The following is a 72,089-nucleotide window of genomic DNA, read 5'->3' as shown; positions in this document are numbered from 1 at the left end:
AGGACCCGAGTTTTTATATCATAATTTAAAAATGATTTACAAAAAATTTTAGTAGATATTATCAGAAAACGTCGATATTGTTTTATCATTTCCGATGTCTGGGGTAATCTGACTACCAGGATGATTTGAGATTAAATTCAACAAAACCTGATCATAGTTAAAACACTCAGCAGAAAATTATTTGCCAAATGACATCATTAGTTGCTATATAGTTGACATCAGCTATTGTGTTCAAGTTTCAGTGTCAAGTGTCTCTATTCTGTTGGTCTCTTTGCAACTATAGACAACATAATCGTACTTTAGCTTGATCTGAGCATTTCAACTATAGGAAAGTTTTGTCAATTTTAATTTTGAAATATCCTGGCAGTCAGATCACCTCAAACATCAAAAACAATCACAAATGATAGAAAAATAATGATTCTCTCTGATAAAATCTACAAAAATTTTGGGCGAGTTCACCTTTAAATGCTGAAATTCCCGTGTAAACACTTCAGTAAACAATAAAATGTTATAAAATGATATAAGGTGTTACAATTACAAATACTTACGTGGCAAGCTCCGCACATTCTTGTTTCAGATATTCTCTCATCATCTAATGTCAAAGAGCGAATCCTGGATGCTCGCTCTTCAAGTAAAGGAAAACTTATGTACCAACAAAACGTCAAAGTTTATGAAATAAATACAATAGTAAAAAATACTGTTATGGCTTTAAAAACAGATCTTTTTTTATTTAATTACTACATAAGACATTTGATTTTAGCTTATTTTATATTTCAATACTTATTATGTTAGATATTGGATGATTATTATTGGAATGTTATTATTTTGCTGTAACCATAGTTATTTACTATCACATCCTTCCTATTTAGGATAAATTCTCATGTAGCTCACAGCTAAGTTTAGAGTGCATTTTACTTACAAGTTGTTTTATTGCAATTACTCTGCTTGACAAGCCATATAAAATAATTTAAAAGATCTTGTTTATGAGAGGTAGTTAAGTAGTTGGTTCATGCTGGTATGACCATTTTGGTAAAGTTAGCTCACACAAGAAATGAAGCGCAAAAAAACACTTGCGCTCAGAATTTCCTTAAGATGCTTTGTGTGACTTTCAACTCGTTTTGTGTCACATGTGGAACTCTGGTTTTGGTTTGTTTTGTTTTGCACAATTTGTAGTGAAACTAGACTTTTGAGCATAGTTTGTACAGTTGTTGGGTCACGTTACAAAATGTATTTGATCTAGGCTTTCGTATATTTAAATAATACCACAAGCTAATATAATAAAGTTGCGCTTTAATGCATACAGCTCATATCAAAAGCTTAACAATTCATCAAATAACGCATGAATGGTTAATTTCAAATTTTGAAAATTCAAGTTTGAGTTTTAATTTTAAAAAACATTTTATTTGTTATTTGACATTCAATGTGGTTACTTACATGTTAATTAAAAAGAAAATGACTTCTTGTTTGGATATTCACTGCTAGAAAATTGTTTACATATTTTGCTTAGTTTATGGGTTTTTAAAATAGAGTTTTTTTAAATATGCTCAAAGTAATCAAAGTATATACAAATAATTCTTAAAAAATTAAGGTAATTGATAATTATCCTAATTAAAACTTAAAATTTAATTAATATTAAAAAGCCCTTTTTTATGTAAAAATCAATTAATTTAGCCTAATGATAAAAATGCAGTTTTGTTTTGAGCCGGTTTTTAAATTTTTAGGTTTGAAAAATCACTCTGTTAAAAAAACATACTCAAAAGAGTTTGAGAAATTTTTTATTTTTCACATAAAAATTGTACAAGCAACCCTGAAAACAATATGCCTGATTTATAATTTTTGCAATCACGCTTTTTTAAATACGACATTAAACCTGTTTGACGTAAGATCCTTTCAAAAGTGAGCTTACTCCGTCGAAGTGATGCAAATAAAAATGATACCAAACTTTAATTTGATGTAATTTTTTGTTTTGTAGACCTACCCAGTTCAGAAATATAATAGTTTTAATAAGATCTTTTCTTGGAATGCTCAGATTCAAGTGGAATCGTGATTATGATATCTATACTTACATTTCGGCAAAGAGACCGACAAAATGGAGACGCAAAACATTGCAATTTTAACGCAACAGCTAATATATCGATAACAGGCAGCCACACAACTAGTAACTTAATTTCAATCTTGAAACATCCTGGCAGTCAGATTATATCAAGCATAAAAAACAATCACAAATAATAGAAAAATACCAATAATTCCGAAAAAATATACTAAAATTTTGTGTAGGTTAATTTTTAAACCTTGAAACTAGTTTTTTGCAACAATTATTAATAAAATAATTTTTTTCGCATTATTTTCATTACTTATTAAATTCAAAAACTCTATTCTTCATGGAATCTTTTTGACTAAATTTTTATCTTTCATATTAATTGTACCTTCATGTTCTGCAAGACTTTTTGCAGTGCTGCCATCAGCTTCTACCTGCAAAACAAACAAACTAGCAGTTATCCTCTCATGTATGAGCAAATATTTAAGAAATATTAAAAGACCTAAATGACTTTAATCATAATTTTTTATTATTGTGTTCAATGATTATATATTTCTTATATTTTAGTTTTAATATAAGCATATTTGTCTGATATAGATTTTTTTAAACAAACTAAAATTGTGCATTATTATCAGAGGCAGTACTCAACCTGGCAACTGCCAAGATTTCATTTATTTTCAATAAAATAGCTTTCATCATGCCGGTAGATCATCAATGCAAACAGTCACCCTGCTTTAACAATAATAATCCATAAATGCATTCATAGAAAGCAATTGTCATTAAAGCATGTGAACGTGCATTCTTGAGTTGAAACCAAATTAGCAACCATTTAAAAGGTTTGAATCATATATGTGTTAAGTTTGGATGAAATTAGACAAAAGTGTGCAAATGCAGTGTTCACACAGAATAACAGACATACACATGCACACACGCACACACACGCACACACATGCACACACACACGCACACACTCACGCGCACACACACGCACACACGCACACACCCGCACACACATGCACGCACACACGCGCACACGCCCACACACACATGCTTGCAAGTGGTACATGTACTTACTGGAAAATCTCCTGTTTGGTTTGAGGGGCTCGTCGTAATAACACCATAGTCTACAAATTTCACAAATGACATCATTACTAGTATGATGTCCAGAACCATAGAAATTTTGTACATTATTAAATTTTGTAAATATTAAAAATAATTTGTGAAACAATACTTATTAATGAAGCTCTGAATTAAATCATTATTAAAATGAGCAAATAGACAACAAATAAATAAAATAAAACAAATGTATCTGTAACCTACTGCATGTTTACCTTCTGAAAGTGTACTAGTAACTTTTCATTAGAATATATGTACTCTTTCTTTTTTTGAAAGAAAAGAAGTTGTCATTTTTACCCAAAAAAAATCATACAATGATAAAAAAATTTAATATTTGTTTAGTTGGGTTAGACTAGCTGTTTGCCAGTAGTTAGCAAACCATTGTAATGAAATGATATTTTATGTTGCCAACAATCTCTAATAGGTGTTCATATGCAGCTGACAGCAGCATCTAGAAAAATGAATAAAATGTCTTGGCTTTCTGTTAAGTGTAAATGTGACCTTTTTTTATCTAAGTAAAATTGTTTTTACCCTTTTAGTCCAGTTGAAGTAGTAATATCTATTCAAGCTCGGATCTCCGACCAGAGACTTTGGAGCGTGCTCACTTGCATCAGGATCTTAAGCATTCTCAAAATCCATATTAGTTGTATTACCTCTATCTAATATTTGCTTTGCAATAGGTATATAAATATCTTTAACTCAAGACAAACATTCGTATTTATTTTGCTGCAAAAATTAAAGTAAAATTTTTGTTTAAAATAAATATCAAGGCTGTTATAGAGTTTTACAATAAAACACAAAATATTTTCCTACTAATCTGAAATTTTTAATGGTTCATGTTGACAGTCATTTATGATGCACTAATACATTGGCTCACATATTTTGCTCTAAATAATCTGAACAAAAGTTTTTAAGTTTAATAAACAAAAAAATGTTCACATATCCTTTAGTAATTTTAGTTAACGATATTTGTATAAAGTTTTAATGTCATGAAAACAAATGAATATATAAAGAAATGCTTGTTTTTTTACCCTGATTAACCTAAGTGGTTGGTAATATCTACTCAAGTTTGCGTCTGAATCCTAGGAGTGTGACCATTCGCCTCAAGATCTTAGCCGTTTGCAGTGACTCAATTTTTCACAACTCACTTGTGTTGATTTACATGTATGTCAATATTTGGGAAAGTCTCATAAACATAGCACATTTTTATATTTTGGATCAAAACTACTAACACTAAAATTTAAAGACAGATTTAGACATTCTTCAATGTCCTAAAACTAACTAGCTGGAAGGTAAGTGCAAATAAAATTGCTGCAGGTAGGTGCACTTACCAGGATCTGTTGTAGGGCCTATAGAGTAACCAAGTTCAACCAAACTCTGTAAAATTACAAGTAAAAATAACGTTGTATGTTGTGGCTCAAATTATTTAAAGATCGACGCGCACAAAAGTTTAACCAATTTTACCAGAAATTATTATTATATTTTTACCATTTGCAATTTTCTTTGATTTTTGAGGTAATCTGACTGCCAAATGTTTTAAGATTAAAACTAACAAAACTTGATTATCAGTTGAAACACTGAAATCAATAAAAAGTGTGATTATGACGTTTGTGATGGCAAAGAGGCCAACAGTGTAAAGATGTGTAACTCTGAAACTTGAACGCAATAGCTGATGTCAACTATAACATCGATAACAACTGGTGACATCATTTCACACTTTTTTTTCCAATTGCTAATAATAGTTTTATCGATTTCAATCTAGAAACATCCTGGCAGTCATATCACCCTCAAACATCAAAAACAGTTTCAAATCACAAAACATACTGATACTTTCTGATAAAATGTATTAAAGTTTTGTGCAAGTATATCTTTAAAACAAAATAATTTACTTTACAGAAGACTGTATTTAAAGCTATGTATGTAGCAAATAAGTTTATATTTTTTTCACCAGCTCATCGAAGAGTTTAGAAGCTTGATGAAGTGCAATCAAAAAAGCGGAAATTAAAATTTTGTGTATTATTCAATTTATAGTAGTACCCTAAGAGTACTATAATTTGTAGTTCAAAATGTTCAGAACAGCTCAATATAAATAATTTTTACTATAATGAGAGCTACATCTGTTTTTCTGCTCGTCTGCTTGTTCACTTGTCCGTCTGTCCAAAACCATGTTTAAACGGTTAAAAAAAATAATGTATCACACAAAAATTAGACTAACATCTTGAGCTTAACGGCCATGCACACTAATAGCTGCACCACTTAACCACTTTTCTATAGTTTAGAATAATTGTGCACATCGTTATTACACTTGACACTTTCCCACGGCATACAAGACTGCCAGTATATTAGTATCTATACATATAATTATAATATATGAATTTGGATGACATATGACTCTTTCACATATATATAGCTATACGATATTTAATATTAATAATATATGTAATATTATTTATATTTACATTTTTCTCATTGTATATGGCTCCTTTCTAGCTGCAGAGCTATGATATGTTTAATAGACATAGTAGGTGATATATCTACTATATAAACGGCAATCCTTGTCTGTGTGTGTGTCCGCCTTATAGAGTACCGTACCTTTCGGACTATCAGCGGCTACTAGGTATCTAGGGTGCATTAACGGGAATCTCTGGTTAACACATGCCTCTATACATAACCTATTCATCGTTTGCCATTTTCACACAAAAATGACGTAATAATTTCAACTCAATGGCTTTCTTTTAGCTTCATGACACGCGATGCTTTTTTGTTCTCGACGTATTAGGGCTAATTTTTTTTCGGCAAAACGATATTGACAATAGACTCTCTCGATATTAGAATTTGGCGATCAAATTTTATTAACTCTATGAAACACGACGCCGTTTTTGTGAACCTCTATTTCTGGCTTTTCTTAAGGTTTAATTGCTAAATCGCTGTTAAGGTCAGTACTTTTCACGTGGACAATTGCATTATCTCGAGCAGGAATAGCATCTAGATTCTCTCACCTCCGATCAGACAAAGACACTGCAATATTTTATTTTTACATAACATATCGTCATACCGGTATCATCATATTCAGAGTTTTGATGGATAGCTGTTGGTGAAACAGTAACTTTTTTATACACACACTTCTATGCAAGAATTTTTATTATTAATTCAACATATTCACTAATTTTATTTTGTTTTCTCAGTTCGTATTAACTGTATCATTGCCGAATCATTTCATATTGTAATCGTAGCAAAACAGACTCAATTAAGCTATTACTTGCTAATTATTTCACTGTTACGTCTAAACCTTTTTATAGTCATTTTATTTTTAAATTTTATTTGACCTGCACGAAACATTTTTCTCATAATATGAAGGTTGAAAGTTACAGTTGTTTGACAAAGTTTGATAAACTTTACAGTTGTTTTTATTTTCTCTTTATTTCAACTACACAAAACACTTTTCTCATGATACGTTACTTATCATGTTTTTTCATGTTACCTATGTAGTTTGAATGTTAGAATGGAAAATGTTGTTATATATGTTAAATACAAATAGATTTTCTGTGCAAAGACTTTTTTATTACCCGGGTACAAGTACAGCTTGTGGTGTGAAATGTTGAAAAAATACTTTACCGAAGTTGTTTTCTCGCCTTGGAGCGGATTAAAATTTACATTATTTTATTTTAATGGGAAAAATTGTTTTGGATCTCGAACAACTCAGTTTTCGAATTACCTTCTGGAACTGATTATGTTTAAGAACTGAGGTTCCACTATACGTTATCAAAAGATATAGGTCACTGAAAGTTATTAAATTTTAAATTTACATTGTTTTGAAAACCTTTACAGTTGTTTTATTTTCTCTCTTAATTTATTTCAACTACACAAAACACTTCTTTCATGATATGTAGTTTGAAAGTTAGAATGGCAAATGCTGTTATATGTTAAATACAAATCAATTTTCTGTGCAAAGACTTTTTTTACTACCCGGGCAACGCCGGGTAGCACAGCTAGGCTTGGGGCCGTGGCGTCATTCGGGGATGCGTGGGAGACCTTTTTTGCCCCGAGTACAGCGAGAGCCTCTAGGCGCGGCCTTCCGGATGAAAGAGTTAGCGAGTGCGAGGCAATTGATTGCAAAGCGATTGAGTGCTAGGCGATTGGTTACGAGACGATTGGTTGCGAGTGTAAGGTGATTGATTGCAAGGCGAGTGCGAGGTGATTGATTGCAAGGCGAGTGCATGGCGACTGATTGTGAGTGCGAGGCGATTGATTGCGAGGTGAGTGGGAGGTGATTGCGAGGCAACTGACGGCGAGGCAATTGATTGCGAGGAAAGTGCAAGGCGATTGATTGGGAGGCGGGTGCAGGCCGATTGATTGCAAGGCGATTTATTGCGAGTGCGAAGCGATTAATTGCGAGGCGAGTGCAAGAACGCGATTGTCAACTGCTCGGCGGGTAAAGACTGGTCAGCCAAGGCGGGGGCTCAGCGGCAGAAGTGCGTGATCGTCAACTGCAAATATAGACGAGGGTGAACGGATGCATGAATCTAGACACATGAATCTAGAATATTTACTAGATTTTACATGCATCTAGCTGTAAGACACATTGCAGATTTCCATTGTTCTCCTCAACATTGACATGTATATGTGCATGCGTTCTCTGATCACGACAACAATTTCAGTAGACTGCATACTTGGAGTTGTTTTACAGTATGAAAGACAACTCTCAATAAACCTTATGTTGCAAGTGAATCTGTTCCTGTAGACGGGTAATGCAGCTAGTGGTTGTTATATATCATATTGTTTGAAATATCGAAGCATAAGTATTTTGTAAGCAGTAATTAAAATGCTATGACTAGCAGTGTAAAATATAAATACAAGGCATAACAATTATTGTACTTATATATTTTAATTATTTTATACATTTCATTTAGTATTTTTGTTTGCTTTTTTACTTTCAATTCAAAATTACACAAACTTTTAAGCATTGCATGGTGTAATTGACTTTCTTTGTAAAGTTTAATATTTGCTGGGACTTGTTGTATCTTGGAAAAGGCAAATGTTGATGGGTTTCATAAATAATCGATTAATCAGTAATGATAAGTCACAAGAAGTAGGCAGAAATAAAAATAATTTATCAATAGAAGTAAGCGGTTTTTATTTAATCTTTTACTATCTGTCAGTGCAGAGTTTGTAATATGTTTATGCTTAGATCACAAGAGAGTCAAAATTAACCTGAGATAATAACAAATAATTAAAATAACTGTAACACTGCACTTAAATATTCATGTATAGTAGTAATAATCATTAGCACTCCTGTCTGCGGTGACCTGTGTGTCGAAGACAAAAAATAATTTGTAGAAACACATCAAGGTTTCCATGAGCTGTAGTCTGTAATCTTAAAATGCATAACTGTGCTGTGAGTGAAACAGTGAAAAGGAGGGAGATAACTACTATTGGTTCTCAGTGGAATGCTAAGAAGTCTTTGTGTGTGCAGCTTGTTGATTAATTCCTTGTGGTTTAGCAAAACCCACTAACAAGAGCAGCGCTAAACCTGTAAGTGGGTTGTTGTAGTGAGACAGAGACATTCTTGTGGCAAACAAAGACCTTTGTTATTTATCACAACAAATCTGGATCACTATTTTCATAATTTCTTGACATGCCAGTACGCCTCCGCTATCTGTCATGATATCAAACAAAGAGTGACCCAAGGGCAGGCGCTATATGCAACTTTTTATATTTAAAACAAATCAGGCGGCAGGTAAGCTAAAATAGACCAGGAAACGTTTCTTTGCTCAGATAAAACTCATAAAAGTGTATTTCTCAACATTACACGAAGTATCGTTAGTATTTTTACTAAAATACGATCTTAGTAGTATTTGTATAGCTGTTTCTGCTGCATTATGGTTATATATTAACAGCAGCAAGTCTAGTGATGATAGTCTATATTGGATAAAGCAGAGATAATGTACATAAACAAATGCAACTTTGTCTTTGCGTGCTTGAACATCTATGTGCCTGCATGTGTGCCCGCGTGTGCGCCCGTGTGCGTGCCCATGTGCGTGTCCGCATGTGCGCCTGTGTGCGTGTCCGTGTGTGTGCCTGTGTTCGTGTCCGCATGTGTGCCTGCATGTGTGCCCGCGTATGTGCTCGTGTATGTGCATGCGTGTGTGCCCACATGTGATCCCATATATGTGCCTGTGTATGAGCTCGGGTGTGTGCCCACGTGTGTGCGTACATGTATGCCCGCATGTGTGCCCACATGTGATCTCGTATATGTGCTTGCATATGAACCTGCATGTGTGCCTGCATGTATGCCCGCATGTATGCCCGCATGTGTACCCGCGTGTGTGCTCGTGTGTGTGTGCCTAGCTGTATGCACTCGTCCGTGCATGTGTCTGTTAGACTGTGTAAACAATATGTGTTTCCACACGTTTGGACATTTTTTATTCAGACTTCAGGTGCATACCTTTCGTGCCGTTTACCAGGTTGATAAAAAATATTGGGTTTTAAAATTCCATCTAGTTCCTGAGAGCCAGCCATTTTAACACTTATCTGTTGGCTATCTGATGGGATATATTAAAAAATCCCCGACATCACCAGGCTACTGCTAGTGATTATCATAGTTATTACTATTATCAGTATTATCATTATAACTGTTTGTGCTGCTGTCTTCACTGTGCTGTTAATATGATCATCATATCAGCAATACCAAAGCCGGCAGCATCATTCACTATGTTTCCATGACACGGATGATACAGATTTGGAGTTGTGCGCCCATTGAGTTACCATGTGATAAATGCTTCAATGGGCCTTTGCATGTAGCCTAGTTGACTAACGTGGAAACTTTGTTAGAAAAATGGGAAATTCCATACCAAAGGTCATAGCAGCACATCCAAAACTGCTAAAATTGAATTATGGACGACTGAAGCGTAAAAAATGTTTAAAATGGAGTAGCTTTTACTACAGTGTTACTCTAGCAATACTACAAACAAACCTCCTGCTGAGATGCCGGATGTGCTGGAGAGGTAACGTCTCGAAGCTTTTTCCGTCTCTCTGCAAACAAAACACGGACTCGATCACTCGGCACAACAGTTCACTAACCAATTTGCTTTTTAACCAATCAAAACATGCACAAAGCTTAAGGTCATTAACACACTCAGGGGGTGCATCTAACAATGGACACTTTGTTGTGTCAATAAATTTTTGGACCTCTGCTAGGTGTCATAGCAAACCATAACATACCTTGTCACAAAGCATTCTACATAGTAATGACTGTTGATTAAATTAGTTTGGCAGCATTCTACTCGCTGCCAGCAGTATTTTTTCACATGCTTTATCATAATATTGACGGCCATATGAAATAATAAAACACAGTTCATATATTTGCGCTAGGCTTACCACCAGTTGAAATGTGGTAATAGAATGCTTCTGTAAACACATAATACAATTATTCAGCAGGCGTGATACTTCATTGTTAGCATTGGCTTCTTAGTTTACTCAAACCTGCTCAGAAATTGTGGGCTTGGAATGCTGGGATACAGCAGGATACAATCCTGGCTGGAGGAGGAAGTTGACCACATTTGTGAATCAGCTAAGCCCATAGATATATATACCTAGATTGGCCAATAATAGCTAGCCCCATTGGTGGCCTTGTCAGACGTAAATGCAACGTAATCATATTGTACCTTACGCTTGACTGACCGCAAGATTCATCATTAGTTTACAATGGCTGAAGCTGAGAAGGGTGTGTCAGCTGCTACTAAGGTGAGTTTTTTACTACTTTTAATATCAAAGATAGGCTTGGAACTCCTAAATATCAGCTGTAAGGCTTTATAGTAAAAACTAGAACAGTTTTCATACCAATAGTGGACATATTTTCCCCATATTTGACACTTTGAAAAAATTATTGAAGACAATCAAATCAGCAGACATCATTGTTTGTCAAGTTACTATCAACTTCAACTTGTTTGATTCATTAACTGATTGACTCTCTCTTGGAAGGTTTCCTCAACTTTGCCCAAGGAGCTGCTTGTGTAATACTGCTACTTTGTGATGCTTGAGTCATTAATTTGGATACCATCTTGCTATAAATCACTAAGTCAGAATGGAATTCATATTCATTGCTATTTTGGCAGCGATCTCACCATTATTCATCAAGCTCACAGTCATCTGAGAGGACTAGTAAGAATTGCTGTGTTGCTTTTGGATGTTCCAATTATCCAAGAAAATGCCCAGAGAAAAGCTTCCACAGATAGGACAATATAACAAACATTCACCCTGCTAATCGTTGGGAGAATTCATGAACATACTACATGAGCATGGCTTGGAGCATGGTTATCTTTGGCTATAATCAGGCTTAAAAGTTTCCATTATTTGACAAGGTTAATGCTACACTTCTCAAAGGCAAAAAGTCAATAATCCAATGAGCAAAAAACACCACTAATTGTATGTATCTTTTATTACTTGTTAAGTTTTGCTACTGCTGCTGATCGCAAGGATGCCTGGATTAAAGCAGTGAGACGAGAACAGTGGACCCCAAGTAAATCTTCTGTACTTTGTTCAGACCACTTCACTAGTGAAAGCTACCAAGTATCACCTGGTATTGGGAAAAAAAGCTAGATTGAAGGCCAATACCATACCAACATTAGAGTTTGTCTTTTAAGACATTGATAAAATTCAAATTTATCAAAGACAACTGTTGTAATGAAGGATAACTTATATCTCCCTCTCTCGCAAATGCTAGCATTAGCTGCTATTGTATGTATTTAATTTTACATTTTAAATAATCACATTTCCTTGTATTATTTTTTGATTGTTGCTTTTTGAAAGCATGTGGTAAATTATGACAATAACCAACATCTTCTTTCTGTTACAATATCTTGTTTTGAGTGTTTTATTTGCATTTTTAGAGTATGGAAACCAAGCAATATATATTTAATTGTTTGATATGTAAATAAATTGCACCAACATGCGAGTATATTAACATACGAGCTCAGTCTCGGAACGCATTAAGCTCGTAAGTTGAAGTATGACTGTATAAGTTTTTAGCTTTTAAGAGCTTGTAATCACCTTCTCATATATTTCACACCTACAACACAACAGAGTAAGGCATGGTGAATCTTATGATACCAAATAACTGCAATGTGAATTTTGTTGCAAGTCAACCTTTAACTTGCTTTTGCATACTGTACAAATAACTTGGTATTGCCCTTTCGTGACTGGCTTCTTAGTGGTGGCAATTAGTGCTAGCTTGGCAAAGTTTTTCACCAATCCAGCACTACTAAGCAACACTCTTGTCGCTTTCTCGCTGTGGTTGCAAACCTCAATCACCACAGGCGAAGACAAAGTCAAGCCACCCTGATTCTTAGCTGTAATTAGGGAATTCGTTGCTTGGTTTACATCAACGTTGGTAACATCCACGATGCTAGTGATACAATCATTACACTTCAGCTTTGGTGACCTAGCCAGCTGTAAAATAATCATTCTGTCTCATTTTTGACTTCAGACATACTTGCATACTCATCATATTTAGTCATGTTTAGTTCAGCATATTAGTCTATTTACCTAGCCAAGGTCTGGCTCTTTGAGTGGGTGGGCTATTTCCCATCTCCATTCCCCTTCTCTCTTTTCCCCTTCTAACTTATTCTTTGGAGAAGGGGAAAAGAGAGAATGGGGATAAGAGAGCGTTGCAAATAAAGCCATGATGGCTCATGATTTGTGTGCAACAATTCATAGCTTTTATAGTTTTAATCTATGGTGGTTATCAGATATTATCACAGAATTGCTTTAGTTTACTGGATTATGTATACAAGAAGGTTTTTATGTGAAAATAAATGTAATTTTGTTACCTTCTTCCCATTAGATTCATTGTAAACAGCAGTGCAGTCAAGCGTGAGGTACAATACAGTGACGTTACGTCGTGCTATTTTGGTCTGACAGGCTTTTTCCCTATTGGCCAATCTAGGTATATATATCTATGGCTAAGCCTATGCACAAGGAAGTCTGGAGTGAAGAAAGCAAACCTATTTCCCTATGATGCCAAATATGCTGGTACAGAAGTTATTCGTGAAGCCATAATTTCTTAGCGGTTTCATTATTATAACTTTATTGTGTTGTATTTATTATATTCAACAATGCAATGCTTGGTATGGACTAGCAGTTAGCCCCAGTTTCTTTCCTATTCAATCAAATAACCTGCAGTGCGTGGGCTGGTTTTCAATACAAATTACTACCCTGCTTTTATGACAACAATCCATGAACTCGTTCATTTAGGGCAATTGTCCTTAATGCATGTCAAAGTACTCTCTTGAGTTTCCAAAATGATAAATCATGGCATACTTAGATAAAAAAATTCTATGATTGCCAATTTAGTCTGATGTGTCCCAATTTAGTTTAACTTAGCTTGGAGTGGGCCGGCTTGTTTACATTAAATAGGTCATAGTAAGTCTTCTCTTATACCTCTTCACTCACGATGAAAAATCTTTAATGTCACGGACCACAGCTCTTATTATAGTAAATATTATTTAGCAAAACCAGAAGGCAGTCGAGTAATTAAACTTGTACTGTTGAGAGTCGTCTGACCATCTTGTGGTCTTGTTTGAAACTGTGACGGTCAAACTGTGAAAAGTTATATAAGTGGTAGTTGAGGTGCCTCATAAAAGATTGCTTCGTATGAGACTCAAACTCTTGATGATCAGCTTAGTAGACCGACACTCTATTGCCTGCACTAATCGACCGCCTTCTGGCTGACCTCCGGGCAAGCGGTCAGCCTAGAATTTCTCTTTTTTTTTACCAGATCGCCTTCGTAGGGGTGTTTAAAAATAAATTTGCACAAAGTTTTACTAGATTTTATCAGAAAGTATCGGCATTTTTCTATCATTTGCGATTGTTTTTAAGTTTGAAGTTATGTAACTGCCAGGATGTTTCAAGATTAAAATTGTCTATATTGAATCATGAATGCTTAAGGTTGAATGCTTCGATGTAAAATACATGCAGAGTGATGTTATTAGTTGCTATTGCTGCTGTAGTTGATATCGCTGCTGTAGTTGATATCACTGCTGTAGTTGATATCGCTGCTGTAGTTGCTATCGCTGCTGTAGTTGCTATCGCTGCTGTAGTTGCTATCGCTGCTGTAGTTGCTATCGCTGCTGTAGTTGATATCGCTGCTGTAGTTGATATCGCTGCTGTAGTTGCTATCGCTGCTGTAGTTGCTATCGCTGCTGTAGTTGCTATCGCTGCTGTAGTTGATATCGCTGCTGTAGTTGATATCGCTGCTGTAGTTGCTATCGCTGCTGTAGTTGATATCGCTGCTGTAGTTGCTATCGCTGCTGTAGTTGCTATCGCTGCTGTAGTTGATATCGCTGCTGTAGTTGCTATCGCTGCTGTAGTTGATATCGCTGCTGTAGTTGCTATCGCTGCTGTAGTTGATATCGCTGCTGTAGTTGCTATCGCTGCTGTAGTTGCTATCGCTGCTGTAGTTGCTATCACTCCTGTAGTTGCTATCGCTGCTGTAGTTGCTATCGCTGCTGTAGTTGATATCGCTGCTGTAGTTGATATCGCTGCTGTAGTTGATATCGCTGCTGTAGTTGATATCGCTGCTGTAGTTGCTATCGCTGCTGTAGTTGATATCGCTGCTGTAGTTGCTATCGCTGCTGTAGTTGCTATCACTGCTGTAGTTGCTATCGCTGCTGTAGTTGATATCGCTGCTGTAGTTGCTATCGCTGCTGTAGTTGCTATCGCTGCTGTAGTTGATATCGCTGCTGTAGTTGATATCGCTGCTGTAGTTGCTATCGCTGCTGTAGTTGCTATCGCTGCTGTAGTTGATATCGCTCCTGTAGTTGCTATCGCTGCTGTAGTTGCTATCGCTGCTGTAGTTGATATCGCTGCTGTAGTTGCTATCGCTGCTGTAGTTGATATCGCTGCTGTAGTTGATATCGCTGCTGTAGTTGCTATCGCTGCTGTAGTTGCTATCGCTGCTGTAGTTGATATCGCTCCTGTAGTTGATATCGCTGCTGTAGTTGCTATCGCTGCTGTAGTTGCTATCGCTGCTGTAGTTGATATCGCTGCCATAGTTGATATCGCTGCTGTAGTTGCTATCGCTCCTGTAGTTGATATCGCTGCTGTAGTTGATATCGCTGCTGTAGTTGATATCGCTGCTGTAGTTGCTATCGCTGCTGTAGTTGCTATCGCTGCTGTAGTTGCTATCGCTGCTGTAGTTGATATCGCTGCTGTAGTTGATATCGCTGCTGTAGTTGCCATCGCTCCTGTAGTTGCTATCGCTGCTGTAGTTGCTATCACTGCTGTAGTTGATATCGCTGCTGTAGTTGATATCGCTGCTGTAGTTGCTATCGCTGCTGTAGTTGATATCGCTGCTGTAGTTGCTATCGCTGCTGTAGTTGATATCGCTGCTGTAGTTGCTATCGCTGCTGTAGTTGATATCGCTGCTGTAGTTGCTATCGCTGCTGTAGTTGATATCGCTGCTGTAGTTGCTATCGCTGCTGTAGTTGATATCGCTGCTGTAGTTGATATCGCTGCTGTAGTTGCTATCGCTGCTGTAGTTGATATCGCTGCTGTAGTTGCTATCGCTGCTGTAGTTGATATCGCTGCTGTAGTTGATATCGCTGCTGTAGTTGCTATCGCTGCTGTAGTTGATATCGCTGCTGTAGTTGCTATCGCTGCTGTAGTTGCTATCGCTGCTGTAGTTGATATCGCTGCTGTAGTTGATATCGCTGCTGTAGTTGCTATCGCTGCTGTAGTTGCTATCGCTGCTGTAGTTGATATCGCTCCTGTAGTTGCTATCGCTGCTGTAGTTGATATCGCTGCTGTAGTTGCTATCGCTGCTGTAGTTGATATCGCTGCTGTAGTTGCTATCACTGCTGTAGTTGATATCGCTGCTGTAGTTGCTATCGCTGCTGTAGTTGCTATCGCTGCTGTAGTTGATATCGCTGCTGTAGTTGCTATCGCTGCTGTAGTTGATATCGCTGCTGTAGTTGATATCGCTGCTGTAGTTGCTATCGCTCCTGTAGTTGATATCGCTGCTGTAGTTGATATCGCTGCTGTAGTTGATATCGCTGCTGTAGTTGCTATCGCTGCTGTAGTTGCTATCGCTGCTGTAGTTGCTATCGCTGCTGTAGTTGATATCGCTGCTGTAGTTGATATCGCTGCTGTAGTTGCTATCGCTGCTGTAGTTGCTATCGCTGCTGTAGTTGCTATCGCTGCTGTAGTTGCTATCGCTGCTGTAGTTGATATCGCTGCTGTAGTTGCTATCGCTGCTGTAGTTGATATCGCTGCTGTAGTTGATATCGCTGCTGTAGTTGCTATCGCTCCTGTAGTTGATATCGCTGCTGTAGTTGATATCGCTGCTGTAGTTGATATCGCTGCTGTAGTTGATATCGCTGCTGTAGTTGCTATCGCTCCTGTAGTTGATATCGCTGCTGTAGTTGATATCGCTGCTGTAGTTGATATCGCTGCTGTAGTTGATATCGCTGCTGTAGTTGGTATCGCTGCTGTAGTTGCTATCGCTGCTGTAGTTGATATCGCTGCTGTAGTTGCTATCGCTCCTGTAGTTGCTATCGCTGCTGTAGTTGATATCGCTGCTGTAGTTGCTATCGCTCCTGTAGTTGCTATCGCTGCTGTAGTTGCTATCGCTCCTGTAGTTGCTATCGCTGCTGTAGTTGCTATCGCTGCTGTAGTTGATATCGCTGCTGTAGTTGATATCGCTGCTGTAGTTGCTATCGCTGCTGTAGTTGATATCGCTGCTGTAGTTGATATCGCTGCTGTAGTTGGTATCGCTGCTGTAGTTGCTATCGCTGCTGTAGTTGATATCGCTGCTGTAGTTGATATCGCTCCTGTAGTTGCTATCGCTGCTGTAGTTGATATCGCTGCTGTAGTTGCTATCGCTGCTGTAGTTGCTATCGCTGCTGTAGTTGATATCGCTGCTGTAGTTGATATCGCTGCTGTAGTTGCTATCGCTGCTGTAGTTGCTATCGCTGCTGTAGTTGATATCGCTCCTGTAGTTGCTATCGCTGCTGTAGTTGATATCGCTGCTGTAGTTGATATCGCTGCTGTAGTTGCTATCGCTGCTGTAGTTGATATCGCTGCTGTAGTTGCTATCACTGCTGTAGTTGATATCGCTGCTGTAGTTGCTATCGCTGCTGTAGTTGCTATCGCTGCTGTAGTTGATATCGCTGCTGTAGTTGCTATCGCTGCTGTAGTTGATATCGCTGCTGTAGTTGATATCGCTGCTGTAGTTGCTATCGCTCCTGTAGTTGATATCGCTGCTGTAGTTGATATCGCTGCTGTAGTTGATATCGCTGCTGTAGTTGCTATCGCTGCTGTAGTTGCTATCGCTGCTGTAGTTGCTATCGCTGCTGTAGTTGATATCGCTGCTGTAGTTGATATCGCTGCTGTAGTTGCTATCGCTGCTGTAGTTGCTATCGCTGCTGTAGTTGCTATCGCTGCTGTAGTTGCTATCGCTGCTGTAGTTGATATCGCTGCTGTAGTTGCTATCGCTGCTGTAGTTGATATCGCTGCTGTAGTTGATATCGCTGCTGTAGTTGCTATCGCTCCTGTAGTTGATATCGCTGCTGTAGTTGATATCGCTGCTGTAGTTGATATCGCTGCTGTAGTTGATATCGCTGCTGTAGTTGCTATCGCTCCTGTAGTTGATATCGCTGCTGTAGTTGATATCGCTGCTGTAGTTGATATCGCTGCTGTAGTTGGTATCGCTGCTGTAGTTGCTATCGCTGCTGTAGTTGATATCGCTGCTGTAGTTGCTATCGCTCCTGTAGTTGCTATCGCTGCTGTAGTTGCTATCGCTGCTGTAGTTGCTATCGCTCCTGTAGTTGCTATCGCTGCTGTAGTTGCTATCGCTCCTGTAGTTGCTATCGCTGCTGTAGTTGCTATCGCTGCTGTAGTTGATATCGCTGCTGTAGTTGATATCGCTGCTGTAGTTGATATCGCTGCTGTAGTTGCTATCGCTGCTGTAGTTGATATCGCTGCTGTAGTTGCTATCGCTGCTGTAGTTGATATCGCTGCTGTAGTTGCTATCGCTCCTGTAGTTGCTATCGCTGCTGTAGTTGATATCGCTGCTGTAGTTGCTATCGCTCCTGTAGTTGCTATCGCTGCTGTAGTTGATATCGCTGCTGTAGTTGATATCGCTGCTGTAGTTGCTATCGCTGCTGTAGTTGCTATCGCTGCTGTAGTTGATATCGCTGCTGTAGTTGCTATCGCTGCTGTAGTTGCTATCGCTGCTGTAGTTGCTATCGCTGCTGTAGTTGCTATCGCTGCTGTAGTTGATATCGCTGCTGTAGTTGATATCGCTGCTGTAGTTGCTATCGCTGCTGTAGTTGCTATCGCTCCTGTAGTTGCTATCGCTGCTGTAGTTGCTATCGCTGCTGTAGTTGCTATCGCTGCTGTAGTTGCTAGCGCTCCTGTAGTTGCTATTGCTGCTGTAGTTGCTATCACTGCTGTAGTTGCTATCACTGCTGTAGTTGCTATTGCTGCTGTAGTTGCTATCGCTGCTGTAGTTGCTATCGCTGCTGTAGTTGCTATCGCTGCTGTAGTTGCTATCGCTGCTGTAGTTGATATCGCTGCTGTAGTTGATATCGCTGCTGTAGTTGATATCGCTGCTGTAGTTGATATCGCTGCTGTAGTTGCTATCGCTGCTGTAGTTGCTATCGCTCCTGTAGTTGCTATCGCTGCTGTAGTTGCTATCGCTGCTGTAGTTGATATCGCTGCTGTAGTTGCTATCGCTGCTGTAGTTGATATCGCTGCTGTAGTTGCTATCGCTGCTGTAGTTGATATCGCTGCTGTAGTTGATATCGCTGCTGTAGTTGCTATCACTGCTGTAGTTGATATCGGCCTTGCGTCCAAGTCAAACAATATGCATCTCTATTTTGTTGGTCTCTTTACAACTATAGATATTACAATCGCATTTTCGCTTGATCTGAGCATTTCAACTGCAACTAAGTTTTGTCAATTTTAATCTATAAGCATTCTGACAGTCAGATTATTTCAAACAGCAAAAAAAATCGGAAATGATAAAAAAATACCAACACTTTCTGATAAAATGTACTAAAATTTTATTTATCCTAAAATAGAAGATATTTTGCAAAGAATATTTAAAGATTATTTGAGTAATATCATTTGCAACAATTTATGAATGGCTTAAAAATTTATGGCCTTTTTGTTAAACCCTGTGTTTAGTTATAGCAATTAAAATTTAGCGAAAAAAATGTGCACGGCATTGGATATGATCTCAGGACTTCTACATCTAGAGATAATAAACTTGACCATTAAGCTACACAGACACAATGGAACACTGAATACCAATGGTCGGTACATAGATCATTACATTAACCAATGCAATGGCTATTAGGCAAGTAGTCATTGCATTGGTTAAAATTGGTACTCTTAAAAAACATGCACAGCCTTTGTAGACATCATACTGCTTCATAGTCAAAGGTTTAGAAACCAGTAGCAATATTTATGAGCAATTTTTTATAAGGGTAAAAGAGGAAGTCTCCTCATAAGCCTTTTTACAAATAGAGAGCATCAGCTACTGCTATATACATGTATATTGCTACGAACAAATATGAACACTGGAACAAACCTATTAGAGGATTTGATTTTGGCCACTTCGGTGCTGACTGCATCTTTTGGCTGCTTCTGATGCACCTAAAAAAGTATAAAAAGTTCCATTTTTCTACTTTCTATGCAATCTGTATAAGAGCAGTGGCTGTCCATTTGTCTGCTCAAAGCCACGCTAAGAGCATTTAGAAAAATGATTGCAAGATAATCCTTCTTTGACTGGCAGATTCAAAAGCAAGCACGCTACCTCTACAATGCTCGGACACCTTATTGCTTCAAGGGATAATCTTTGATATACTGATTAATCATGATGATTTCTCATAGTGCACGGGACTAGGAAGCGTACTGGTTTCTATAGAGTAAAAGTACATGATGTAGCGTGTGAACCATTGCTTATTGCTTTATGGAAAGTTTGAAAAAATTATTAACTTGTTTCAGCTTTTCCCATTTAGGGGCTCACCATTTCAGGTGGTATATCCTGGTACATAGTATATGTTGCCTATTCGCTCATGAGAGTTGGCACTAGAACAATTGCGGCTGGAGGCCCTTCCTAACACTGCCAATGGTCCTTCTGGGATTCAAACCACTGACCTATTGATTATATGTCATCGTACTAGCCACTAAACTACAGCTGCTCCTTGACACTATTATAAACTCTCGAAACTATTGAAAAAAGTATAGAGATAATCTATTATTTTGTGTCATTTTCAGAGTGAAAGTAAGTTTAGCAATTAACTTTTTAAATAAGTATTACTAAAAAGACAGTGTATGTCTATACTTACCTTGGCTTGTTGTATTTGTGTGAGAAAAAGTTTGTTTGTAGTATAAAACGATACAGCTCAAACTAGGTGTTTCTAAGATTAGATTCGATATGATCTGCTTCCTGCCATGTCAAAAGTTTCATGGCGACTAAATGTTGAGCAGGCTTTGCTTATAAAGGTATTAGGTAGCGCATAAAGACAAAAGTCAACAATGTAGACCTAATAATAGCTTGTAGAACAAAGGCTATTCGTCAAATATTCCATTCTTTTTCGTTTATTAAGTATGATGCGATTAACTGCTCGATTAAAGGTTATTGAAGTCCTTGACCTTACAGAGACACCTTTTAGAATCAGATAACAAAATTTAAAAAAGGATAACCAATCATGTGATGCCTCAAGAATCTGATCTATGCACTTGACATCTTTCTGCACATGACTGCTAAATTCATAAAAGTTATTGCTGATCTTATAATTTTTACTATAGTAAAAGTCATGGCTGTCCATCTATCTATCCTCTGTCCAGAGCCACAGGTGGAGATTAGAAAAAAGATTGTATTTTGTGTGGGAGTCGAACTCTCAACATTTGGATTGGAAACAACATTTTAACATGTGCACTAATTAATAAATCTGTCACCTTCACAAATTTTAAAGTAGTTGTAGACATACTTATTCTTTGTGCTTTATCGACACGCTTGATGACTTCTCTGTCCTCTCTGACTGGACTGTAAGTGTACGAGTCTTTCGTACAATAGGAACCATGTTCGCCGGCCATAGCACCTCAACATGGTTATCTATTCACAGTTAAAAATTAGAATAAAATATTGCTTCTTGTGGAATTTGAACTCACCACATGTGGCTACATTGTACACCACGACTCTAGAGCCTGGCTCAAAATATATTGCCATATGTTGGTGTTGACCTTTTGGCATTCATCATCGACTATGTGCACTGGGGACCAATAGCATTAAAAAAGCAACAAGAATACATCGAGAAAGTTTGCCGCTGTCAAACTTCTCCAATATTCTTCCCAGCATCAATGTGAACAATTTTGGCAATAGTAATGCATGATCGCGGTTAGTGCGATTTATCTATTTCAGTGTATGATAGTTGCTGCGATACTACTATTTGATTCAAGTACACCGAAACAAAGAAGTTTTTTCGTCAAAACTTAAAAACGAAAAATGAAACACTTCGTCACGAATAATTTGCTGGGTTTGTGATAGTATGACCATTGTTATCATCGATGATCAACGAAGTAATGTGGCATCGACGCCGGGATAGTTTGAACCAGTCATAAGGCCTGAACCTTTCGACTTCTGTTGACAGTTCACAATAAGTGTGCACATAGTTATTCTATGTGCTTTGTCAGCACATTTAGCAATCTCTCACAGCGTACTAAACCCCATGACACTAGTTTTACTAAATGAAACAGACTAGAAGACAAACTAGGGGCTATTTTTATATTAGCCATAACTGTGTACATTTCCATAGATTTATCAACAAAATATCACTAGCGTTTCAAGAAGGTAACAACTTTAATTGCCTTAGATCTTATCACTAAATATTTAATGTGAAGACTTTTGACACAGTTTGTTAATAGCTGGTCTATGATCTATGGTCTAAGGCAGTTATGATATTAAAAGGTCATCTGCTCAAAAAATTGCAACAATCCTAAAAAACTTTATAAAAATATAGAAGTGAACTTTTTCAATGACCATCAGGTAAGGAATGCTTGATAACTTTTAAAATGTAGTGTAGCCTCAGAGACATACCAAAGCAAGATTATTCAGAAAAAAATGTTGAACTTCAGTATTTGTCGATGTCTAACAAGTTACAGAAGTGATTAACACACCACTATGGTAGTTGGTAGCATATGCCAGTTGTCCACGCCTTCTTCGCTGATGCTCATGGGAACAATAATAAAATTAGATGCATTACATAAAACAATCAAATAGTGGAACTAAAAGGAAGTAGAAGGAAGTAGAAGGTTCCTGCACAGGTGCCTTCTTTTGAGCTAAAAATTGTTTTAGTCTGGCACATTGTTCTTCGATGTCAGATGCAGAGCAAGAATAATATTTCAGCTTTAAAAGATTTCGTTAACAAAGAACAATAGTAAAACCAGATGCATTACACAAGATGATCAAATAGTAGAACAAAAACTGAAAGGGCAAAAGCAAATAAATATGCGAGGCTGAGCAAACACTATACTATACAAGTAAGCTTCAGCCTTAACTATCTGCATACTAAATGACGGAATTTGAGCAAGACTTTTTGGCAAAATTTTTTGATTTTTTAATCTTCTGCAAAAACCTCTAATAAATAAGCATTTTTTCAGCTTTGCTGCTGATTTTACTAGAAAGAAGTTCTGTCATTCTCATATTGTGTCTGCACATCATCAAATCATTGACTCTTGGTATCAGCTGTTGATGATAAAGATTCGATGTCGCCGCCTGTGATTGGCATTGGAGGTGAATCCGCTGCTACTTGCGAAGTGGAAGGTTCCTGCACAGGAGTGTTTGCTTGAGCTAGAAATTGGGTCGGTCCAGCACGGTGTTCTTCAATGCCAGATGTGGAGCCTAGAATAAACAATATTTGGTTCTCCAAGAGGTATTATTTGGGCTATATGAGCTTAATGCTCACAAACTGATATAGAACTAATATATTAAATATACTAACATCTATTTTATTTTAATTGCATATTTATGTTTATATATTTAAGAGTGAAAAGAATCTCGTTTGTTTTTTTTATTTAGGCTCTATTTACTTAGATTACATAACATACCAGAAACAAATAAAAGCAAAAATAAGAAAAGTTGTAATCAAATACATGTATATAACTTATAAATATATAAAAATATATCTTTGTGCAATTCAAGAATAGAGAAGCAGTCAGCTTTGTGAGTCCAAGATTTCTCATTCCATTTTGCACAGATTTGCCTAACTTAGTACACAGTTGTACCAACTATATGACTTACAAAGAAGAAATACTTGCAGCTCATAAATAGACTTTGAACAACCATAATTTTAAACAGAATTGGATCGGAGTAACTAGAACTAGGTCACTGTTGCTTAGACTGTGAATCTACATGTAGTAGGGTTGTGACCAGTGCGGTTAGTTATCACCCGAGAAAAGGCTGAGCTAAGGATGAGAGCCGACACCGAGGCAGCCGACGCCAGGATTAGACTGAGTCCCACTCAGTAGAAGACACTGCACTCGGTAACACTTCCAATCAGTGGATGGTTGTCTATCGAGTTGACGCTACTACCGAGAGGCGGAGCAAAACCAACAGCCAGGGCTACATGAGACGCCGCAGAAGTATCCAATAGGAGAGCATCTAGAAGCCTCACATCTTACAGTTATTTATATGTGCTTGCGTATTAACCGCACCATTATATATTTACTAAGAATTATATTTACTCATTTTCCTTGTACTCGAGTAGTTTAATTTTTGTGGAGCGAGTAGAGGAACTCAGTCGGTTTATTTACACCATTACAAAAAAAATCATAACTGCACATTGATAAGTATTCCCTGATACCCAGATGTAAAATTCATTGCAGTTGCAATAATTTTCACCTGGATGTCTGTATAGTTACATTAGCACTACAGAAGCAATAATAAACATGTCACAACCATGCAGTATGCAGTACAATTGCATTACAAACTTCTACTAATGTGCAGTTCGCTGTATACATACAGTGAAACTGTCTCCTAATGTACGGTAATGAATATTGGTGTAGAGATGGCATCACCTAATGCACAATGAGCATGGTGTATATGGTTAAATGAGAATACATTATGGTTGTAACATATAATGTTATTGCAAATACAATACTAAGACCCCAATTTCATTGGAATGCTGATAATGCTTGAGTCCTCATTGTGAAATGATAAGGCAGCTAGAGCAAAAGGTCACTAGCTTGCTAAACATTGCTTCTAACAATTTTGTACAAAGCAGTACAGACGCTTAGAAAGTCAGCAGAGTTAGTTAATCTACAGTATCAATCTCATAATAATGCTCAATCGCAGGAAAAATTCAGTTTCAAGTTTTAAAGAATACTTAATCACAGGATGCAGGAATCACTGAGTATTAACTAATTCATCATGGAAGTAAATGTACAGTAGGAGTAAATGTCTACTGCGCATTAGAAAGTTGTAAGGCACTGCTAAATGTCTGTGTACTGAGATGCAATGACACAACAGGTCTGAGCATTACAACCCTGAAATCTAGTGTTGCACAATATAAAAATATCATTGTAGCAGCAATCCGAAAAAGTGTTTTGTTTTCAAAACAAACTACAGCTTTACCTGCAGCTCTTGTTGAAATAGGAATATTTTCTCTTTCGGTTGTTATGGAAGTTTGAGGGACCTCAATTCTAGCTTGGTTTAGATGACTGGTTATATTGGAAGGTGTTGGCCTTTGCCGATTTTTGAAGTACCTTCAGAAAGATATTGAAGTTATATATATAGATATATATAATACCTATATATAATATATATAATATTTATATATATGTATTATAGTTAAATATTTGTTATTTTTTATATTGTACTAATACTATCGTAGTCTGCTGTACCCCGAGACACACTCAGGTATGCAGATAAAATGATAAAGTGCAGAGAATATGTACATGTATGTAGACAACAATTCTGTAATAACGAACTGCACACGATCAGTGCATATGCTAGCGCGCCTGACTGCTAAGCCAAATATTGTAAGTTCAAATCTAGCATAAGGTAGTTGTTTTTTCTCACCTGTAATCACGGCTTCAAATAAACAAAGGCAACACTTACATTAGTAAAGATTTGTTCTAAAATTTGTTTGACATTTTTTTAAGATTAGCAAGCACCATTTAAACAATAACTGCAATAGAAAAGTTGTTTGTTGAAATGTTAAACAGTATTTTAGTTCTGTTTGCAGGATGTCACTAGTCTTGAATAGTCATTTCATATTACAGCCAAAATCTGTTTTAGATATATATATATTCCTTTTGGTAGGCAAAATTGATTAAACTGGTGTACATTCGTGACACAGGAACATGCTAAAATTAACAGCTTCTTTAAAGGGTTACTCGAGTCAGAGTTTAAAAGATTTTATTAGAGAGTATAGAGGGTTTTTATCATTTGAGATTTTGTTTGTGATCTTACTGTCAGGATGTTTCAAGATTAAAATTGACAGAACTTGATGGCAGTTAAAACGCCATCAAGAAAATGACCAAGAAAATTACCTTTACCACCCTTTAAGCCCTCATTTTCAAAAAACTAGTCATGATTTGATTATTGGTAATTTTGGGCAAGATTGGCACAACTACTATGAAGTTAAAATGAACCAACAAATGCTTGGTTCAACACCAGACATACATACAGTTCAAGTAAACTGACTATACTTTCATTTGCAGCTGTGCGAATGAGAGAATTTTATTATGAACAGGTGTTTACTAAGGTTAGTTGAAAAGGGCAGCGATCACAATATCATAAGGATCAGTTATAGCGGCGGCTCAGCTCAGGAGTCAATAGTCACGATTGTGACGGATAAAAATGGTTTCAGTTTCAAGTAGTCTGCGCAATACTACCTTAATTTTGTAAAACTACTGCACAAAAAATTTGAAATATTCCTAGAATTTTAAAAGCTATTCGCAACAATTTGCAACTATTCGACAGTCGCAACAAACATGTAACTTATCTGAAAATTCCTTGGTTCAAAGTTCCCGTTATCAAACATGAAGCATTCTAGCATTAATTAAATATTTCATTTTAAAAAAATGTTTAATTGAGTTTTTTATTGTTTTTCATTAGAATGTAATACAAAATATATTTTCTTGATGATTACCTATGCCAATAAAAAGTTATACAAATACACTTATCAATTAAAAGACCTTTTTATTAACAATTGTATTGTTATAATTATAATATGAGTTTTTTGAAAAATCAAAGATTTACTCAGCTATCATTGTTTAAATATCTATAGTAGCTTGCTAAAGTAGGAGCTTTCTTCATCAAATCATATGAACCACATGTCTTTATAGACCAATATCTAAACCGTAGAAGTGCTTACAATGTGTTACTATATAAAATGAAACCTTTTGATAAAATACAATAAATGGATTGTCAAGAAACTTTGGAATTGTGCTTATGATTTTTTACTAGGCAGGACAATTTAAAACTTTCTATAGAATGCAGAGTTGTAGATCATATTTAAATCCTCCACCAAACAGCTGTTTAAGCATATTTGAGAGAATATAACTCCTAAACTACAAGCAATATCGCCGTGTGTTGGCAAGTTTTAAAAAAGAATTTCACCAGCTTGCTCGAATGTAATGTAAATTTAATTATCTGAACATATTTTGAAAAAAGTGAAGCTTTCCTAAGCAACATTTTTAATTAGTTGATATCTCATCCTGACACATTGGTTTAATTGACAATTAAAACAAAAATCAGTCAAAGCAAAAAAATTTAGAGGTTTGTTTTAAGGATACAGTTTTAAATCTGCTGACACACATCAGTTTAAATTAACCAGCAATTGAAGGCCTTTGGGCTTGATGAACTTTCAGTATTTGTGAATATGGTGTCTAAGGTACTATACCAAACTGTCAGGTATACCCAACCATCCATTTCATAGCTACACCTCACAAACATGCCTTAAACCACTGAACATATAGATATAGGTCAGGCATAAACATCTAGTCAGACCTACATCTAGAATATCCTTATATCATAAGATAATCTTTTTAAATACTAATAATATATCATGTTATTATTTTTCTATGACTTGTTTTTTAGCATTTGCTGATGAAATAAAGTTTGGGAATAGATCAAAGGAAATTTTATTTTCTTACCATACGATGACGCAGATGACCACAGCCAGAGCAACTATCACCACCAAAAGTACAGCAACAACAATGACTACAAAATAAGCAATGACAAACTGTCAGACTTTTATGACTCTATACGGTAAAGCAGAAAGCGGAACTTAACATCTTAAACGATTATATCATACATTTAAAACTCGCATAGAATTCAACTAAGAAGACTTGAAATTCTTCTTGTTTATATACATGAAGCAGTGCTGCAAAGAATGAATGTGATGTTTGCAGAGGCTGCAAAATCTGTATGTGATTTTTAAAAGTAACTTTGCACAAACACTGGCTCTATGATCTTGGCTGGTCAAGTTTGAGGCCAGTAGGAAAGCAACCTGGAGGCATAGAAATATGCTCAGTTGCGAAGAGCAATTTCAGGTTGAATGTCAAGCCAGTTACCGTTGTTGGCCTTTTTTGGAATTGAGTCCTAACCTGTCGCTTGCAAGCACCTGTCACCTGCAAGTGCCTGTCACTTGCAAGTACCTGTCACTTGCAAGTCATGTGTTCTAGATCACTGTTGCTCTTGGCTAGAAGCAAGCTTGGTGATGCCCAGGGTTTCTTTCATTTGCAATCGGATGACAGGTGGGTGCTTATTTTAAAAACAAATACTTTTAGCAACCTGGTGGAACTAGTGCTGGGACGATATTACGATATTTCGGTATACCGTCGATACCACTTTTTGATACCGACCGTACCGAGTGGTTTTTGCCCATATCGAAACATCGGATATCGTCGATATTTGACGATATCGACAATATTATATATATATATATATATATATATTCTACTCGATTTGATACCCGATTCTTCAAAGAATTATACTAGTACATGGATTCATTAAAGAGTTGTTCTCTCATGGCAGCGGTTTCTGGCAGGTAAGACAATTCCGAATAACACTCGATATTTCGATATATCGGTTGGCTACGCCATCATATTGTACCGAAACGAATTTTTGATATCGTCCCAGCACTAGGCGGAACGCCCAGTGCATATGAATGTAAATTTTGGATAAAGTCAAACCAAAAAATGTGAAAATGCAGACTAACAGACACACACAATAATAAAATGGGATTTGTTAATACATGAAAAACATCGATAGACTAGTCAACTTGTATCACTAAATATTTTTGTACCCAAACTGAAAATAAAAGTATTGAATGAGTATAAGGAGCAGAGGCTATTTATACCGCATTTAACTAGGTGACACTGATAAGAGTTCCATGTTGTTGATTGCCTTTATTGATCACTCATTAACTGAGTTTACTTAAATGTTTAAGTTCTTCACATTTTAAATATTTTTATTTTTATTGTCATGTAGTTAAAGCTGTCTAAAAGATACTTCATCACCGCTACCACAACTCATATACTTATAGAATGGAAACGTTTTGCATCAATCCATATTGACCACATATTTTATCGACCAATATATAAACCATGCAAGTTCTTACAAAAAGCTGATATGTAAAATATATTTCTTTCTTCAAACATCATGAATATCAAAAGTCAAGAAATCGCATAATTCTATAATTTTTTAAGAATTTTCATAATTATATAATTAATTCAAGAAAGTTCTATAATTTTTCTTTTTTCACCACTCTATGCAAGTCCAAAAAGATTAAGCAAAGCTCAAATAAAGTTTTATAATTTGTACCTAATATTTATGCTATTTATATTATATTTATATTTACACACATATTTATACTAATTTCAAAATGAAAATCTAATTACTAAATTTATTTGTTATCCTTTATTGTTTTGCTTTATTATTATTACTATTATTATTACTATTACTATTATTATTTGTTTTGTTTACTATCGTTGATGAAAATGTTTTAAAGTTTTAGACCTGGTTTAGAAACTAATAAGAAGAGAGCCATGGTAACTAGAATTGTAGGTGAATGTAACATAGTGTTATGCAATATAATATAAACCAAGGTAATGTTTTGTACTGCAACACATTGTAATAAAAAAAAATATATTTTAACACAAATTAATGGAATGCTACTTACTGTTTGCGTGCTTGAATTGTTTTTGGATCAAGAAACAGCTGTACAGTTAATAAATTATGTTAATAATTTTGTTTAAGAATAAAAAGAATGACAAATACAAAGCACAAAATTTTCATTTTCATAAAAACTATGTGTTTCCCCAAATTGAAAACTCTGATTGAAAGTTTTTTTTATAAAAATTTCATTAGAAATAACTAGCCAAGTTTTGATAAAAACAAAACCCTAATTCTTAGTGCTACCAATCCATACAGCGATAGCTTAGCGACACGCCCCCATATGTCGCAGCGATGCCATTATGGAAACAGTCGTGTCACTCTCATTCTGTCATAATTCAGTGTAGCTGTCTGGAGGCAAAACACTCTTGTGATGGGCCATCTTTGTGCCACGGAAATGGGGTTTTAGCGACCAATGGCGACGCACTTGTATACGCGCATGGGTACTTTGGCTGCTTCATATGCAGAAGTTGTTCTTGCTGAAACACTCTAATCCATTTGTTTTAAATTGAAACTGAAAATGCGGAAGAAAAGGATGTAAAGATACAACCTTGACATAAGGTGTCACACAACCATCTCTCTACTATAGCGCCCTATGAAACATGATCTGCTCGTCGGACTATCAGAGTGCTTCTGCGCTGGCGCTTCCAGGCGTTGTTACGCTATCGCTGTATGAATATTGTACATACATAGTACATACATAACACATACATAGTACATACATAGTACATACATAGTACATACATATTATATACATAGTACATACATAACACATACATAGTACATACATAGTACATATATATATTACATACATAGTACATACATAGTACATACATAGTACATACATAGTGCATATATAGTACAGTACATACTTATACAGCTGAAATGAGCATTGTCCAAATCTCCTGTGTAGGCATGCTCAGACAACTAAACCTTAGTAAAAATCGCAGGCACTGTGAGGAATTAGAGGCTGCCTACTACTCTGGTGGCTCCGGAGATGCCTTATTGGTAGGCAGCAGGTTTTAGAAAAAACAAACTTGAATGAGTAGCTGTCAGCGAGGGTGGCTGGCGCTGTGCCAATTACTTACTTATTAAATAGTTGGTTGATGTAACCGTCTCAGAAACATAAGTTACTGCTACATCAAAATCATTTGGAGACACATTTTTCAGAGTTGAGTTTTCCATGCAATTTTAGTAAAATTCCATGCAACAGTACACTGTTTTCTTCAATGTCTTTTGCCACTTTGCTCGCTGACACAGGATGACGATGGTGATAGTCTACAAGTAGTCAACTAATAAAAAACATAATAGTGAATTTTAATGTATAACATTTATACTGAAGCTGTTTGAAGGTTTGACTGTAAGTTGTGCAGTGTAATTGGATGACAGACTACCATTAGATGATTTTTTGACTGTTCAAATATATCATGGATGGATTTAGCGATTGCTGATCAATTTTGCTAGACTCGTACAGCTGCCCTGCAAATATTGATTTCTGCTATTTAATCATAACAGTGCTGGCTTTATTTCAATTTTCTTACGGGCGGATCAGAGAGAAAAAAATAATCTCTGCCATATTTAGTAATCACCCATAATCAGTGCTTACTGAGATATAATATATGTACTCTTCCATCCCCTTTTAAAGTTGAACTTAATCCAAGTTTTAGTAGATTTTATCCGAAAGTATTGGTACTTTTCTATCATTTTCGATTGTTTTTGATTTTTGAGGTAATCTAACTGTCATGATCATGCTTGAAACACGCAAAATGACGTTACTAGTTGCTATTGTTGCTATAGTTGATGTAGGCTTTTGCTTTCAAGTTGCAGTGTGTTCTGTATTTTGTCGGTCTCTGTCAACTATAGACATCATAATGGCACTTTCGTTTGATCTGAACATTTTAACCGCAATCAAGTTTTGTTGATTTTTACCTTAAAACATCCTGGCAGTCAGATTACTTCAAACATTAAAAACAATCACAAGTGATAAAAAATACCGATACTTTCTGATACAATCTACTAAAATATTGTGTCAGTTCATCTTTAAATAAAAAAATGGTCTTTTTGGCATAACCAAGTATAACACTCCCCTAAGTTTTCAGATTTTATATAGTGGGCCGGGCGAGTTACATCACTATCAGCCAATGGATGGTGAATGCCTGGGTTAAGATATTTCTAATATCTTTTGAACTTTTACTGAACAGGCTGATGACAGCAAAACTGACTTTAATAATGATGTGAGGGATTCAGGTTTACTTGATGAAAGAATACTGTGATTAACTCAGATACTATCGATGGAGCTTGAAGGATCAAAGAAGGATGAGGAAATAGACGCGTAAGAACAATAGACATGGTGAAGTATATTTTTGAAAACATTTTGACGAATGAGGTTGCATGAAAGTGTAAACAGAAGCACATCGTGTTCAACTACGTCTCATTTGAGCCGTTTGGGAGATGGATTCCAATCTACTGCGTTTCCGTGATAGCTGCGATTAATTGTTTGTTTTTGAGCTTTTAAGAGCTTGTAATCACATTTCTACATATTTTGCACCTCCAACACAGCATAGTAAAACATGGTGAACCTTTTGATACCAAATAACTGTAATGTGAATTGTGTTGTACAAGTCAACCTTTAAATCATGTATTGATTGTATTGATGACATTCAGACAAAATTTAGTTACATTTAGATATTCTTTTTAATGGTTTTTAGAAAATCAATTTTAATATCTACAAATCATGCATTTGTGGTGCCGCTTATTTAGATTTAATATGATGCAAACAATGCTTAAAAAGTGCGACAGGTGCTAGCTGGATCGTAGCCAGCCAGCTCGAATAAGACATAGACATAGGTCATAAGACAAGCCAGCCATGGGTACGGATTGGTACAATGTCAACTCGGCATGGAGCTTAACCAGTCAGAAGAATTCTAACAAGAGCAATCACAGAGAAGAGAAGAGAAGAGAAACACCTTGCGCCTTCTCTTTATATGTTTGTATTGTGACAACTATTTATCCGAAAATATATACCCATTAACTTTAACTACAAGTCTTTTTAGACATCACCTAATATCTGTTCGCTTATCAGAAAAAGGAGTTTTAAACCCTATTTGTCAAACTATTTATTCAATTTTAATGGCTAACTGTTGCTTTTTTTTAATTTTCTTATTATTGTTGTATGGCCTAATTTGAAAAACTTTTTTATTTTTGAAATGAAGTTATTGCCAATAAAGTTCTATAAATTTTTTAAATATTAGTGTAGTGAGGTGAAGGGTCGTTCTGATTCCTTTACAAAAGTAATGAATTGAGTATCCTTTTCTATTAAAATACGGCAATACACTCTTAGGTTTTCCTTCCAGGCGTTTTCAGAAAAATTTATCAAATGTTCAGAGCTGAAGACATTGTAAACAGCAAAAGTGTAATCACTGGAAAATGGAAACAGCTACTTGGATGAGCAAAGTGTCCTTGACCTAGCAAAAAAATGCCTGGCTGTATAGTAATACTTGCTATAATATATACTGTCTTGTAGTAGGTATTTGAAGATTATGAAATTGCTTCCAGTTGCCCAGGGTTAACACAATACATGGATATTTACTGTGTGTATTTAGTATGTAGTGTTTCAGTTTTAGTCGTAATTATAGTAATTTTTTTCAAACAAGCATTGAGACTTTAAAGATGAACTTACAAAGGTTTTTTGCAGTTTTTATCAGAAAGTATCGATATTTATCATTTCCAATTGTTTTTGATGCTTGAGGTTATGTGTTTGCCAAGATGTTTCTAGATTGAAATCGATAAAACTTGATCTCAATTAAAATACTCAAAAAATAAATACATGCAAAATGATGTCACTAGTTATCATTGCAATATTTGGTACCGGCTGTTGGATTCAATTTGAAGCATTTCATGTCTATATTTGGCTGCACCTTTTGCAATTATAGACATAATAATCGCACTTTCAATTGATCTGAATTGAGCAGTATTGATCTGACCATTTTAATTACGACCAAGTTTTATCGATTTTAACCTTGAAACATTCAGGCAGTCAGATCACCTGAAACATGAAAAACACTTGCAAATAATAAAAGAATACCAATACTTTCTGATAAAATCTGAAAAAACTTTTGTCTAAATTCATCTTTAAATAAATTACTATAAGCCAAAAGCCTTTTAATGTTCAAATACATATTTTAGCGCATAACTATTAATTATGTTGATTTTTCATTATCTTCCCATTGAAATATTCCATTTTGATAGCATCGCTTGAAGTTACTTGTTACATTCAGTGTATATGTTTATTGGGTGTTATAACGCATTTTTTGTGGTTCACCTATGTGTTGCTATTAAAGATCCACATTTTTTGGTTATATACAAAGCATTGCAGTTTTATAAACTTTTCACCAGCTTGGATATCAAATTCGTTGGAACCATATATGCAATTTTTATTTTACTCTGGTAGGGTTTATTCAAGCATCCATGCTACAAATTAAGAGGAAATTACCACTTCTGTGCTCTGGTTATGAGTCTATCAAACTGAGTAACATTAATGTCGGAAGAAAGGCTGGAAACCTGAAATACAGCGGATGATACTATTGACTAGTAACAGATAATAGCAAAACAACTTTACATAGGTTAACAATAAGTTAACAATGCACTTTCCTTGATTACTCATTTGTCAATGCTCATTGTTAAAGTTGCCTTCTCTTGCTCGTTCTCTCACACTAAAGGTTGCTTAATGTTAACCGCAAAGAAAATTGCTTTTACTCTCTTGTTCTTCTGCTCAATTGTTCTCTCCTTCACTCTCTCAGTCACTCTTTCACTATCTCTCCCTCTCTCTCCCTCTCTCCCTCTCTCTCCCTCTCTCTCTCTCCCTCTCTCCCTCTCTCTCCCTCTCTCTCCCTCTCTCTCCCTCTCTCTCCCTCTCTCCCTCTCTCTCCCTCTCTCTCTCTCTCTCCCTCTCTCCCTCTCTCTCCCTTTCTCTCCCTCTCTCTCCCTCTCTCTCCCTCTCTCTCCCTCTCTCTCCCTCTCTCTCCCTCTCGCTCCCCCTCTCTCCCCCTCTCTCCCCCTCTCTCCCTCTCTCTCCCTCTCTCTCTCCCTCTCTCTCCCTCTCTCTCCCTCTCTCTCCCTCTCTCTCCCTCTCTCTCCCTCTCTCTCCCTCTCTCGCCCTCTCTCTCCCTCTCTCTCCCTCTCTCTCCCTCTCTCTCCCTCTCTCTCCCTCTCTCTCCCTCTCTCTCCCTCTCTCTCTCCCTCTCTCTCCCTCTCTCTCCCTCTCTCTCCCTCTCTCTCCCTCTCTCTCCCTCTCTCTCCCTCTCTCTCCCTCTCTCTCCCTCTCTCTCCCTCTCTCTCCCTCTCTCTCCCTCTCTCTCCCTCTCTCTCCCTCTCTCTCTCTCTCATTTATTCACTGATGAGTTTCTTGCAGAAAAAAATTAAATTTGCATCAAATAAAAACTGAAGTAGTTTGTTGTTGGGTATTATAGGATAAAAACAAATGCCCAGTGTACCAAACACAACCATTTACATTTCTGGAACCTTCCGGTCAACCATTCAAATCTAAAAGCTAGTGTAGACATACTAGAATTATATGTAGTGAGTGGCTATAAAGACTGAACCATGTAGGGAATGACTTATGTCATACAGGATTGCCTCAGCTCGTCTGCTCTTCATTCATAAACAATGCTCCAATTTTGAGATTCTCATTAATAATACTACATGTTATAAGTTATGTAGGTTCATGTTATAAGTTAACATGTTATGTTCATGTTATACGGTAAGTAAACTTCATGTGGCTTACCTCTGTGAAGCGGGATTTGCTACAACACCATTGCATGGACTGACACAGCCTCCTTAACTAGTTGCCTACTAGTGAACAAGTACATGCGAGTGGTTGTCTGTTTAAACATTTCAAAGCATTGTATGAATGGACCCTGAATAGCTTGTTAATCAATGAATCCTTGACAACAACGACATTAGATTGTATTAAATACGCAGCTGGCAAACTACGAAACTAGCCATTCAAGACTTTTGTTTTGTCGCTATTGTTTTCAAACAAAGGAGCCATCACAATGCTACAATCCACAAAGCATTGCAAAAGTTTATAAAATTTTGCTTTGAAGTAAACTCCATCAAGAGCTGTTAGGAAAAATACCTCCAATCGATATTAAACCAGTACTTGCTTGAGACTATGACTAGTTTGTTACTTTAGGCCATTTATTAATATTCTGGAGTTAAGCTATTCACCTGACTAAACTGATCTGCGTAAGGTTTCATCCTGGAAGCAAATATCTAAACAAAGGTAGTAAGGGAGATGACTCCAGTGTTTTTCTCAAAGCCCTGGGTGATTTATTAAATCTCATTTGATAGCAATCTCCTAATTAACATTTCAACTAAAAACACAATGTCACACATCATCCAATTTAATTAAAACTAACTTTTTACAACTAATTATAGTTAATCAATTTCATTTAAAACACTGTCATTTGTATGAATATTTTTGTTTAATATGGATATATTATACTAACATGCGCAGCTTCCTTTCTTCAACAGATGAATATTGAGTTCGTTACGCGTGTGTTTCACGAAAGTTCATTACAGTACTCGCTTTATGAATTAGCGTACAAATTTCTTTTTGCGAATTCCAAAAATTCGTAATTCATGATTGAATCAATCACATTTTAGAACAAACATACTTATTGGACTATTTTACGGTACTACCGTGTAAGGGTATTTTACGGTAATACCGTGTAAGGGTATTTTACGGTACTACCGTGTAAGGGTATTTTACGATACTATCGTGTAAGGGTATTTTACGGTACTATCGTGTAAGGGTATTTTACGGTACTATCGTGTAAGGGTATTTTACGGTACTATCATGTAAGGGTATTTTACGGTACTATCGTGTAAGGGTATTTTACAGTACTACCGTGTAAGAGTATTTTTTATCAATTTTCTTCACTCTTACATTTGCCATATTTTGATACATTTGACATATTTGAATCGCACAAAATGCCTTTCTCATGATATACATGTAAAGTTTTAAAGGATTTCTGTTTTCACATAATAAGCTCATTGTACAACAATCAAAATTTTGAGATATCACAAATTTTATAAAATTTCAGTGGTTGAACCTACTGGAGAACCCGCCAGCCTAAAAAAGGCTAATTCGCAATTTTTTTACCTCCTGGGTAGTGTTGAGATGACATAAGTAGGTGTCGTCAAGCTCAAACATGCTGGCCAAATATAAAAATAATCAAATATATAAATAAATACCTTCATTTAAAAGTTAAAGTAGTAAATGTTGTTCAAAAAGTTTTTTTATTACTAGAGCAATGCAGGATATTCAGCTAGTATTTTATAAAGATTAAAGCCAAGCTTGCTTCTAACGTTATTTTAGTTATGTAATAGAAATGTTATTCATACTCAAATCAATCATAAGCCGAGAGTGACTCACTATAATCACATGCATGACAACTAAAAACATAGTATATTCAACACTTTGCCGGTTGACGATTGATTTGGACGGGGAAAAGTGACTCCAAATGTTTCGTTGGAATCCTATAGAGGTATGAATAATATGAGCTAACCTATTTTGCTTTACAAAAATCCAACACGGTGATCAATAGAATTGGAGCATCGCCATGAACAAAGCTCAAAGAAACTCTGCATGCAGACAGAAATATCTTTCAACCCCTTCCACGAACAGCATATATGCATATACACAGAATAGCTGGCTAGTAGTGACCTAACAAGCACCAACCACTGTTGTCATGAAACAAAGGCATAGTAGGTAACAACTATGGAGGATTACAATATAGGCTAATACATTATGGAATAAAGAATCTGAAAACCATGAAAGTTCTCCACAGTGGAAACCCTCAGAAAGATACAATGATTGCAGTATTATATATCAGGCTACAATAAAGACTGCCTCGAATGATGTTATAAATTTATGAAAGGTATCGGAGACTCTACATTCTACATGATTATTTTATCTGGTTCATCGTCTTGTACGCCTCCGTGGAGCAGCCTTGGCAGCGGTACCGAGTGGAAACATAGCGCCTCCATTAGCTGCGGGTGGCATCGTCGTCCCAAACTGTGGTACACCTAGAAAACATAAGCTACCCATAGAGCCATATCAATAGATGTCTAAGTGAAAAATGGCTTGACCTGCTAGTACCTCCCACAAATTCTAGGCTCAGAGAAATTAACAAAATGTAAACGGAGACACTCTTTGCTGGTTCTAGGAGCACCAAAATGTTTGCAGGTTTTCCCACCTTTCCCTGATACATACAGTTGATCCCTATTATACAGTTTTAATTCTTTTTAGTTTAGGTATCATAAAGCAAATGTTTAGTATAGATGGGTGTAGAAACCCAAGTAATGGATTTACTTTCTATATAAATACTAGTTGAATGTCCGGCGTTGCACAGGTAATAAAAAAGCTTATAAACAGTAGCAGGTAATGTAGTTAACATTGGCTAAGTTTCTTCACCCAATGAATTTGAGTAACTTGAGCTAGCAACTTAAGGTAGGTTATTATAACTTACTATAACAAGAGCCTACTTATAACTGTTCTTATAATTGATATGGTAAGCATCATGATCTCTCACACAATCATGATCTTCAAGCGTTCTAGTAGTATTCAATGTTGGACCAAAAGTAATTCAATTGACATTAACTGACTCATAGAGTAGGACAATGTTTACACGAGCCACAAGTCATCATTGTGGTTTCTTGACCTTACTTGAACCCAGGTTAATCTGTTATTGTCAAACTATTGTTTTTACATCTGATGTGTATATATATTCTGGTAGAATTGCAAATAAATCAGTTAGTCAGCATACACCTGAGAATATATTTTCAACAGGTTATGGGCCCAGTCATAGTGGCTTATTAAATTTACTACTCTACTATTTATTACTGAACTGCATCCAGCATGGCGACTGGTGAAGACAAGTTAAGTTTGGACAAGCTCACAAGAAACATTTACAGCACATGGAAGTTTAAACTAAGACACCGGTTGATAGCTAAGGAGCAATGGGAAGTAGTGGATGGGTCTGCTGAAGAACCGACAGAAGCAACAGCCAAAGCAAACTTTGTGAAAAAGACTAATCAGGCTATGTCGGTGATGGTGCTCTTGGTAAGCGATGATCTGCTATACTTAATCACTACCTGTGATGAACCAAAAGAAGTGTGGGACATCCTAAGGATGTCCCACACTACAAAAACACATTCTACAAAAACATTTTGTGCGGGATACTTTAGCAAACAAACTATTCCTGAAAAAAAAATTCTTTTCAGCGTAAATGAAAGAGCCCTCCTCTGTGGAGCAGCATTTAAAATTTATGAAAGAATTCACTGAAAGCTTGCAGCAGTAAAGGCTGTAATATCTGAAAAAGATCAGATCATGACTCTACTGGGAAGTCTTCCAGAAAGCTTTTCCACACTAGTGACAGCACTGAAAGCGACAGTGGATACAGGCCTTTCAATGGGGTATGTACAACAGGCAATACTAAATGAAGTGCAACGTCAGGATGAAAAACAACTTGAAAACTCAAGGTTATCATTACCAGACTCTGCTAATCTTGCCAACAAGGGAAGGCAACTCAAAAACTAACGACAAAACCGTGACAGGAAGTGCTGCGGATGTGGGAGTCTATATCATCTGAGATGGAACTGCCCAGAACTGAAATCAAACGTTGGTGGTTACGCTCATCGGCAAAAACACGTTGCAAAGCATGCTGCAGAGGATCAAGCTGAGAGCAGCTCTGACTCAGCGCTCATCATACAAAACACTAATGCTACTGACAGTAAGACATGTGAGTGGCTCATCGACTCTGGAGCCATGAGTCACGTGACATTTAACAGGAGTATATTCAGAAAATATACGGAGTTTGGAAAGCCTCGGAAGGTAAGCCTTGGAGACGGCCATCAGCTGAATGCAGTCGGCATTGGCAAGGTGGAGGTCTACACCGCTGTAAGTTGTACCAAGTCTAAACCAAATACTATGAATGATGTACTCATCATCCCTGCAATGAAGGTGAGCCTTTTCTCCATGCATTCAGCAGCATCTCATGGTGTTAAAATGCAATTCGGCCACTCTCGCTGTTGGCCGAAGAACATGAGTGGCAAGGTCAGAGCCACCGGAACTTTGATTGACAAACTCTATTATCTAGACACATGTTTCAATAAAGAACATGCTTCTGTAGCTTCAGAGTTATGGTATCAACGCTTGGGGTATGCAAGTGCATCTGTCATAGCAAATGTTAGGGACTTAGTGATCAGAGCTGATTTGTCTACTGTCAAGATATATGTGTGTGAATCCTGTATTTTGGGAAAAATGTCTAAGAAACATTTTCCTGAAGATGGCATTGTTAAGTCTAATAGGTGACTAGAAATAGTACATACTGATGTTTGCGGCCTGATGAAAACAAGATCCATCGGTGGTAGCCAGTATTTTGTTTCTTTTATTGACGACTATACTAGACATGCTTTCCTCTATTAAATGCATGAAAAATCTGAGGTATTTTCTAAGTTCAAGGAATTTCAGGCCTTTGTTAGCTATCAGGCTGGCCAGAGTATCAAGATTTTACGTAGTGATAATGGTGGTGAATATATTGGGAAAGATTTTGAAAACTATCTCTCGTTTTGTGGCATTCTACATTAGCTTACTGTGCGGTATTTGGCTAAACAAAATGGGGTAACACAACGTTATAACTGAACCATATGCAAATCTTCTAGGGCTATGGTAGCACAAGCGAGGCTGCTAAAGCGTTTCTGGGCAGAAGTTATTGCTAATGCTGCTTATTTTAAAAATAGATTACCCACTAAGGCAACTATTAAAACTCCTTATGAGCTGTGGTACAAGCGCAGACCTGACATTAGTCACCTTAGGGTGTCTGGATGCGCAGCGTTTGCCCATATTCCAAATCAGCTAAGAAGCAAACTTGATGTCAAAGCCGAGCGCATGATCTGTATTGGATATAGCGTCAGAAGCAAGGGGTATAGGCTGTACAACCCTGCAGCTGACACAGTAGTGGTGCGTCGCGACATTGTGCTTGAAGAGTCAAAGTTAGGGCTGCCCAGTCAAACTGATTTATCTGATCAACCACAGTCATATGATGTAGATGCAAGCCTAGACTAGTGTTGGGCCGGTATTGGGTTATCCGCTCTTACTGATACCGAGGGATTATCGGTACCCGAGGAAACCAATCATTTTCAGTGTCAGCTAGGTATCTGCGGCCGGTTTGATATGATCGGTATTTATCCGTAAAAGCTTATCGGTATATGGTTATACGGATATCCGGAGAGATTTTTAAAACGCTTCATGACGAACATGCCAATCTCAGCATGCATTGGCGAACAAATTCAACAAAAATTTCCATGCTTACTGTATCTACTATTATATTACGTTACATATATAATGCCACTAGCCTCGAAGGTTTGGGAGTTCTACACAGATGAGAGGACGTATAAAGACTCTAACGGGACTGGACTCTAATTGGACTGCGTATAATTATGTGATTACATTACCTGATTACAATATGTGATAGTAAGATTTTTTAAACTGTTTCAGTATATTTAACAAAGAGAGCCCATTGCCATTATCTATATGTTCTTTATTATACATAACGTTTGTATCAATAACTATATTTTTTAATAGAATAAACAATAAAAACATCTATCATGAAAATTACATTTCCATCTTTCTTTGTTGGCTTTCTAAAACCAGGAGTCTCTTTGCCGTAACAATATACTGCTGACTAAAGAATGTTTTTTTGCACAGGCTACTTTTTGCACAGCGATAAAAATTGTTCGAGACAGTTATGATTTAAAGTTTAAACAATTTAAAGACACACTGATAACCACATACCAAACAATAGTACCGACAATACCAAACTTTCTTAGTTGGCAAAGGATACCGAAGATGGTAAATACCGAGGATACCGATACCGGAAAAACCGATAAAAATGAGCAAGGATATCCAATCCGGCACTAAATTAGATACCGGCCCTACACTAGCCTAGACCCAATTGAAAATGGCACTGAAAATCCAACGAGCAATCCGCCGTTGTTCTACTCGTGTTCACATGCCACCTGTGAGATTTGGTATTGATGAGTACACAAGTGCTTGTGTTGATTACCGTATATAGCTTTGAAAGCATGTGACATAATTGAACCCTGCAGTTATTCCAAAGCTATCTCAGGTTCTCAGTCTAAGGAATGGCAGGCTGATGCTGAGTATAAGTCATTAATTAAAAATGAAACCTGGGATTTGGTGGAGCTACTAGAAGGGGGTAAAGTAATAGACTGTAAATGGGTTTTTAAGATAAAATATGATAGTGAAGGTAGGATAGACAGGTTTAAGGGTAGAGTAGTGGCTAAGGGTTTTGAGCAAAAGTATGGCATCGACTATGAGAAAACTTTTGCCCCGGTGGTCAATTTCTCTTATCAGCGAGCACTGATTTCACATGCTGCCTCCCACAACATGCTCATACACCAAATTTATGTTGTTACCGCTTTCCTTAATGGCAGACTTGAGGAAGAAATATACATGAAGCAACCGGAAGGGTTTAGTCAAAAGAGCTCTGCAAAATTGGTATGTAAGTTACGGAAAAGCATATACGGGTTGAAACAAGCGCCCAGGTGTTGGAATGCAGTTTTAGATGAGTTTTTAAAACAGCAGGGTTTCTGTCAGTCAGGTAGAGATCAGTGTGTATACAGCAGAGCGCATGGTGTTGAGAAAACTATAATTGTCGTGTATGTCGATGACTTGGTTTATTGCAAGCAGTTCTGAATCCGAAATGTATGCTGCCAAAGAGTCCCTAGCTGCTAGATTTAAAATGAAAGACATGGGAAGTCTGCAGTATGTACTAGGTATCAATGTGGTGCAAAATAAAAATTCTGTATTCCTAAATCAAGTAACTTACATTGAGCAAATTTTGAAAAGGTTTGGGATGGAAGCTTGTAAACCAGTAACTACACCAGCAGCAGGAGATGTTAGGCTAGTTAAGGACGATGGGAGCAAGCCAGTGGATCAAACTGTGTATCAATCCATAATAGGTAGTTTGTTGTACTTGGCTGTCGCAACCCGGCCTGGCATATCATATTCAGTGGGAGCACTTTCAAACTACAATAGCTGCCCAACAAAGACACACCTTTAAGCTACTAAACGTGTGTTTTGCTATTTGAGGGGTACAAGAAATTTCACGCTTAAATATTCCTGACTGAGACCTGAGGCAGTAGGATATTGTGATGCTAGTTGGGGGGGACAATGAAGATAGACATTTAACCAGTGGAGTTGTGTTTACTTGCGCAGATAGCCCCCATAGTTTGGCATAGTTAAGCAAGCGTCAGTCGACTGTTGTGCTATCGACTGCGGAATCAGAATATATTGTGTTGTTTTCAGCAACGAAAGAAGCTGTGTGGCTTAGACAACTGTTTTCTGATTTTTGTGTGAGGCAATCAAATCCCACAAGAATCAATATTGATAATGTTGCGGCAGCAGCAATCGCGAAAACGGTAAAAGCAGTAAAAACATCAAGCACGTGGAATTAAGTACCATTACATTCGAAAGATGGTAACAAAGAAAGCTGTCGCAACAGCCTATTGCCCAACAGAGGTTATGTTGACTGACCTACTAACAAAGTCATTGCCACGACAACAATTTGAGGCTCTGCGCTCTAAGCTTGGTATCGTGTGCGGTAGATCAGCTGTGTAGGATGCCATGAGTTTGGAATTAATAAAAGAGTAATTCTTCTTTTTTGTATGCATAAACACTTGATACTTCAACAACAGATGTAATGTAATTAAAGGTGTGAGAAGGGAAATCATGCAAGAAGTAGGGGAAGCATGTGCTTAGGTCAAATTTCTGTTTATGTATCATTATATACTTATATTACTCATGGAATTTTTTTTGTGATAGTTATGTACTGAATATTGTATTTAATTTTGTGCTTGTTTTATCTTTATGACCATATGAATTAAGTGGGAGTGTTGGACAGGAAGTAATTCAATGGACATTAACTGACTCATAGATGAGGACAATGTTTACATGACCCACAAGTCATCAATGTGATTTCTTGACCTTACTTGAACCCAGGTTAATCCGCTGTCAAACTATTGTTTTTACATCCGATGTGTAAATATTCTGGTAGAATTACAAATAAATCAGTTAGTCAGCATACACCTGAGAATATATTTACAACATTCAATAGTATGTTTGCATGCACTTCAAGCTTGCGCATGTTAACTTGTGTAAAATGCATGTGCACAATTATTCTATAGTATGGCAAGTAGGCCATATGGCGTAGTAGACAGTACACTTGTCTGCAGAACCGGCGTTTCCTAGTTCCATTCCAGCACAAAGCGGTTTTTACACTACTAAAACTCTGGCTATAACTGGATATACAAACGACAGACACACTCACATTCCAATAAATACATATTTTAGCACAAAAGGCCAATTGACACATCACTCAGCAGAATTAAATGTAAAATGAAAATATATTATTAATCGCAGGCAACATACGTATGTCCAAACTTAACACAACGATATCCTAACACACTTAAGATTGAATGATGAAGTTGATGGGCCAAGGGATTATTTGGACTGTTGATGGACAATCCTGAAGCGTACTTGATACTTCAATGAAACCTATGACAGTCGTTGAGACTAAAGCAATCGATCTGTTAGGGTTTCATGGTTATCAATTAAGAAACACTAGGTTTTGCGATTCAGTGGTTATATGCTCCTCTTGTTTCCTTATTGAACAAACCCATCCTATTGGCTAATTGTTATGGTAAAGCAACCGTTGTCAGACTCGTGCAGAGTATTGCTTGTGGACCAATGGCTGAATCGGCAAACAGGACAAAATGGCCACAGACATTTTAATGAGTAGTGACTACCTTGAAGGAAAGGATGTTCCGTTATATTTCATTTTTGCTTGAACGAAGCATTAACCCACCAAATAGCTTAAAGCAAAACTCACCTTGCGCTTTGATGGGTGTTGCAGCAGCTCCATTGGACGCTGTAGCAAAGGAGCTTTGGGTCGTGCTAACTGCACCAAAATTGAACCTTCGGGCAGGAGAGGTACCAGCTAAAGTTGTAGCTGTAGCACCAAAATTGAATCTGTCACTAGCTGGGTTAGATGAGGTAGCAGTGCCAAAGATACCACCAGATGTACCAAAGACCGAGCCTGCCGAGGTAGTTGCCGTGAAGATTCCTTCAAAAAATGACACAACTCCTAATTGACAATAAAAGCTTCAACGAATTAAATGACTCAGAAAACCAGTAAAGCTCGTTGCCATAGTCTGAACAAACGACCTTGAAGTTTCCCATGAGGTGAGGCATATTCGACATGAAACCATCAAGTTACTGATATAGTCCTTCACAGAAAATGAATGGCATACCTGTGGTCAGAGTTTGTGATGAAGTTGCAGAGCTGAATGGTGAGGAGGTGGTTGAAGGTGGCGCGAAGACATTAGAAGATGCTGATGTTCCAAACAAGGAGTTGCTAGTGGTGGTTGTGCCAAACGTTGTGCGGCCGGCCGTCGTTGTGGTACCAGATGACATGCTGACACCTAAGGGGAAACTAGATGTATTACTAGCACCAAAAGTGAAAGGTTTTGAGGTTCCTGAAGCATTATTTGTTGAGGCTACAGCAGACCAAACAGAAAAAATAAATTCCCTAAAAAAAAATGGTGGCAATAAGGAATGGCTCCTAGTTTTAGTATCAGCTGGGCTGCTAATTCCTAAATTCTGATGTAATATGTTATTTTATGCTAAGAACGAAATCAGTCAATACATATTTCTTAGCAGGGTTCCCTCAGGAACTATGATTTAGGGGAAAAAAGCTCTGTTAAAGTAATAATTAGGAGTTGTCCTCTCAGCTACTAAAGCATACATTTCAAGTATTTTTTTGTTGCAACTGCAATCTGTCACGGTGTACTTTTTCTTAACATGAGAATCAAGCAAAGCGTCTCTTGACTTCTTAAAGTTTACAATATTGTAAAAGAGCTACTTTTTATTTGATGAAATTGGCGGCGCAGTACAAAGTTGAAAAAGTTGACAGACTATAAGTTTTCCATGAGCAGACTCACTGTCATGAGCATATTTACTTACCCCCGAATACTGATGCAGATCCTTTTCCAAACGGAGTGGCCTCTGTAGCTTTAGTATTTGACTGACCAAGAGTGAATGCAGAGGGGCTGGCTATTGGTTGGCCAAAGGAAAACGCCGGGGCTGACAAAGATGAAACAGCAGCAGTTCTGAAGGCTGAAGTTTGACTGGAGGTTGTTGCTATTGGCTGCCCACCAAAGGAAAATGTAGCTGAAGGGGCAGAAGATGAAGTGGCAACAGATAGGCTACTGCCAAAGGAAAACCCAGTCGATGAAGTAGAATTGGCTAGAGTTGTCGAGGTAGTAGCACCAAAAATGGTTGCGCCCAATGTTGAGGCATTGTTAGACGCGGGTTTACCAAATGAGAACACAGGAGCGGATGAGCTAACAGGTGTTGAGCCGAATGCAAACGGCATCGTCGATGACGCAGTTGAAGTAGCAGCAGGCTTAGTGGTGACAGGTGCCCTGAATCCAAATAAACCAGTCGCACTAGTTGTGGCTGATGTTGATTTTGTTGATCTAAATTTTAATGTAGCTGCGACAGAAGTTTTACCCTTCTGCTCACTAAATGAGAAAGATGGATCAGCAGTGCTGTTAGCAGTAGAAGAGAAACTTGTTGACTGACTTGAAGTTGGGGCAGGAGACAAAAAGGCACCAGAAATGTTGCCATTCGATGTTCCAAATGACAAAGTAGAAGTGGTGGTCGTAGAAGCAGTTGGAGACCGGGTAAATATCGGCGAGGCAAGAGATAAGAGAGGCTTAGAATTACATGTAGAGGAAAAGAGTCCAGACGTCGAACTTGATGAGCTTTTTGCAGGCCCAAAAGAAAACGACGGTGCAAAACTATTGGATGTTGTGGCCACTGATACTGTCTCTTTTTTGCGGGCAGAGGAAGAAGCAGCTGGAACTGTAAACCCAGTAAAAGCCAATGAGCTGGTGACTGGAGAAGCCTTTGAAGCTGGACCTGATCCGAAGTTGAACAGAGGTGCAGATGAAGTTCTGAAAGCATATGAAACAAACAAACTGGTGAGTTCCATATCTAAGGGCTAGAAAACTAAACAACAACTGTTCCGAAACGCATCATAAGTTTGAATATAAAACAGCTTCACTGTAATGGAGCATTCATCTATGTTTGATGAATACAAAGGGAAGTTGAGCACAAGAAGATGAAGACATACCAAGCGATGGTAAGACTAAGAATGCATCCAACTTGCTGTTTTTATCATTGAAAACTTCATTTTTAATAGATAGAATATTTGCTCTACTTTTTAAATAGTGCTTATGATAGATTACTAAAAGTGTTCTGTCTTTTCTCTGCTATCAGTAGTTCTATGGCTTGACCATAACAGGTAACCAATTGGTATAATAGCCTTTTTTAAAGAGTAACAAACATTAGACTTTAAGCTGTTAACAACGTTGTTTTCCCTAAATGAACATTGATATTTTCAATGAGATTTGAATTCCTCTGATGATCAAATTTACTATATTAACACACAATTTAAATAGCCAGAGGGAGTAGACAGTAAAAATAACGCTGCGGCGCCTTTTGAACACTTGCTTGTTTTATATGGACAGTTATAAAACCCGTCCCTTACATATGCCGATAATTTAATCTATCAAATATGTTAGCTATAGCAATGTGGTAGTAGTCAGCTCACACATTGGCAAGCTTCTCATCAGGGGAACTGGCAGCAGCTGATAGAGAGAAGCTGACCTTGACCAAAGAATCAGCAGTTGATTTGGTAGACTCGGCTACAATAACCAGACAATTACAAGTTCACTAGTTGAACTTACGATGCTTGACAAACTGTCTGTGACAGTCATTTTACAACTCACTCCAAGATCAGCAACGCTTACTGCTGTTGTTTGCAATTTATAGAATACAGCCTCAAATAAAACATTCACTCTCGCATGAAGCACCCACTCTCACACAAAACACCTCCCCTCACACAAAGCACCCGCCATCACATAAAGTACTCAACATCACACAAAGCACGCACCCCTCACACAAAGCACCTACCCTCATACAACATGAAGTTCTTACTTTCACGGAAAGTACCCACTCTCATATAAAGTACCCACTCTCATATAAAGTACTCACTATTACATAAAGTACTCACTCTCACATAAAGCACCTACTCTCATATAAAGTACTCACTGTCATATAAACTGCCCACTCTCATATAAAGTACCAACTTTCATATAAAGTACTCACTATCACATAAAGTACTCACTCTTACATAAAGTACCCACTCTCATATAAAGCACTCACTCTCATATAAAGTACCCACTCTCATATAAAGTACAAACTCTCATATAAAGCACTCACTCTCATATAAAGTACCCACACCCATATAAAGCACCCACTCTCATATAAAGTACCCAGTCTCATATAAAGTACCTACTCTCATATAAAGTACCTACTCTCATATAAAGTACCCACTCTCCTATAAAGTACCTACTTCATATAAAGTACCTACTCTCATATAAAGTACCCACTTTCCTATAAAGTACCTACTCTCATATAAAGTACCTACTCTCATATAAAGTACCCACACTCATATAAAGTACTCACTCTCATATAAAGTACTCACTCTCATATAAAGTACCCACTCTTATATAAAGTACCCAGTCTCATATAAAGTACCTACTCTCATATAAAGTACTCACTCTCATATAAAGTACCCACTCTCATATAAAGTACTTACTCTCATATAAAGTACCTACTCTCATATAAAGTACCCACACTCATATAAAGTACCTGGTTTGGTAGGTAATGAAAACTTAGAAACAGTTTGCGCTTCCGTAACAGTAGCGGGACGGACCTGGAGAACAGAAAAACACCAATTTAATGACGCCTGAACAGAATCTGTTTCAAGTCATAGATTTCTAGACATGAATTGTTTACAAGACAGTCAATACTAACTGTGTACTAACTATGTACCCTAACTGATGAGGTTCGGTTCATTTAGAGCAACATTCAAATATAAAGTACAAATGTCATAGTGTATAAGTAACATAGTGTACAAGTAACATAATGCACGAGTCACATAGTGTATGAGTAACATAGTGTACAAGTAACATAGTGTACGAGCAACATAGTGTACAAGTAACATAGTGTACGAGTAACATAGTGTATGAGTAACATAGTGTACTAGTAACATAGTGTATGAGTAACATAGTGTACGAGTAACATAGTGTACGAGTAACATAGTATACGAGTAACACAATGTACGAGTAACATAGTGTACTAGTAACATAGTGTTCGAGTAACATAGTGTACGAGTAACATAGTGTACGAGTAACATAGTGTACTAGTAACATAGTGTATGAATAACATAGTGTATGAGTAACATAATGTACGAGTAACATAGCGTACGAGTAACATAGTGTACGAGTAACATAGTATACGAGTAACATAGCGTACGAGTAACATAGTGTATGAGTAACATAGTGTGTGAGTAACATAGTGTATGAGTAACATAGTGTACTAGTAACATAGTGTATGAGTAACATAGTGTATGAGTAACATAGTGTATGAGTAACATAGCGTACGAGTAACATAGTGTATGAGAAACATAATGTACGAGTAACATAGTGTACTAGTAACATAGTGTACGAGTAACATAGTGTATGAGTAACATAGTGTACGAGTAACATAGCGTACGAGTAACATAGTGTAATTGTAACTCAGTGTACAAATGGCATAGTGTACAAACGACGCTCAGCTAAAGATTAGACAGTCTGGTTGTATTTCTGTGTGAACTAGAATCAATAGAGATATTTAGAAGTTTTTTTCATAAACAAACTGACTGATCAACAATAGATCGATCAGGGGAATGAGTTGGAAGCCCTATTCTTTGTTAGTGTGGCACAATAACCTAAAATCTACGAGCTGGTAATACATGAAGCACACAAGCATCAGCTTTCTAACGCATTTTGCATATTTGGAATTTGTAAGAATTTGCATTAGAAGCGCGGGCAAAAATAATATGGGCTAGAAATTTATTTTACGCCAAACATTGTCAACCTGCCAAGATAAGTACATACATCATTCAACAAGCCAACTGCTTGTTTCTTCGACCATTTCTTCTCATATATGTCCTTGGGTAATACCCTACGAGTTGTTTTGACTCTCAAAGTTTGAATCGGAGTAAGCTGCGACTCATTGTAACTGTCTATGCCGGGTTTAAGAAACCATTGAGAATGCATATTCAAATGCTCCGAAATCATATGCTTGCCTTTCTTTTCTAGTGTGTCTAACCAGCGTTTATACTCAAATGACTCTGTGTGACACTTGCTGTAAAGTCTACTTTCAACATTTCTGTCTTCTTTCACTCGCATTAGCTGCTTTTGGTCCGCTAAACCTTGCAAAGGGTATTCGCCAGAACCATAAGGCAAGGACTTGTTACAAGGTGCTGGGAACATTAAATTTACTTGTTGAATGAGATCTACCAACTCTGTGAGTTCTTTATCACACTTTTTAGTTGTGCTTCTGCTTTCCATGTTTACTTTGTGGGCAAAAGGCTTCGCACTGACTAAAACAGCCTGCGCTACTCCAATTCTCGCCAGCTCATTTTTCTGAAGACTCGGTTTCGTCTGGGTTCCCTTTGCAAAACAAACTACTCCATGTGTCTGAGAAAACGTTGATGACGTCATAATCTGCCAAGATCGCATGAGTTCCTTGATCTGCTCAGTAAGAAGGCACTTGGGCAAAGATTTGTGAGGCCTGAGTGTAGTCCTTTGTCGACAAAAGGGACAGGTCAACTGTATAACCTGCACGCCATTCTTTATAGAGCTCTGCCGATCCAGTCTATCTGCACAAATGTTGCATATTCTGTGGAGGCAGGAGAATGCAAGAAGATCCCGAGGCACATCACATATCTTACAAGTCAGCAGTTCGGTCAACTGCTTTATTTTGCGATCCATGAGTAGTCAGCGCTTCATAAATTGTAACTTTACTAGCTCTTCTACTAATGCCTTATCGGATGACAACTAGCTTATGAATAGAGGGGAAGTTCCCTGGCCTATTTTTACTAGCAAGATAATGCAATGCCTGCGCTTGCCACTATTGGCTTTTCAATTGAAAGCATAACACATTGAAAGCACCAACACTGTGTACACGCAGGCATACCATCTAATTTTGGATAATGCCTTTTAGATTCTACATTCTAATGTGGCTCGGGTCACCTTTGTGAAGCAGGCTTAGCTATGACATCACTGCATGGACTGGCACTACCTCCGAGCTAGTTGCCTACTAGCTAACAAGTACTTGTGACAACCTGTCTGTTTAAGCAGTTCAAAGCCATTGAATGAATAGACCTTGAATTTAGACATTCAAGATTTTGTTTCACCGCTATAGTTTTCAAATGAAGCAGCCTTTGCAATGCTACAATCCAAAAGTCCTGGCAAATGTGTTATGAAATGATGCAATTAAAGAAAACTCCATCAAAAGCTGTTATGTAAAAATATCTGCAATTTATATTATAACAGTACCCGAGTAGTTGATTATTTTACGTTGAAGTTTTTTAATATTCGGGAGTTAAACTGATCCCCTTTTTAAACAGATCTGCATAAGTTGCCGGTCTGGCAGTAAACCTCAAGGCTTTGCTGGCAAGGGAGATGACTCCTGTGTTTTTCTTAAAGCTTTGAGTGATTTAGTGAACCTTACTTGATGTTAATCTCTAACTTGACATGTCAACTAAATCGCAATTTCCGATTTCGACATCATTCAATGCTGACTCGCTCGGCATCCAAATTCAATAACATCTATCAGTGACTAATTAATCTCTTTTTAAATTTATATAGCTAACAGACCTCGTTAGTCAAGAGAGATGTTAGTCAAGAGAGATGTTAGTCAAGAGAGATGTTAGTCAAGAGAGATGTAAGCAATGCCATCAGTATATTTTATAACAACTAGTTCAATGTCATCAGGCTTGCCAGTGAACAAGAATCGGTACATATCACGAGGTCCGTGCAAAAACACAATACATGAAGAACTGTGTGAACGTAATGACTTAACAAATGACAAACAGTAACAATGACACAATGACAAACTATGGATGTTCTTCGAACGGGTGTGTTACTAGGGATGCTTTTTACAAGTTTGATTAAAAGAATATGTTGAAAGCATTTTTATGACTATTTTGGAAATGAAAATAAAACTGACCTAGTACAGACAACTCTTAATTGAAAAGGATAGCTAACACAAGCATGATGCTTTGCATGCTATTTGTGTACACTTCTCTACACCCTTCACGGTAACAAATAATTCAAGAACTAATAGCATCACAAAGTAGTGAAGGAATAGATTATGAGTAAAAATTTGCCTTTCTACCATATACATGTAGAATCATATGTAAATATTTAATTAGCTCATTAAAAACAGATCCAATCAATAAGCAATCTGTTACTATTTGTATTCCCCAAGGTATACAAATTCGGTGTTCGGTTACAATAAAGGCAGCCTCGTATGATATTATAAATTTACTAAAGGTATCAGAGACTCTACATTCTACATGATTATTCTATCTGGTTCTTTGTCTTGTGCTCCTGCGTGGACCAGCCTTGGCAGCAGTACCGAGTGAAAACCTGGCGCCTCCATTAGCTGCGGGTGGTATCGCCGTCCCAAACTGCCGCAAACCTAAAAACATAAGCTATCCAAAGAGCTGTGCCAACACATTTCCAATTGAAAAATCACTTGATCTTCTAATACCTCTCACTAACTCTAGTCTCAGGAAAATTAACAAAATGCAAATAGCAACATTGTTCGTTTGTTCGTTTGTTTTTTGTTTGTTTTAAAGATCACTAAATAGTTGGAAATTTTTCCAACTCTGCCTTAATACATTTTCAAATAAGTTTCGTTGCTGCACCTAATCACATTAAATGTAAAAAATTCATCTATAAATGTAAATAGGGATCTATGTACTTTCCGGACTTACATGGCTTCCCTGACAAGTACATGTAGATATCAATATCACAAGTAGATCAATGCTTGAGAAAGAAATACTCTTGCACAAATCAAAATTGGGTCCATTCTGAGAGGTTTAGAAAGTTTTCAGGACAGTTTTCTATATTTCTGATAAAAATTGGCATGAATATGATACATGTACTTTATGTAAAAATTTATTATTTTCACTCATCCCAAGTTTCTCACTCATCCCTATACCTCCCACTAACTCAAGGCTGAAAGAGATAAATAGAATGTAAACACTATTTATTGGTTGTACAACAGGTGGAGTCAAAATACTGAGACCAGGGAAATGCTTTAGACTCAAATACTTGTTGATAACTTTGAAAGTTAGCAAAAGGACCCTGGGGAAAATAGAACTATAGTAGAAATATTTGCAGAATAGAAATTGAAACCCTGAATAATTATTGACCACTATATTGGCAAGTAAGGCAAGTCACTTCAACAATGATGATAGGAATTTGATGAGAAGGAAGTTCTAATAGTCATAAATATTAGAGTCAAGCCTCGACTTGAGGTCATCTTACATGACTTTTTACGCACAACATGAGTAAAAAGTCATGTAAAAGTAAAAGTAACATGAGTTTTGAGCAAATATGTGTCTCAAATGTCAACTTTTTTCAACTTTGCAGTTTTGTAATTCAGCAGGGTTTCCTTCGACACATTTTGGCTTGTTGGTGTAATAATAGCATAAAACAGAACTCCATACATTCCTTCTTAAAAAGACTAATATGTGTGGAAGTAGAAGTAGAAGGGGTGACGAGTTAGAAGACAATCAATAAGACAAAGCTTTCCTTGAAACCTAAACAGGAAAAAGATGAGCGAACCTCTCCATTGGTTTTTTAAGAAATACATGAAGCAATATCATAGGTATTATGAGAGAGACAGCGATATGAAGAGACGACAGTCAAAAAGTAAAAATACTAAAAATAATGATTAAAGAGAAACTTGAATACCAAATATAACAAGAAAATATATAGTGAATTATTTATGTTAATTTAAGGTTGGACTTTAATTTAAATTCATAGGTTAGACTGATTATGTTGCTCTGTCTGGGACTTCCCGGTGTCATTAAGGATATGCCCAAATTTAGTCGTAAAGGTGGGGTGTCCATCAAAATACCTCATTATATACACTCATTTTTACATACAACTTAATTTCTAAATTTTTTTTGCCTGGCTTTGTGTAATACATTTGTTTTAATGCTACATGTCATTAGCTCACATATTTTTGTTAGGTTTTCAAAAAATATTTGCTACAAAATACAAAGGTTTTGCCACGCACAAGAAATATCAGATTGGAGTTATTCCGTATGTCGAGGTATGACTACATATAGACAAATACATTTTCCATACTAAATTACTTTGAAAAAACTTCAATTCGCACCTGAACTGGCACCATCCCCAAAGGTTGGAGTGGCGGAAGCTCCAAAGTTAAATGTAGGCTTCGATAGCTCAGTAGTAGCCTGTGTGCCAAATGGATTGGGGTTACGAGTGGGCTGTGAGGAACCAAAAGCAGGGGTCTGGTTGCTGGATGCACCAAAAACCAGTGTGCTTGTAGCCGAGTCGCTATAGCCAAAGGCAGGTGCTAGAATAAAAGAGAGAGTATAACACTTGACCAACTGGTAACTATGTGTTCGTGTGAGAGGATATAAAGATACGAGTATATATAATATATAATATATAAAAGAATATATACAAGATGAAACCTAGTACTAACATATATATTCATGACTGGCAAGAAGAGAATATGCGTAATATGATTGCAATGATTCCTACTACTTGACAATCGGGTTTCACAATCTAGACACATGGATTTTTCAATAGCTGCAGTTCTATTTTTCAAGGTATGGATAGAGGGGATAGAACAGCATAAATTTCACAATAGTTCAGACAAACACACAGGTAAGCTAGTATTCTACTGGCCCTTCAGATTGATAACAAAATTTGAGAAACAAACATTGCAAGGCAAGCTTTTTATTTTTAAAAGACTACGCGAGTGATTCAGTATACATAATAAATATATACAGTACACATATATATTAGCACAAAAAATCAATTGACAGAAAAATTAAATGAAAGTTAAATGTATTTTGTTAAAGTGATAACAAGGTATGTCCAAACCTCACTCAACAATATTCCAACACACTTAGTATTGAATGTTGATGTTGACGGGGCATAGAAAATAAGGTCAAAAAATAGGTCACTCCATACCCTGCGCAATTTTTATGCAGCTGATGGACATCCTGAGGTCTAACAAATGCCTAGCTCACCCAAAAACTAGTCTTTAACAGAACCAGGGCATTTGTTTATATTAAAACAATAAATCTAATAATTCTTCAAGGTGATCAAAAAATGTTACTTTCGTAATTGAGTAGTTATACGCTTTCGTTGCTTCCCTATTGGATGAAGCTAGATCTATGCTGTCGGACATTTTTATTATGGTGAAGTAATGATTTTCAGACTTGTGCAAAACATAGCTTGCACTTCCATCGGCTGAATCGATGAGCCAAACAAAACAGAGTATTTTTGATGAGAAGTGACTGCCCCAAAGGAGCAAATGTTTATTTTTATTCCAGATTTCATTTCTATTTGAACTAAGTATAAAGCACCAAATAGCTAAGAAGGAAATCTCACTTTGAGCATCAAAGGGTGATGCAACAACCCTAGAAGGTGCAGTAGCAAAGAGGCTTTGGGTCGTGCTAGCAGCACCAACGTTAAACACAGGGACAGCAAGGGTAGTGGCTGACTGCCTGAAATCCTCAGAAGCAGCTGAAGTTGTAGCTGTAGCACCAAAATTGAACCCGCCAGTAGCTAGAGTAGATGAGGCAGCAGTGCCAAAGATACCACCAGAGGTACCTAAGGCTGAGCCTCCAGAAGTAGTTGCTTTGAAGATTCCTTCAAAATGTCACACAACTCCTATATGACAATGAAATTTTCAATGATTCAAAATGTCTAAGAAATCAGTAAAGATCATTGCCATACAGCTCGACAAATGACCTTAGAGTTCCACGTAATGCATCAAAGTATATTCGACATGAAAATGATAGTTACTCATACAGTCCTCTACAAAAAATGAATGACATACCTGTGGTCAGAGGTTGTGATGAAGTTGCAGTGCTGAACGGTGAAGAGGTGGTTGCAAGTGCCCCAGAGACATTAGAAGATGCCCATGCTTCAAATATAGAGTTGCTAATTGCTGTTGTACTGAACGCTGTGCTGGCGGCTGTCGTTGCGTTGCCAGAAGACATGCTGACACCGAAGGGTGAACTACCTGTATTCTTAGCATCAAAAGTAAAAGGTTTTGAGGTTCCTGCTGCATTATCTGTTGCGGCATACAAACAGAAAACATAAATTCCCAAAGAAAAAGGCGGTGGCAAAAATGAATGACTTAGTTTGGCATCAACCGAGCTGCTAACTAAAATCTCTCATCTGACATGTCATTGTATTCTAAGAACCAAACCAGTCAGCATATATGAATCTACATGTAAATGTTGGTGGACTGATGTGGGTAAGTCCAGTTATACTGATGAAGTTATAGGAAAAAACGGTTTGCATTGAATTTTAACTAAGAAACACTGATTTTGCAGACAGTAACACTATATATAACCATTATGTCAGGCGGCCACCTTACCATGCTATGGAATAATTGTAGATATAGTTTTTATGTCAGCCAATTTTTAATAGTGATTGGTTCAAATACGCATGCTTCAGCTATCATACTTGAATTACTAGTCAAAAAATATGTGCCCAAATTTCCCCAAATGCTATAAATGTATGTATACGTTGTAAATGTTATATGTATACGTATTATGTATATGTATATTATGTATTATGTATACGTATTATGTATATACATATTACGTATATATGTATACGCTGCATAAACTTAGCTAAGCTTATAGCGCACACAAAATAAAGAACACCTTCATTTATAAGCTAAAACGGCAAATGTTGTATATGTAGATTAACATAAATTTTCTGGGCATTCAGCTAGTCAGTATATATTTCTTAATAGGGTTCTCTTAAATAATTGTCATCTACAGGAGGAGAGTTCAAGGTTGAGGCAAAAGTTAAGGGTGGTCTTTTTGCTGTCTTCTCCACCATTTTAGAATACATATCAAGTATTTACTTTATGCAGCTGGAATACTTCACAATGTACATAGAAAGATCAATCTCTCAACATGAGCATCTCTTACCTTCTAAAAGGTTGACTTGCAATAAAAATCACATTACAGTTATTTGGTATCAAAAGATTCGCCATGTCTTACTCTGTTGTGTTGTAGGTGCCAAATATGTGGGAATGTGATTAAAAGCTCTTAAAAGCTAAAAAACGAACAGAAAATCGCAGCCACACGAGACCGCCCTAGTTTGGATTCGTTTTCCAAAATGTCTAAAATGTGACGTAGTTGTGAGAGATAGATTATATTTACACTTTCATGCATCCTTATTCGTCGAAATATTTTCGTAAATGTACTTCACGCTTGCAATAAAAATCATGTCTATTGTTCTTACGTGTCTATTTTATTGGCATCGTAATGCTGCAACTTTGAGCGGTGATATCTCAAAACCTAGCATAAACATTTTTTAATTTTTTAAACTTAGCTTGAACGATTGCATATCATCTTCTGACAAACATGAGCCTTTTGGTCCGCTGTGATGGTCAAAAAATGCTGTAGAAATTGTTCGCGCCATATGGCGGAAATTGTAAGTCACATGATCAGATAATGTTAGTTTCAGTTCAAGTTTGATCTATCGCAAATAACAGACACGCTTTCTCGTATTAAACTTGTTAATTTCAATTTGTCATAATGTCTAACGCGCCACATCGTGTTTGTGCAGCTGGCAAGCTGAAAAGCACCTTTCTTCTTGGCCAAGAGCAGAGAAATGACCAGACCATCACCGAGCGTGGAGCAACTGGGTGAAGCTGGATGTGACAAACTTTATTTATTTGCCTGTTTACTCTTACCTTTTTTTTCGCCCTTTCAACGACGACATGTTTTCTAACCTGTTTGCATACTCCACATGTCACCAAAGCACGCGAGTAATTTATTTTATGAGCTACTTGTATTAGTAGTAGCAATTCGGGTTATTTTCTAGTATTCTCCTAATACTCCGGTATTAATCTATATTTAATATTACAATATTAATGTCATTTAATTGTAATATGATATTATTAGTATTTTATTTTTTTAATTACGTTTATTATTCTTATTATAATAAAAAAACTAATTCATACTGCATATCTATCTGTAAAACGTAATATATTAATCTATAATTGATAAAATATTGTTATAAGTTTCACGATTAATTTTGCCAAATTTCTTAACCCCACTCACTTATAGATATGTTATATAAAATAGTTATTGTCATTTTCTGGTATCATCGTTAATAGCATATTAGCATTATTAGATGATTATTATTAGTATTAGATGATGAAGAGTTTGTGCCAACCACTGAAGACTGGGAAGAGTTTGAGCGCTATGTTGGCCAGTGTCAAACGCTCTCCAATTACATGTCAGATAGAGCTGAACTTAACCAAACTTGACAAAATATAAAAAATATCCATAGAGTTATTACTCACATTTTTATGTTTACAATATGATGGATTCTGATAAGGTTTTGTAAAATCTGTGTCACGATTGCATGGCTATATATTTATTATTTTTCTGATCATGCAAATATGATATAATAACAGGAAATGATGCTGTACAAATCTTATTGCAAGTCAACTATTGTGTTGTGATTTCAGACCCGAATCCTCCTTCGAAGAGGAGAAAATAATAGTAAGTGTGACAGCACTCCAGCGACTATTTCACTGTCACACCTGCGCCCTCCCCTGCTCATTAACGATGGTGCGAGAAGGCGGATGGGTAGAGTTCAAAGTTACACGTGCCTCCTGTCACCAATCGTACACTTGGGAAACAACTGCCAGGGTGAACAGAGCTCACGTCATCAACCCCCTGCTGGCAGCTGCATCACTCTTTTCTGGCGGATGCCTTACGCAGAACCTCCATTTTCTGTCGCTCCTGAACATCGCGATACCAAGCTACAGCGTTTGCCTCTATCAACAAAAAGAATACTTACATGGTGTGAGTGTTAATATTTACCCATAAACTTGGAAAATGTGAGTAAAAGCTAGGCACACTAATTGAATAACGACATTTAGAAACAATTTTTTTTCTTGAAATGAAAACATGTCATCCTTCAAGCGAAATATATTATAATTTAAAATTCTGATTCTTCATCATAATATAACACAAAAAGGGGGAAGAGAATGCTACATTCTTAAACTAATGATAATGGTACAAATTAATCTTGTATAATGAAGTTTTACAATATTTTACAGTGTATTGCTGAGCAGTACACCCTGCATAACGAGGGATTGATGGCAGCAATCGATTGGGAGCTTGATTTGACAGGTGACGGTAGATGCGATAGTCCGGGGCATTGCGCACTATACGGGGCCTACACTATGATGGATCAGAGCTGCGGTTTAATAGTCAGCAGCCATCTTGACAAGATAAAACTTTGACGGTTTTTACTTCACAGCCTGACAAAACCCAAATTTTTTAGTAGTTATCAATACATAAACATGAAGTTGCTGATCCAACTAAATAATTCATTCAAATAAGGTGAAAGTGACTGTTGGTCGTAACATTTTTTACTTTGCAGTCGACGGAGACCACCAGCTCTAACGCCATGGAGCTGGAAGGCTTCAAGCGATGCCAGTCCGATATAATTTCCCACAGCCTGAGAGTGAGGTCCATTACAACGGATGTTGTTACAAAGGTTGTGTGCATACCGCAAGCTTGTGTTTTGGCTTATGCCGCAAATTCGTCGCAGTGAGCGACGGCCTCTACCTGCCTGCTTGGTGTCTAAGATTCGGGCTCTTTTCCCACCAACGGATGATGAAGAAGAGTTTGCAAACTTGCAAAAAAGATTTGCGGCATAAACCAAAACAAGATTGCGGTATGCACACAACCTTTTCCGAGCATTTAGAGATGGCTCTCCAAATGGGAATAGATTATCTACCAAAACAATTATTGAAAAACAATAATTGCTGATCATCAAAATAATCTCGATCTTTATATAATAAAATCATAAAACTAATACACTCTCTACTGTAGTAAGTGTACAAGCCAAATATAACAATTCTCCTTGTGTTCCACGAGTTCAGAATATGTGTGTTCAACCGATGCATTCGTTTGTGTAACACAAGAATTGTAGATAATGCTTGACACATTAGCATAGCTTTGGTGTTGTTGGCATTAAATAAAAATCTAACTCACTATGATATCGCAGGTAATTATTCCACCCCAACTCAAGGGGTGCAGGCGCCACAAGTTCGTCCACACCTGGATGCATACACAGGCATTCATGCTCCCCGCAGTCATAGAGACGATGCGCAAACTCAGCATCATGGCAGCACAAACACTCAGGAAGAGATGGCATGTCTTGACAGCGCTTGCAGACACACCACTCTGTAGCCGGTGGTATTAGCTCCTAAAGAAATGAACAGATATGTCTATGCAACCATAGCTAATACATCAGGTCGATGTTATCCAACAGTATATCAGTGCAGCACTAGATTTAAATATTAAAATTGTTAATGTTGTAATTCGAGAAAAATCTGTAATTATTTTTTCGCAATATGAAGCGATAATTATCTTTATTAAAATCATATATATAATAATAATAATATTCATTCTATCACTCTCTAGCTAAAACTATTACTACTAGCTAGCTTGGCACATAAGAGTTGGCTAGTGGCGGTGCTTACTTGCTGGGAGGATGATTTTGTTGAGGTTCTTCTTCAGATAGAGCGTCAGGCTCAAAACGCCAGGGTCTTAACTCTTCAGAATTTGACATTTTTTATGATCGCAACTCGGACATGTACACGTATGTTGAATTGTCGGACGGAATGGCCAAGCTGAAACTGTAAAGTAGCAAACATTTATATTTGCTACGGGGTCTTCGGTAAAACCTGAAGTGTTTGTCATAAACTACTGCTATGATAAGTTTTATATTGAGCTTTTTATTGGCCTTTCAATTCACGCGAGAACATCACGTGACAAGACAATAACCAAACTCCGCGAATACGTCATCAAAATCAAGAGATTCCAATCTACGGCGGCTTTTCGTTTTTGAGCTTTTAAGAGCTTGTAATCACATTTCCACATATATGGCACCTACAACACAACAGAGTAAAACATGGCGAATCTTTTGATACCAAATAACTGTAATGTGAATTTTGTTGCAAGTCAACCTTTAAATAGTACAATATTGCAAAAACACTATTTTAAACTTGATAAAAATGGGGAGGAAGTAAAAATTTGACAAATTATCAGTTTTCATGAACACACCCACTATGTCATGGACGATGGGCATATTTTACCTACCTCCAAATTTTGATGCAGACCCCTCGCCAAATGGCGCCGCCTTTGTAGTTTTAGTATTTGACTGACCAAAAGTGAATGCAGAAATTCTCGCTGATGGTTGACAAAAGGAAAACGAAGAGGCTGACGAAGATGAAACAGCAGCCTTTCTGGAGGCTGAAGTGTGACTGGAGGTTGTTGCTGTCGACTGTCCACCAAACGAAAATGTAGCTGAAGGGGCAGGAAATGTAGCTAAAGGGTCAGAAGAAGAAGTGGCAACAGATAGGCTATTGCCAAAGAAAAACCCAGTCAATGAAGTGGAACTAGCTGGAGTTGTCAATGTAGTAGCACCAAAAATGGTTGCGCCGGATGTTGAGGCATTGCCAGACACGGGTTTACCAAATGAGAGCATGGGAGGGGATGAGCTAACAGGTGTTGAACCGAATGCAAACGGCGTGGTTGATGACACAGTTGAAGTAGCAGCCGACTTAGTGGTGACAGGTGCCCCGAATCTAAATAAACCAGTCGCACTAGTGCTAGTTGATGTTGAGTTACTTGATCCTAACTTGAATGTAGTTGCGACAGAAGTTTCACCCTTCTGACCACCAAATGAGAAGGATGGACCAGCAGTGCTGTTACCAGTAGAACGGAAACATGGTGGTTGACTTGAAGTTGGAGCAGGAGACAAAAAGGCACCAGAAATGTTGCCACTTGATGCTCCAAATGAAAAAGTAGATGTGGTTGTTGTAGTGGAAGTAGATGTGGCAGAGTTGGTGGAGGCAAGAGATAAAAGAGGCTTAGAAGCGCATGTGGAGGAAAAGAGCTCTGAAGTAGAACTAGATGAGCTTTTTGCAGGTCCAAAAGAAAACGATGGTGCTAAACTATCGGGTGTTGTGGCCATGGATACTGTCTTTTCTTTGCTGGCAGAGAAAGAAGCAGCTGGAAATGTAAACCCAGTAGAAGCTGCACCATATCTAAAGCTGAACAGAGAAGCTCTAAAATAAAGTTCAAAAAGCATATGAAGCAGAAGAACTGGTGAGCTTTAAATTTGCTGGGCAGTAAGTTAGCTATGACATGCATCAATACTTTGCTTTTTTGAAAGCTTTACTAAAATGAGACTTCAATTTTGAGTTATATAAAAAAAATCGCACACAAAAAGATGAATGCATACCAAGCAATGGTAGGAATGCATCCAACTTTCTGTGTTTATCATTACAAACTTCATTTTAATAAATACAATAACTGTTCTACTTTGTAAAGGATACTTATGATAGATTATTAAAGCCAAGCTGTCTTTTCTCTTTCATCAGTATAAAAGTTATAACCAGCATAGGTAACCAAATCAAACAAGTAGATACAAACACTAGACTTCGCAGATGTTAACAACGATATTTTCTCTAAATCAACAGTAACATTTTCGAAAAGATTTTAATTCATCTGATGATCTCATTTACTATCATGGCATACAACTTGAATAGCCAAAAGGATTAGACAAAAGGAAAAAAAATACCTGCACCCTTTGAACATTTGCTCAGTCTTTGTTAAACATACAAACAATTCTTTTATGTAGATATGAAGAGTAATAAAACTCATGTCTTATATATACTACAGTGTAAATTAAGATAATTTATTCTATCAAAATATTAGGTTTTGAGATCTTGTGTAAGTCAACTCACTCATTGGAAAACTTCTCCTCAGGGGAAGTGGTGGCGTCAGATAAGGAGAAGTCGACCTTGACCTGAACACATAAAACCCTGTTTTAAGCCATAGAACTCTAAACTAGTTTTGACCAGCTTTGGTTGTAACTCAGCTACGAAGTTGTAACAGTTTTAATAATATTACATATGTATATAATAGCAAAAACTGGTGTAAACATTTTGTTTGGAGATCAATTCCAGCAAGCATGAAACTATTAGTAATAAAGTGTTTTATCTAAAGTAAGTCTGTTTTACCAACTAGATATACATTGTATATGTATATACACTAAATAAAAGGAATGAGTTAACATTGGCATGTGCAGAGTTATCTTTTCAGAAAGTTCACGTACACCGATCCCACAACGCACAGTCTTGCCATCATTCACAGCCTGATGAGCATCAAACGTAATGAGCTGTCGGGAAAAATTAATTAAATTCAGAAGCTTTTTATTATTAATAATATTAGTATCACTTTATATTACAAAGCAGCACCAGAATTCACTATTTGCTATACAATTATTAATTTTGAAAAATACTAAAAGCAGACAAAAAAATTTCCATTTTAATACACCCAGTTTTCAGAGTTATGTATATATGTATACATACATATATACATAAACGTATATATGCATATACATATATATACATATATACACATATATATACATATATATACATATATATACATATATACATATATATATACATATATAATTACATATATACATATATATACATATATATACATATATATATACATACATAATTACATACATATATACATACATATATACATACATATATATATGTATATATACATATATACATATATATACATAAATACATATATATATACATAAATATACATATATACATAAATATACATATATACATATATACATGTATATATACATATATACATATATACATACATATATATATATATATATATATACATATATATATATATATACATATAGCAAAGAGTTGACTAAAAAAGCTTTATTACTATTAGTTTCATATACATAGTAAAATGTACAATCCTCAGATAAAACTCATTTACTAGTGACAAGCAGGTAAGATGTACCTTGAACAACCCCACTATAGGATTAAAACATAATTATATGACAGCCATGTTGTTAAGTGTATAGCTAGGTTATATTACTGGATAATAAGAATTTTCTACAGTGGCGGCATGTAGAAATGAGTTCTTGTCTCTTATTTAGACTGGCCTTATCTGGATGCATAATTATATAATATTTTTCTAACAAACATAGTCTGCATATTTCTGAGGTGTTGTCATATGCTTTCGCTTGCTTTACTGCATTCCATTTGATGGTATACCCTGTGTTGCTCCTTTTCAGCTCCCAAATATAATTACTGAGCATTGTTGCGTGTTTTTTTTTCGTTGTTGAATGATGCCTTATGATTCGTGAATCTAGCCTTGAAAGTGGTTTCACACAGCCCAATATATGTTTGGCTGTTTTGCTGGTCATCTGTTACTACTGCCTGGTACATTAGGTTTTTGGTTAGACACCTTCCTTCTAGTTGGCATTCTTCTGGCTTTCTGCAGTTGCAGGTTCTATCGCTGGTGTTGTCTTTCTTCTTTTCCGTGTTTAGTAGCTTTTTGTTATGGCCTTCTATAATGCTTTTTACATTTTCCATACAGCTGTAACTTAGCTTGAGTGTATTCTGGTTAAATATTTTTCTAAGGGGGTGGAATTTGTTGAATATTCTTTTAATCATTATGATGAAAGCTCGTCCTATGTTGGTACTGGCAGCTGCATTATATGGGGGGTTGTACCATAATATGTTTCTTTTTCTGCGGTCTGGTCGTTTCCTATCATCATCATTCTGTGGTTTGTATATCAGCTTGTGTTGGTATTTGCTATCATTTAGGGCATCCTGATATATTTTAGTTGCATTGTTGAAGATGGTTTTGCTTGACGATAGTTTGTTAAGGCGCCTGCTGCTAGAGTCTGGTATGTTTGCAATTATTTGTGGTGGGTGATTGGATTGCGTGTGAATGTAGCGTGGTATGTTGGTTGGCTTGTTGAAAGGCTTGTACGAGTTTTGGTGTACCTTAGGACACTTATGCATTCGCGGCATCTAACTTTCGCGTTTTCGCGGCAACAGCCTCTCGCGAAAATTTCATGAGCGAAACTAAACTATCATAACGAACGAGCGAAAACGCGAAAATAAATGGCTTTCTTCATTGATATTCACAATAAAATCGTCATATTAGAAATGCAGGCAATATTCGTGTGTGGTTGGCTCATTGGGCAAGTTTTGCTAAACTCATTATAGCTAATACACCGACTGAGCAGCTTGGCAAAACAAATTAAGATAATAAGTTTTTTTTGGAAAAGCCTAGACAAATGAAGAAGATGACGATATTAGTTTAGTCATTGAATTTGTAACTGATGAGGATGACAGTCTGGTAGGGAAAGTCATAAAATTGAATAATAATTATTGTGGTGATGAATTTTATTACCAACCAACAGCAATAACAACCCGGGGCCATGGCCTTCGCGGCACAGCGTGCTATAAATACTTGAATTCTAATATTGGTACAACATCAGTCACTGCGGCAGGGACCTTGACGTCATTGTTAGTCCAGGAAACAAATGGCAGCAAGCGATCAAATTGCATTATTGATCTCGCCTACACATTTCTACCTGCGGTTCACAAATACAAACTACTGTACTTTTCGGACGATTAGCCGCTAATTTTTTCTTATGATTTGAGCCATGCGGTTTATAGGTAGACCTAAAAGGGTGCGGCTAATCACTGTGGCTTATTCTGTGGTTTTTTCTTTCACCGCTAGGGCGCACTAACGGGAATCTCCAATTAGTGCACTTCTAGCTGTGAAAGAAAATACGAAACAATTCCTCACGGTACTGTCCCGTTAGGCACTAAGTTAAAAAGCGTCGGATAATACAAAACTGTGCCGTTCTGCACTGTTCCGTTTTAAATGGCAAAGTTGCTGCCATGTTAAAAAGCACAGTCCTTAGTTCTGCGGCCTATAGTAAGGTGCGGCTTATGTATTGTTTTATTATCGTTTTTGGAAAATAAAGCACATGCAGCTTATATAGAGGTGCGGTTTATAGTCTGAAGTAAATTCTGCTCGTTGAGGATAGACAACTCCTAACTCAAGAGCGAGTTCACGCAAACTCGATGAGTTGATGAACAGACTCGTGGGCGAGCTGATAAACAGACTCGTGGGTGAGCTGATAAACAGACTCGATGGCGAGCCGATAAACAGACTCGGGGGTGAGCCGATAAACAGACTCATGGGTGAGCCGATAAACAGACTCGATGGCGAGCCGATAAACAGACTCGTGGGTGAGCCGATAAACAGACTCGGGAGTGAGCCGATAAACAGACTCGATGGTGAGCCGATAAACAGGCTTGATGGCGAGCCAATAAATAGACTCGATAGTGAGCCGATAAACAGACTCAATGGTGAGCCGATGAACAGACTCGATGGCGAGCCGATAAACAGACTCGATAGTGAGCCGATAAACAGACTCAATGGTGAGCCGATGAACAGACTCGATGGCGAGCCGATAAACAGACTTGATGGTGAGCCGATAAACAGACTCAAGAGTGAGCCGATAAACAGACTCGATGGTGAGCCGATAAACAGACTCGTGGGTGAGCCGATAAACAGACTCGTGGGTGAGCCGATAAACAGACTCGTGGGTGAGCCGATAAACAGACTCGATGGTGAGCCAATAAACAGACTCGGGGGTGAGCCGACAAACAGACTCGTGGGTGAGCCGATAAACAGACTCGATGGTGAGCCGATAAACCGGCTCGATGGCGAGCCAATAAATAGACTCGATAGTGAGCCGATAAACAGACTCAATGGTGAGCCGATGAACAGACTCGATGGCGAGCCGATAAACAGACTCGATGGTGAGCCGATAAACAGACTCAAGAGTGAGCCGATAAACAGACTCGATGGTGAGCCGATAAACAGACTCGTGGGTGAGCCGATAAACAGACTCGTGGGTGAGCCGATAAACAGACTCGTGGGTGAGCCGATAAACAGACTAGGGAGTGAGCCAATAAATAGACTCGATAGTGAGCTGATAAACAGACTCGATGGTGTCTTTTCTCAACTGTTACACCCTAGCAAACCAAGCGCAATAATTCTTGATGTTCGGTCAATAGCATTTATAATGAAAGCAGCTATGATACGCTGGCTAATATCACAATGCTAAAGTCAGAAGCAGTGACAAGAATTTTATACCCTATTTGCTTTTGAAAATCAAACAGAGCTTATTGTAAAGAACGCAGTATCTTTATTGGTGTTATATCTCTCAGTACCAAGCAGTAACACACCAGCAATGATAAAACTGACAGGTTATATAGCAATCCCAAGGAAAAATCTACAATTGATTGGCTGCCCAGTAATTAGGTCAACCAATTCCACAATAACATATTTCGAATACAAAAACGATAACATTTGTCCCTAACTAATCACGCAATACGAGTCTTAATAATTTTTAGTGTTTGTATAGTAACATACAAATCTTAGAATAATATGGTAATAAATGGTTAACATGAAAAAATTGCTAGTATAACCCATACACTACATTGGACAAGTGTTAAGCGTGCGCCTTATAAATGACTTCAAATTTGTCCGAATTGCGACGAACGTAATATAGATCCATTGAGTCAGCAATTTGAAGCTGCCGGATTATAGGCTTAGAAAAGACGTCATCAACTCTCTTACGCATGCTGACTGTCTATAAATACGGGTACACACTGATTTACAGTTCATTCGGTTTTACAAGCATGAAGCACTCGTGTACTTTTTGCGATTTTTCTTGCCACAAGGAGCGTGACCTACAGAGGCACGCTCGTGTACACAGACACCGGTGCTCCTCCTGTGATGAGGTGTTCACCACTCAGCCTCTCCTGCATGCGCGCGTCTCTGCTGAGCACCGGAGAACACAGTCTACCCAGACTGAATCCCAGAGACCGAGGGCGTGTTCACCCCATCACCTACACCATCACCGAGGGCAACGCTATCAAAGGCCACGGCAGGATCGAAGGCCGTACTGGAGGCCAGCCCGTGATGCTTGCCCTACTCAACGGCATGAAGTGGAGTCCAAGATCGTCCGCCCATCGGTAGACTCCATCGGGGATGATAGTGACCCTCTCGGGCTACTGGACTCACCAGCCAAAATTGACTTCTGAGTGCCAGTAGTCCCACCAACCACCTCGGCCCTTCTCAGAGCCACCATTTCCATTTCAAGGGTTTTGTTCTGCGTCGACAATGGCGGAAATTCAGTGTCGTACTTGTCATCCACTTTTTTTATTACAAGTCCAAACAGTACGGTAGTCCCAAATTGAAAAATATTTCGTACCAGTGAACTGGACCTGAGGAATCTAATGTTTGTTCCACTGCAAATAAATAGTTCCACTGCAGAAACTATTTATTCACTGCGGTGAATAAATAGTTTCTGGCTGCTTGCTGTTAACTTGTGGCCCAGCGCCTTGACTAGCAATGCTACTGCGCAGTTTGGGCCTCATCATTATTTCTTTTTTTTTTTTCTGTTTTCATACTTTTTGATGAAATAAAACAAACAAACAAACAAACAAACTGCATTTATTTTCACATCACTAAATTTTCGCACTCATCAGAGCTGCGAAATTAAGTTCCAACGAAATTTTACTCTTTATGCTACTCACGAAACTAAATACTAGCGAAATATAAGTGTCCTAGGGTAGGTCAAGTGTTATATCCAGGAAGTTTACAACTTTCAAGTTGGCTTCTATAGTAGTATTTAAATCATACTTGCTGAAGATGGTACAAAGGCCTTTCTTGATCGTTTCGGCTTACCTAGCTATACACTTAACAACATGGCTGTCATATAATTATGTTTTAATCCTATAATGGGGGTGTTCAAAGTACATCTTAGCTGCTTGTCACTAGTAAATGAATTTTATCTGAGGATTTTACATTTTACCATGTATATGAAACTGATAGTAATAAAGCTTTTTTAGTCAACTCTCACTTTGCTATATTTCAGCTCTTGCTTTTAGTAATTGAGCACTATGTTAGAAAAGTTTTGAACTGACATTCCATTCTATATATACATATATATACATATACATACATACATATACACATATATATATACACATACATATACATATATATACACATTCATATACACATACATATACACACATCTATATACATACATATCTATATACATACATATACAAATATACACACATATATATACACACATATATATATATATATATATATATATATATATATATATATATATACCCATATTTCAGAGTTAGGAGTTGAATAAATATATACCAGTTAGGAGGTTTCGGAATATAAGGGATTAGGAGTTAACGCAAATATATATGGGTAAGCCTCCTATATGGTCTAATTTATCTACATTGTAGATATATATATATTTATTCACCTCCTAATTATTATATATTTTTATGGAAATTTTAGGAGAATATGGTATCGTACAATATATATTCATCGCCTTATCATACTTTGTATATATGCATTCTAGAAAAACTGTCAAAACTTGGAGAATTCTAGATGGTTGTTGTAAATTACATATCAATTTGAAGGTAAAATAATTCATACCTCAATGAGTAAGCAAAAATAATGATTACCAGTTAGCAGATTGCTACAACTTACACATGCATTAGAATGTTACCATTGTAACTTATGTAATAGTCACAATGGAAACATTACATAGCATGGCACAGCTTACCTACACTTTAGTAAGATGCCGTAATCTATATCATTTAGGAGTTTGCTATAACTTGTTTTTTTGAAAGGCTGCTCTGATTTACATATAATAAAGTATGTTGCTATAACTTATAGATCACTTGAGAAAATGCTATAATTTGAACTTCACATAGTTGGTAGCAATTATCTATATATCAGGAAGAAGGCTGCTATAAGTTATATATTATTTAGGAGGCTGCTGCTATTTATAAATTGTTTTGGAGGTTGCTATAACTTACATATCATTGCAGAGGCTGCTATGAGTTACATATAGTTTAGGATGTTGCTATCACTTATAGATCACCTAAGACCTTGCTATAATTTGAATTTTCCATAGTTGATAGCTATTATTTATATATCAGTTAGGAGGCTGCTATCGATTATATATTAATTAGGAGGCTGCTGATATTTATATATCATTTAGGAGGTTGCCATAACTTACATATCACTGCAGAGGCTGCTATGAGTTACATATAATTTAGGATGTTGCTATCACTTATAGATCACCTACGACCTTGCTATAATTTGAATTTTCCATAGTTGATAGCTATTATTTATATATCAGTTAGGAGGCTGCTATGAATTATATATTAATTAGGAGGCTGCTGCTATTTATATATCATTTAGGAGGTTGCTATAACTTACATATCATTGCAGAGGCTGCTATGAGTTACATATAATTTAGGATGATGCTGTCACTTATAGATCACCTAAGACCTTGCTACAATTTGAATTTTCCATAGTTGATAGATATTATTTATATATCAGTTAGGAGGCTGCTATGGATTATATATTAATTAGGAGGCTGCTGATATTTATATATCATTTAGGAGGTTGCTATAACTTACATATCATTGTAGAGGCTGCTATGAGTTAAATATAATTTAGGATGATGCTATCACTCATGGATCACCTAAGACCTTGCTATAATTTGAATTTTCCATAGTGCATAGCTATTATTTATATATCAGTTAGGAGGCTGCTATGGATTATATATTAATTAGGAGGCTGCTGATATTTATATATCATTTAGGAGGTTGCTATAACTTACATATCATTGCAAAGGCTGCTATGAGTTACATATAATTTAGGATGATGCTATCACTTATAGATCACCTAAGACCTTGCTATAATTTGAATTTTCCATAGTTGATAGCTGTTATTTATATATCAGTTAGAAGACTACTATGAATTATATATTAATTAGGAGGCTGCTGATATTTATATATCATTTAGGAGGTTGCTATAACTTACATATCATTGCAGAGGCTGCTATGAGTTACATATAATTTAGGATGATGCTGTCACTTATAGATCACTTAAGAGTTTGCTACAATTTGAATTTTCCATAGTTGATAGCAATTATTTATATATCAGTTAGGAGGCTGCTATGAATTATATATTAATTAGGAGACTGCTGCTATTTTTACATCATTTTGGAGGTTGCTATATCTTACATATCATTGCAGAGGTTGCTATGAGTTACATAGAATTTAGGATATTGCTATGACTTATAGATCACATAAGAGTTTACTATAATTTGAATTTCATATAGTTGGTAGCTACTATTTATATATCAGTTAGGAGGCTGCAATGAATTATATATTACTTAAAAAGCTGGTGCTATTTATATATCATTAAAGAGGTTGCTATAACTCACATATCATTGCAGAGGTGCCATGTGTTACACATAATTTGGGATGTTGCTATCACTTATAGATCAACTAAGAGTCTGCTATAATTTGAATTTCATATAGTTGGTAGCTACAGTACTATTTATATATCAGTTAGGAGGCTGCTATGAATTATATATTAATTAGGAGGCTGCTGCTATTCATATATCAATTAGGAGGTTGCTATAACTTACATATCATTGCAGAGGCTGCTATGGGTTACATATAATTTAGGATGTTGCTATCACTTATAGATCACCTAAGACCTTGCTATAATTTGAATTTTCCATAGTTGATAGCTATTATCTATATACCAGTTAGAAGGCTGCTATGAATTATATATTAATTAGCAGGCTGCTGATATTTATATATCATTTAGGAGGTTGCTATAACTTACATATCATTGCAGAGGCTGCTATAAGTTACATATAATTTAGGATGTTGCTATCACTTATAGATCACCTAAGACCTTGCTATAATTTGAGTTTCCCATAGTTGATAGCTAGTATTTATATATCATTTAGTAGGCTGCAATGAATTATATATAAATTAGGAGGCTGCTGCTATTTTTACATCATTTAGGAGGTTGCTATAACTTACATATCATTGCAGAGGTTGCTATTAGTTACATAGAATTTAGGATGCTGTTATGACTTATAGATCACATAAGAGTTTACTATAATTTGAATTTCATATAGTTGGTAGCTACTATTTATATATCAGTTAGGAGGCTGCAATGAATTATATATTAATTAGGAGGCTGCTGATATTTATATATCATTTAAGAGGTTTCTATAACTTACATATCATTGCAGAGGCTGCTATGGGTTACATATAATTTAGGATGTTGCTATCACATATAGATCACCTAAGACCTTGCTATAATTTGTATTTCCCATAGTTGATAGCTAGTATTTATATATCAGTTAGGAGGCTGCAATGAATTATATAGTAATTAGGAAGCTGCTGTTATTTATATATCATTTAGGAGGTTGCTATAACTTACATATCATTGCAGAGGTGCCATGGCTTACACATAATTTGGGATGTTGCTATCACTTATAGATCAACTAAGAGTCTGCTATAATCTGTACAATAAAACAACAATCTGTATAAAACAACAATAATTGTTGTTA

At 36.8% G+C, this 72,089-nt stretch overlaps 3 protein-coding genes across 4 annotated transcripts; all 3 read right to left on the bottom strand.

Annotated features, from left to right (window-relative positions):
* Window positions 1-14,327: 14,327 nt before the first annotated feature.
* On the bottom strand, window positions 14,328-17,300 carry LOC137408855 (dentin sialophosphoprotein-like; the record flags this gene model as incomplete). Its single annotated transcript, XM_068095439.1, has 4 exons — window positions 14,328-15,182; window positions 15,462-16,100; window positions 16,200-16,424; window positions 16,668-17,300. Coding segments are annotated over 4 exons (2,352 nt in total), but the record flags the coding sequence as incomplete, so codon positions are not given.
* A 4,630-nt stretch (window positions 17,301-21,930) lies between these two features.
* On the bottom strand, window positions 21,931-35,189 carry LOC137408608 (uncharacterized). 2 transcript variants are annotated; one of them, XM_068095191.1, is made up of 5 exons: window positions 35,125-35,145; window positions 30,431-30,620; window positions 27,320-27,386; window positions 24,792-24,922; window positions 21,931-23,060 (listed from the first exon to the last, which is right to left on the bottom strand). In XM_068095191.1, exons 2-5 carry the CDS (start codon window positions 30,525-30,527, stop codon window positions 22,885-22,887), a joined length of 471 nt encoding a protein of 156 aa, XP_067951292.1. In that variant the 5' UTR covers window positions 30,528-30,620; window positions 35,125-35,145; the 3' UTR covers window positions 21,931-22,884. The 2 variants fall into 2 exon arrangements, 1 of the variants encoding a protein (XP_067951292.1); XR_010980103.1 differs by lacking the exon at window positions 30,431-30,620 and having other exon boundaries at window positions 35,125-35,189.
* A 1,444-nt stretch (window positions 35,190-36,633) lies between these two features.
* On the bottom strand, window positions 36,634-64,593 carry LOC137407793 (streptococcal hemagglutinin-like). The gene is made up of 14 exons (XM_068094176.1): window positions 64,000-64,593; window positions 62,473-62,534; window positions 60,821-61,791; window positions 55,507-55,743; window positions 55,056-55,316; window positions 53,806-54,006; window positions 52,030-52,092; window positions 49,500-50,386; window positions 48,211-48,274; window positions 47,108-47,201; window positions 45,454-46,448; window positions 44,742-44,912; window positions 44,321-44,554; window positions 36,634-37,433 (listed from the first exon to the last, which is right to left on the bottom strand). Exons 1-14 carry the CDS (start codon window positions 64,591-64,593, stop codon window positions 37,327-37,329), a joined length of 4,941 nt encoding a protein of 1,646 aa, XP_067950277.1. The 3' UTR covers window positions 36,634-37,326.
* Window positions 64,594-72,089: the final 7,496 nt, after the last annotated feature.

This window comes from Watersipora subatra, chromosome 11 (assembly GCF_963576615.1).
Source record: "Watersipora subatra chromosome 11, tzWatSuba1.1, whole genome shotgun sequence".
In the NCBI taxonomy this organism is placed as follows: domain Eukaryota; kingdom Metazoa; phylum Bryozoa; class Gymnolaemata; order Cheilostomatida; family Watersiporidae; genus Watersipora; species Watersipora subatra.
Note: the sequence above shows the minus strand (reverse complement) of the source record. Positions and strands in the feature narration are given on the sequence as shown.

Bases quoted from the DNA above. Each gene is read 5' to 3' on its own strand.
- LOC137408608 (XM_068095191.1), bottom strand. From the start codon at position 30,527: ATGGAAAACTCAACTCTGAAAAATGTGTCTCCAAATGATTTTGATGTA. The intron at 27,387-30,430 runs GTAAGTAATTGG...CTTATTTTGTAG, and splicing joins ATCAACCAACTATTTAATAA to TCATTGTTGTTGCTGTACTT. The intron at 23,061-24,791 runs GTAAAGCTGTAG...TGTTTATTCTAG, and splicing joins TATTTCAACAAGAGCTGCAG to GCTCCACATCTGGCATTGAA.
- LOC137407793 (XM_068094176.1), bottom strand. From the start codon at position 64,593: ATGCATAAGTGTCCTAAGGTACACCAAAACTCGTACAAGCCTTTCAAC. The intron at 61,792-62,472 runs GTGAGTTGACTT...ACTTTATTTTAG, and splicing joins GAGGAGAAGTTTTCCAATGA to AGCTTCTCTGTTCAGCTTTA. The intron at 54,007-55,055 runs GTGAGATTTCCT...CTTTTATTCTAG, and splicing joins ATCACCCTTTGATGCTCAAA to CACCTGCCTTTGGCTATAGC.